The 72,089-nt window shown below is 42.7% G+C and overlaps 1 long non-coding RNA gene and 1 pseudogene across 2 annotated transcripts; both read left to right on the top strand.

Annotated features, from left to right (window-relative positions):
• The first annotated feature begins 16,913 nt into the window (after window positions 1-16,913).
• LOC147035866 (uncharacterized) lies at window positions 16,914-17,632 on the top strand (annotated as a pseudogene).
• A 4,297-nt stretch (window positions 17,633-21,929) lies between these two features.
• On the top strand, window positions 21,930-59,962 carry LOC147035865 (uncharacterized). Of its 2 annotated transcripts, none has more exons than XR_015049200.1 (3): window positions 21,930-21,976; window positions 32,942-33,040; window positions 59,912-59,962. It is a non-coding gene; the product is annotated as an uncharacterized LOC147035865 (long non-coding RNA). The 2 variants fall into 2 exon arrangements; XR_015049189.1 differs by lacking the exon at window positions 59,912-59,962 and adding an exon at window positions 33,382-33,660.
• Window positions 59,963-72,089: the final 12,127 nt, after the last annotated feature.

The raw sequence follows: 72,089 nt of genomic DNA, 5'->3' as shown, positions 1-72,089 counted from the left end.
TGTACCTCCCTATGCCTGATTCCTTCTTCACCATAACATGACCAAGTCTCATCCTTCCCCTCTCACCAGCTCTCCTATTGCCCTCCTGCACCTTGGTCATGTCTGCTCTTATCGTCTCCCCTCACTCTCACAGCTTCCTTCTCACCTCTCTCTCTCTCTCTCTCTTTCTCTTTCTCTTTCTCTCTCTCAAAGCAACCTTCTATTCACACTCTTTCCCCCTCCAAGCATCCCTCTCACATTTCTCAAAAACTCTGCCCTCACCCTTCTCCATCAACTCTCCCCTCTCACCTGCAAAAAAACTGTCTCTTTCCCCTGCCCTCTCTCTTTCATTTCATCCCTCCACTTCCTCCAATTTCAACCATTCTCTGCCCCCTCTCTTAGTACTACCAATTTTGCCTCATCCCCTCACCAACGAGCCTTTTCTCCTCCTCATCTGGCCCTCTCCCCTAGCTCTTCTGTAATCATCCACACCATGTCAACATCTCTCCCTAACCCACCCCCCCACTCCTCACTCCTCCCTCATCCTACCAAACCCCTCCCCTCCCCTTCATCCAAAGCCTCCTCTCTTCCGTCTTCCTTTACAGTGTGGATAACAAACATCCGGGACCTTCACTCAAACCTGACAGATCTCTCCAGAGAGATTGCCACTTACAAACCAGACATAATCTACTTAACAGAAGCATTCCTCCTTCAAGAGGTCTCTGACTACCAAGTATCTCATCCTGGTTACTCCCTCCTCTGGTATGACAGACTTGAGCCTCGTCCTTGTGGTGGAGTTTGCTCTCTTCATCAAAGACTCTATTCCTCACTCTCCATGCACTGCGCTCACTCCCCCACACCCCCAGGAATACTTCTGGCTTCGACTTCCCCTTCACTACCACCTCATGTTTATATGTGTGTTGTACGAACCACCACACTGTGATGACTCCATTTACACCTCGCTCACCGAAAACAAGGCCAACTTCGATCCTTTCATCCCAACTCTCTCTTCCTTTACAACAATCGATGGAGGTCCTCAATGCCAGACATGAGATCAGAGCCATCTCCCGAGATGCATGGCTTGCTTTCGGGACAATCAGGCACCCTGCCCTGCTCACCAAACTCTCTTCCTATGGTATTCAAGGCCATCTCCACTCATGGCTAAAAGACTTCCTCTCCTGTCGTAGTCAACCTATGGCCCTTATTGGAATTCTCTCATCCCCTTTTCCTGTCCAGGCTGGAGTTCCACAAGGCAGTGTTCTGGGCACAATGCTTTTTCTCGTTTTCATCAATGATCTCTTTGACTCTCTGGAAAATCCTCTTTATCTCTTTGGTGATGACTCCACCCTCTGCCATACCATCTGTATCCCTCAGATCGGTAAGAAGCATCTTCTTCACTCTCTGCAGATCTGGATAAAATCACAAGTTCATCTAACACGTGAAACATGTCTTCCAATCTTGACAAATATCACACTCTCACATTGTCTATCGAAAACGACCATTTGAAACATCCCCTACCCACCTCCCCATCTACTTTCTCAACAATCCTCTTCCAGAAGTCTGTGTCTTTCAAATGTATGGGCTTCACTATCTGCCATGATCTTTCCTGGGAAGGCAACATCTCCAAGCTGGCCTGCAAAGTCAGTCGCCGATTCGATGTCCTCTGTCGAGCAAAGTCATTTATTGGCACAACTGAGCTCCTGACCACACACAAAGCTTTGTACCACAGCCTGATGGAGTACTGCTCTCGCCTCTGGAAAGGTGCTCCTGCCCTCAACTTTTTCGGCTTCACGTTGTGAAAACCAAGGCATTTAATATCATTGGTATCTCCTGTGATGAGGCTGAGTCTTTGGGTCTCTCACACTCTCATCACAGGCAGATCGTTTGTTCTTTCTGTCTTCTTCCGTCTCCTCTTCAGCCTCATCCTCCTGCTCTATCTGATACCTCTCCCGCCAATATTTCCACAGTGCACTCAAGATCCACAAGCAACCATTTTCAGTTAAAATTAAAAAATTAAGAATCACTGCTCACCTTTTTTCTTCTTCAAATCAGCTCTTTATCACCATCTCCTCCCTTTCCCCATCCAAAACCATGATCTTTTCTACCCCCGTTAATCCACCCCAAATCCACCTCCTTCAAATTCCCTGCTTTCCTTCCTGAAAGTTCCTTTTGTGTCCATCTTGATTCCCCCACGTACCATGCCCCATCCCGCTCCTTCCACCAATCTACTAATGTGTCTCTTCTCCATCGTTTTCTGCTGTTAGAAATCTCCACTGATGGCTGAAAGACTTCCTCTCCTGTCACAATCGACGTATGGCCCTTATTGGAATTCTCTCATCCCCTCTTCCTGTCCAGGCTGGAGTTCCACAAGGCAGTGTTCTAGGCCCAATGGGTGACTGGGTGCTCCTCAACCCAATCACCCCTCTCTCCTTCCACCCCACTACAAGTTCTCAAACCCCACGTCCTCAATAAAACCCGACAGCCTTTACCCTGTGTACCCCATGCCATCCCTCTCCCTTCCACATATCTCATGTCTCTGTTCCCCACTGTGTTGTCCTTCCCTCTCCCATCCCTCCAGTCTCCTGCTCCCCTTGTTACACATTATTTGTGTTAGCTCTTGTTCGAGCCTTGACATATATATATATATATATATATATATATATATATATATATATATGTATATATATATATGTATATATATATATATGTATATATATATATATATATATATATATATATATATACATATATATATATATACATATATATATATACATATATACATAAATATATATATATATACATATATATATATATATACATATATACATATATATACATACATACATATATATATATATATATATATATATATATATATATATATATATATATATATATATATATATATATATATATTTCAGACAACACTTACGGCTCTACCTTTTTTGTAGCAACAGGATTTCATGGTGCCCATGTAATAATCGGAACTTTATTCCTTCTGATCTGCCTACTACGACAACTTCTCTTCCACTTTACTTCTTCCCACCACTTTGGCTTCGAAGCCGCCGCCTGATACTGACATTTTGTAGACGTAGTATGACTTTTCCTCTTTTGACTTTTGTGTGTGTATATATATATATATATATATATATATATATATATATATATATATATATATATATATATATATATATATATATATATATACACACACAAAAACGTTGAGATGGGAACACTGCACTGTTATTGGTGAAGATTTGTCATACACTCCCCCACTTGAAGGCGGCACTACACGATACACATTTACATGGAGAATTTGCATCCCCCTCCCAAAAGACCACCCAAAAGATAAAAACACCCTTCCACATTATTTGGGGTCATGCTGATCCTATGTAGCAAGTCTGGATGTAATCATCCCAAAACACGAGGAGGAGTAGCACGGAAAAACAAACAAGCAGTCATAGACTGGTACTTACGAAATCATCAACTTGACCTCTGACGTTGTCTAATAAAAGCTGTCTCTGGAGAAGGTAGCGACGTAACCCAGAAGTTTCTACGATGACTCTGTACCAAACCATCAAAAATGGAATGTTTGACCTCACTGTGACCTTGACCTATGACCGATTTTGACCAAAATCGAATCAGCTCGAGCCATCACCCTCCTGAAGCACGTGTTGTAATTTGATATTGGGAGCTTCTTCCGTTCTCGAGTTATCGTGCCTACAAACAAACACACAAACACACAAACAGAGGACGGAAGTCATCAATATACTTACGAAATCTTTAGATTTCATAAGTAACAAACACACAAACACTGGCCCGTGAATGACAGTAAGTATTTATTTGTAATCTAAAAAAATCCAAGTTATCTCATATTCGAAATGGTCAAGGGTCCAATGTGTCTAATCTGTCTGAAAGGTGGATACTTGGTGTCTAAGTGGTGTTAAGGTCTGAGGGGTCTTAAGGGAATTAAGTGGTTTAAAGGTATGAAGGTTTGGTGGTATGAAGGGCATAAAATGTTGAAAGGATGAAATAATCTGATGGTGTCGAAATTTTTGAAAGGGTCTAAAAGAAAAGGGATCTTAAGGGTCTTTAAGGCTCTAAAATGTCTTAGGGGCCTTCTGGGTCTTTTGGGTCTTCAGAGTCTTAAGGGTATTCACGATATTGAGTGGTATTTGTTGTCTTGAGGATCTTCTGGGTTCTCTGGGTCTTTTGGGTTCTCAGGGTCTTTTGGCTCCTCTGGGTCTTTGGGGTCTTTGGGGTCTTGAAGAGTCTTCAACGGTCGAAGGGGTCATGACAGTCTAAAGCATTAAAATGTATTGTGTGTCAGGAGCTCAGTATATGTATATATTCGATACAATTATATTTGATGCTTTTGAAAAATCAATGGGGGGTGGAGGGAGGGGAAAGGAGAACTGGGAGGGGGGGGTGAATTTACGAAGTAATTTATTAATTATGAAATCTTTATTGATGACTTTCGTCATCTGTTTGTGTGTTTGTGTTTGTGTTTGTTTGTGTGTTTGTTTGTTGGCACGATAACTCGAGAACGGAAGAAGCTACCAATGTCAAATTACACCACGTGATTTAGGAAGGCAATGGCTAGTGCTGATTAGATTTTGGTCAAAATCGGTCAAAGGTCAAGGTCACAGTGAGGTCAAACATTCGATTTTTGATGGATTGGTACAGAATCATCGTAGAAACTTCTGGTTTGCGTCGCTACCTTCTCCAGAGACAGCTTTTATTGGACAAGGTCAGAGGTCAAGTTGACGATTTTGTAAGTACCAATCTATGACTGCTTGTTTAAATATTTATTGTTTATTTAAATATCATTTTTTTGATTTATTTGATTTTATTTATTTAAATGTGTATTTTACTTTTTTCTTTTTAAAATTGTTATTTTTAAAATTGTTTAATTTTTTTCACCTTTTTATTTTTAATTTTTCCAATATTTTTTAAAACAATTTTTCCTCAATTTTTAATTTGTCTTTTTTTTAAATTTACCTTGAAACTCTCATTTCTCCCCAACTGAGTTGTCTCTCTGAGAGTGAAAAGGAGAGGTGGTTCACATTTTTGGAAGAATGGTGAAATAAGGAATGAATGAACACAGAGAGCAAAATTAGGTCATGTATGAGCAGAGACATGAAAGGGAACCTATGGTATCGTCACTTGACATGGAATAATGAGGCAGATAGGAAAATCTAACACAACTCTGAGGTCCTGAGCAGGAACCGAATTTGGAAAATCGTGGTGACCACAATTTGAGAGCCAATGGGAACAGAAAACATCAGGAAAAGGAATACTGGATAAAATAAGATGATTTTGACTCGCTGTATTAATGAGGTGGAAAGAAAAAAGTGGATCGGATAGAGTGAGAGGCATATTTCATAGCTGAGAAAAGAGAGAGTAAAAAAAGTGAAGGTGAGTCGTTAATCTGGATTTGTGGAGGTTTATAAGGTTTGGGTTGCTCGCAGGATGAATGTGAAATGGTCTGGCTCAGAAGGGACAAATATTTCAGGTCATAGATGAGACGACATCAGGTGCAAAATAGACAACTTGGCTACAAACCTGTATATCTTGTGAAAAGAGTAAGTGTTGCAACTTAATCTCCTGTTGTGCAATTAAATTTGTTGATTATCATGATTTCAACGTTTTTTTGACCAATTTTGTCTTACTTTCACACAGGGTGTTCTAAAAATACCTGGACAAATTTGGTTGTTAATATATTTTGTTCCACAAATGATACAATGATAGCCTTTGTTTGGTATGATACAGAAACTCATAAAGTTTTCTTCACTTTCAAGTCTTTGAGTTTCATGCAAAGGAAAATGGCGATAACGATGTTCCTTCCAGACAAAACCCTGAAATAAAACAACACACACACACACACACGGCTCAATATCACTGTGAATCACTTTGCTGGTGATGATAACAATATACGTTTAATGATTAATTTAACTCATCAGTATAAATATAAACTGAATAGGTGACTGATCAGGCAAATACGACAGTTGAAACGTAACCGCCGAGAGCCAAACAATAATAAATATCATATTAACAATACCATGGTGAAACATTTCAAAATCTTATCTGCATATATAAAGTTGAAAGTGTGTCTGTCTGTGTTTCTGTGTGTGTTTCTCTGTGACCTATGCACGCAAAAAGTACTGAACTGATCCTCACCAAACTTCACATGCTGACAGAACATGTACCCGAGAGTGTCCCAGTGTAAAATAATTGTACTTCCGACTTCCGGTTTCCGAATTATGACGTCTTCACCTGATTTCGTAACGTTAATTTTTCAAGTTCAGCCGATTGACATGGGACCAACGCCATTTGCAATAGAATGAAAAAATAATGCTGCAGTCATTTGAAGACAATGACTTCCGACTTCCCGGTTTCCGAATTATGACGTCATCACCTGATTGCGTAACGTTAATTTTTCAAGCTCAGCCGATTGACATAGGACCAACGCCATTTGCAATAGAATGAAAAAATAATGCTGCAGTCATTTGAAGACAATGACTTCCGACTTCCCGGTTTCCGAATTATGACGTCATCACCTGATTGCGTAACGTTAATTTTTCAAGTTCAGCCGATTGACATGGGACCAACGGAATTTGCTCGAGAATGAGAAATTAATAATACAGTCAATTGAAGACAATGACTTCCGACTTCCCGGTTTCCGAATTATGACTTATGCATTCGACACACTTGTAAAAATGACCGTATGTATATTATATCGTATAATGATATAATAATCATCTGTAAGTCATATTTTATTAACATTTTCTTTGTTCATTATTGTTATAACCATGGTTATAAAAACAATTTTTATTGTTACTGTATAACGTTTTTTACGTCATTTCGGCCTGGATTCGGGATCAGCGATCAAATAATGTAAATCACGATTAAAAATTAATTTTTGATGATGCGGGAGTTATCTTTATTCAAATCAGTAGAGGAAATATACACCATGTCTGATATTTGGGTCTTTCATGTCTCCGACGATGCCTTTATCTCCAGGGACGCATCATTCCCCATGAGAAAAACCGGAAGCAAAAGCGTCATAGCCAACGACGAGGATTCCAAATTGCCAGGGTATTGTGTTGTTGGTGTTTACTATTCTCTCATGTGCACTCATTGAGTATGAAGCTCACTATGTTCGCCATTAAATGCTGTGCAGTGTATAAACACGATGGGGTTTGATTTCTATGTTGCGAATATTAAACGCTGTGCGGTGTATAAACACGATCGGGTTTGATTTCTATCTTGCGAATATTAATATACGCTGTGCGGTGTATAAACACGATCGGGTTTGATTTCTATGTTGCGAATATTAAACGCTGCGCGGTGTATAAACACGATCAGGTTTGATTTCTATGTTGTGAATATTAAACGCTGTGCGGTGTATAAACACGATCGGGTTTTAGTTTGATGTTGCGAATATTAAACGCTATGCGGTGAAAAACACGATGGGGTTTGATTTCTGAAATGAATGCGAGGGAAGAACCTTCAGAGTGTAGGCTTTATTTCACTTGATTGAAGCCGCTTCTACGGGCACATCAGGGGATACATGTGCAGCAAGGAGTACATGTGTAGCAATGTATACATGTGCAGTAGATCACCGCAAAATAAATCAGCAATTAGCACGGAGTCCGGTATACTCTCAATCCTTACCATTCAACGAGCACCAAGTGAACCGCCGCCGTAAATGTCAATGCCCAAGGGACAATCCCACCGACCGTGCGGAATCTTGGCTTTATCTAACCCGTGCACGAGCCGCGCGACATGTGATCACGCGTCACGTCCTTCAATTCATCACATTCTCCCCGTCTTTAAAATGTAACTAGAGGCTCAACTAACGCACCGTGATTATTTCAGCGCTATAGGAGTATACATTTAAAGCAGCGCGAACTATTTAAACTACAGAAGCATACATTCCAAGCAGTGAGGATTATTTTGAGTTGTAGGAGCATGGTAATGAGCATCGATATATGATATAATGAGCATATAGGAGCATGAGCATCGAGGATGCCGATAATCCCCTTTACAGATCGAGTCGGCGAGGGGGTTTTATCCGTCGACCTCTCCGGGAGTAAATGGCGGTTTCACTTGAGGGAGGCTTCCGATCCTCTTGGGGAGCCTCGACTCGTGCCGGGGATGACTCCTCGATTGCTCTCGGGTGGAACGCGGCAGCTCCATCGCCACCATTCCCGGGTGGAGTTCCTGGGGGGGAAACACCTGGGGAGGGAATGTCAGAGGGAGGACTGCCAGATGGTGGTGTGCCTGCAGGAGGAGTACCTGAGGGAGCCAAATGGCGAACCGACACAGTGGTCTCCCTGCCATCAGGAAGTCTGACATGAGCATACTCTGGATTAGCATCGATGAGTTCGACCTCCTCCACCATGGGTTCATACTTGCTTTGTCGTACCGGGCGTTTCATGAACACTGTTCTGGGATAGATTAGCCAATTGAACACCGTTTGGCCATCAACATAATGTCGTTGGTGAGTAAACATTCGTTCGTGAGGAGTAGCATTGGTGGACGTACAGAGCAAAGAGCGTATGGAATTCAGAGCGTCGAGAAGGGTAACCTCCCACCGCTTGGGCCCCAGCCCTCTCGATTTCAGCGCCAGAGTTACGGCTTTCCAAATGATTCCATTATATCGTTCCACCTGCCCATTACCCCGTGGGTTGTAACCCGTCGTTCGACTAGTTGCTATGCCGTGCTCAAATAGGAACTGTTTTAGCCCGGCCGACATGAAACACGGCCCTCTGTCTGAATGTATGTACGACAGTTTCCCAAACATGGCGAAGAGGCTAGACAGACATTTCACGACAGTGCCCGAGGTCATATCCGAGCACGGAAATGCGAATGGGAACCTTGAGTATTCATTAACAACAGTGAATATGTATCTGTTTTCTGTCTCGGTCGGCAGGGGCCCTTTGAAGTCGATATGTAGTCTCTTGAAGGGTGAAGTGGCCTTGATCAACCTGCCAGATGCCGCGCCATAGAATCTGGGTTTTAATTCAGCACAAACAGGGCATGAAGCGTTCATTTGTTTAATATCTTCGATAGAATAGGGAAGGTTTTGTCTGCGCACGAAATGTGCCATTCTGGTTACTCCTGGGTGGCACAGAGACTCATGGAGGTCTTGCAAAGCCCGACTGATTGTCACCGAACAGTAGACCCAAGAGAAGGTGTCTGCAGCAGGGTTTTCCCTCCTGGGCCAGTAAACAATGTCATAACTATAACAAGCTAGATCTATCCGCCATCTCATTATTTTCTCATTCTTAATTTTCCCGTTATTTTTCCCATCAAACATGAATGCAACGGATCGCTGGTCCATGACGAGTGTGAAGTGGTTGCCCAGTAAATAATGTCTCCATTTACGCAGGGCTTTGACAATAGTCTACGCTTCCTTCTCTATTGTTGAGTGTCTCTGCTCGCTTCCAGAGAGAGTTCTCGAGAAGAACGCGACGGGTCGGCTGGACTGATTGAGCGTCGCAGCGATCGCGTGAGCGGAAGCATCCGTTTCCACCACGAACGGCACCGTGCTGTCGATCGATAATACCACGGAATTACTGATATCATCTTTGAGGCTGTGGAAAGCTTTTACAACAGCGGCATCTGGTGGGAAGTTTTTGCAATGCACTAGGGGATGTATTTTTTCAGAGTATTGGGGGATCCATCTCGCGTAGTAAGCGAACATTCTGATCACCCGACGCATTGTCTGCAGGTCCTGAGGTGGGGGTAGCTCACGAAGTGGGCGCAATCGTTCAGGATCGGGCTTAATCATGCCGTCGGCTATTGTGTAGCCAAGAAAATTAATTGACCTTGCCGAGAATACGCATTTCTCGTAGTTGAGGGTCAGATTATATTTTCTAGCAATGCTCAAGAATCTGTCCAGATTCATATCATGTTCCCCCTGATCCCTACCGCACACTGTGACATTGTCCACGTAAACAAAAGTGTCTTTGAGGTTTTCATCCGAGATGATGTCGTCCATAACTCATTGGAAGCAAGCTACTCCATTGGTGACACCGAACGGAATCCTCCTGAATTGATAGTGGCGTCTCCCTGCCTGGAACGCGGTGTAAGGTTTGTCTTCCTCTCGAATGGGAATTTGATGATAGGCACTTCGCAAATCGATGGTGCTGAATATTTTATAATTGGCCACGCATTCGACCATCTCGTCTATGCGCGGCAAAGGGTAGGCATCGAGTTGGGTGAAGCGATTGACCGTTTGAGAGTAATCGACAACCATTCGTTTCTTGTGGTTCTGGCTGGTGGTCACCAACACCTGCGCGCGCCATGGCGAATTGCTCGGTTCTATAATACCTTCTTCCAGTAATCGCTTGGTCTCAGAAGTGATGAAGTTCATCTCGGCAGTGGTATATCGTCACGATTTGATCGCTATCGGTTTACAGTCTGGCGACAAGTTAGCAAACAGCTGGGGAGACGATACCTCTGCGGTGGTCAGAGCATTTAGAATTAGACGAGGTTTGCTTCCTCCAAAGGGTATTTCGATGCTCGCGTGCTGCTTGAGGACATTATGACCCAGAATTACATCTGCGCATAAATCACGAAGCACCAGTACCCTTACATCCCGATGCGTGTAGACTTTTACGTCCAACTCAACATTGCAGTACCCTCGTACGCGGGACTGTAGTGATGTGGAGGCCATGCATACCGTATTGTCTGTCGGGTGGATCTTCCATTTTCTGCCCTTCACTAGCGAGCTGTTGACGAAACTTTCAGAGCTACCGGTATCAATCAGAGCCTCAGCCATATTCCCGTTAATTCGTACGTTGATGATAACTTTGGATAGATTCCCCGGTGAAGCTGCTGTTAGTTTCTTTTGTGAGTAGAGAGCCGCAGAAGTGGGTTTATTTCTTCTAAGAGTAGATTTGCATACCCTGGCATAATGCCCTTTCTTGTCACAATTCATGCATGTGGCATCCCTGGCGGGGCATTTGTTGTGGGGTGTCTTTTATACGCACAAAAGAAGCATTTACCAACCGAAGTAGTGGCTGAGGAGTTTGACGAGGTCTGGGTATCCGATTCCTCGGGTTTATCTCCATCCTTAGTGTCAGAGGTGCCCTGGGGGGTTCCTTGAGTTTCCGCCGTAGCAGCATCGGTGTCCCATATGACTCAGATTGCTGCTGAGCCGTATCCATTGCTCGAGCCTGGTCAGCTACCTTTTCAAGAGTGGGTTGCGCTTTCTCCAGTAAGCGTTGCCGTATGGGGGCAGACCTGAGCCCTTGGATGAACGCCTCTCTGGTCGCTTCATCTCGGTGTTCCTCGGCGGTTATGGCCCGGAAACTGCAGTCTTTTGCCAACTGCCTCAGAGCTTGCAGGAACTGATCGATTGTCTCCCCGGCTGCTTGCCTGCGTGTGTTGAGAAGATGTCGTATGTATACCTCGTTCTTGCGCTTCACGTAGAGCGCCTCCAGCACGTCGATCGCTGCATCGTAGGTGTCACAATCCGAGAAGAGCCCGAATACACTTGGTGAGACATGATTCACAAGGGCGGCCAATTTGTGGGCTCCCTCTTCAATAATGGTCAGATAGTGAGAGAAGGAACGGAACCAATACGACCATTTCATTTCCGAGTCAGTTTCGTTTGGGTCTGCATCGAACCTCTCCGGCTTGTAGATCTTGTCCATCGTCGGTTGAGGGACCCGAAGGGATCAAGTGAAATAAATTGAAATGAAAGCGAGGGAAGAACCTTCAGAGTGTAGGCTTTATTTCACTTGATTGAAGCCGCTTCTATGGGCACATCTGGGGATACATGTGCAGCAAGGAGTACATGTGCAGCAAGGAGTACATGTGTAGCAATGTATACATGTGCAGTGGATCACCGCAAAATAAATCAGCAATTAGCACGGAGTCCGGTATACTCTCAATTCTCACCATTCAACGAGCACCAAGTGAACCGCCGCCGTAAATGACAATGCCCCAGGGACAATCCCCCCGACCGTGCGGAATCTCGGCTTTATCTATCCCGTGCGCGAGCCGCGCGACATGTGATCACGCGTCACGTCCTTCAATTCATCACATTTCTATCTTGCGAATATTAAACGCTGTGCGGTGTATTGTTTATACATCAAACCCGATCGTGTTTGATTTCTATCTTGCGAATATTAAACGCTGTGCGGTGTATAAACACGATCGGGTTTGATTTCTATCTTGCGAATATTAAACGCTGTGCGGTGTATAAACACGATCGGGTTTGATTTCTATCTTGCGAATATTAAACGCTGTGCGGTGTATAAACATGATCGGGTTTGATTTCTATCTTGCGAATATTAAACGCTGTGCGGTGTATAAACACGATCGGGTTTGATTTCTATCTTACGAATATTAATAAACACAGTGCGGTGTATAAACACGATCGGGTTTGATTTCTATCTTGCGAATATTATACGCTGTGCGGTGTATAAACACGATCGGGTTTGATTTCTATCTTACGAATATTAATAAACGCAGTGTGGTGTATAAACACGATCGGGTTTGATTTCTATCTTGCGAATTAAAAATAATTGAATAAATAAATAAACACTTCCGGTCATGATCTCCCAGCATGCATCATTCCCCATGACAAAAACCGGAGGCAAAAGGGTCAGAGACGAGACACGGATTTGAAATTGCCAAGGTATTGTGTTGTTGTTGTTGTTGTTGTTGTTGTTGTTGTTGTTGTTGTTGTTGTTGTTGTTGTTTCCTTTTCTCTCATGTGCACAAGTTGAGTATGAAGCTCACTACGTTCGCTATTATACACTTTTTGTTGAGAACAGTCGTGGATCAATCCACGCTGCCTCACCCCAATATGTTCATGTTATACGTACACATTCAATGCAGAGACCGTCAAATATTTCCTCGTCAAATATAGACGATACGGCGTCCATGGTATTTGATACACTATCATAGGCCTTATTTACATCAACAAAAACCTATAGAAGTTGTATATTATACACATTTCCTTGACAACAATAGTTCATCAGTCTCAGTACATGCTGCCTCACATCAATAGAGGTCATCTAATATACACTTTCGTTGAAGCGGAGATATTTTTCCCGAGCAATTCCTCATCATCAAGCAGGTTTCCTCATCAAATCCTCACCAATTCCTCATCCACTTCGCATCCATTCCTCATCATCAAGCATTCACCTCAGCCATCGGACCAGGACCTCTATCAGGAGATCGTGCTAAAATAGAGTGACTATTTAATTTTCTATAGTGGAAAAATGTTGGTTGTGCTCATTCCCGCGGACCCCAGTGAAAATCGGACCCGTGCGTTTCGTCGCAGGGCTCTTGGGACTAATTGGCCTCCCCAGTTGGCAGCGGATCCTCTTGCGAGGACTCCCGCGACCTGAGTTGTAGGGGATAGTCCCCCGACGAGTTTCCCCGAGCATAACCACCACAGAATTCAGTTATCCACACATTAATACATAATCGTAAAAATCTGATAATTTAAATAAATTAATGCCTCCTAAAAAGTGAGGAAGCAGCATTGGGAGAAAAACGCCACACGCGAAGACTGTGAGAGCGTCACGAGATGTAGAGACTGAAGAGAAAACGACATCAAGACGTCAAAGAGACCGGTCGCGTTCGGCAGCTGCTCGGCTTGCAGAGACTCCTGAAGCTACGGACGCTCGGCGCTGAATCGTTCGCCAAGCATCCGCAGCAGCGAGAGCAGCAGAGCTGCCTGAAGCTACGGAAGCTCAATGCAGAAGCGATCACCAAGCAACCACAGCAGCGAGAGAAGCAGAGCTGCCTGAGGTCTCAGACAATCGACGCCGAAGCAAATTGTTGCATTCAGCTGCCAATAGAACCGGCCCTTTCAAATATTCGAAAATGGAAAGAGAAGCCTTTTACTATAGACCACATAATCAGTATCAATTGATCCCTCTCCTTCAAATAGGTGGGATGGATGAGATCTGTCATCATTGAGGGGCAAGAAAATTCAAGAAGGAACCTCCTGGTATTTGTTGCAGTGGAGGGAAAGTGAAAATCACTGATATATACGAACCACCAGAACCGTTAAAGTCTCTGTTGGATAGAACATCTGCCCACTCACAACATTTCTGAGGCAATATCAGGAGGTATAACTCACGTTTCCAAATGACATCATTTGGAGCTGAAGAAGTTAGGTTACCGGGCTACTTCCCTACGTTTAAGGTTTTTGGGCAAATATATTGTTACGGTTTCACGCCCGCCGGCGTGCTGACGGCCACGTAACTCGAATCGCGGCACGTCGCCCACCGGACGGACAATCCAGTCGTGACCCTCTCGGACTAACGCCGGGAACCAGCCACGGGTGGACCTTTCGGTCTCACCGCGATCGAGCCAATCAGCCCCCGCGTGGGATAGGGTTGCTCGCCAAATTCGACCTCCCTAAGTACCCACACGGAGGGTAGACCGGGCGATCGCACCTCGCCGCAGGTCGACTTCGGACACGGGCCGCTTAAGCGACCCGTTCCGTACTATCGGGATAACTGAGCGGTGTTATCGTCGGCCTCGACGGTTCGATTAATTATCGGGCGTATTCAGCCCACTACCAACCCTTTACGTGAAGCAAGATGGGGATTCAATAGAGGAAAAGACGAAGCGAAGCGGGAGAACAGTTCAATAATAAAGCACATTTATTCGCGATGAACGGAAAGCGCACATATACAATTCCACCAAAAGCACATAGAAAAGAAGAGAAACACAATGCAATTCCACCAAAAGCACATAGAAGGAAAAGAAACACAATGCAGAGCTAATACCGACTACGCGAGCACACGGCAACACTTATACAATTTTACATCACAGACGGCGCCGACAACACACATTCCCAAAAACAAAAGAAAAGAGAACCCTCAAGGATGAGGCGGGCCTGAGGCCGAGACCGGGTCGGGCCTACCCGTCTGGTGATGAGACGCGGAGCGGCGATGGTGCCTCAACTCCGCGGGCCTCGCGGGCAGTGTCTGGTAGGGGGTGGGAAAGGGGCCCCCTTGGTCGCACTATCTCAGCGCGGGGGGAAACAGGAGGGGGTTGCTGATGCTCGGGGGAAAGGAGGATTTCTACTCTGCCTCGAGTCCCGCGACGAGCGTCTCCACCTCGACCAGGTCGCGCCGTCGGCCTCCCTGGTGTGCAGCTCCTGGCATGACGCGAGCACCCCCTCGTCTGCCCTCGCCGCCTCTCCACAGCTCCGTCCTCTTCGCTCCGACTCCAACGCACACGACGACGACGACCAACTCCTTCTTGCTTCTTCTTCCCAACTCCACCGACTGCTAAGTCTTAACTCTCTCGACTTGACGAACGCGGTCGCTTATATAAGCCCCGTGGCTTCGCTCTCTCATCTTTGACCCCCTGCCTTCGACCTTTCACCTCGCTCCCAATTGGCCCGAGAAAAAGTGGGCGTGAATGCATTTTGATCCATAAATTTGCATATAGCGATCGCCCTCCAACGCCCTGGAGGCGGGGCCAAATCGCCCCTCGCTCACCGATTGGACGGAACAAAAGTGGGCGTGTGTCGTTTTTGATCCATTTTTGGAGCTGAAAATCCGTGGTTTTGTAAACGCTGTTCGACGCGCACCCTGCATGAGTCCAATACCGGTACCCACAAGCGGCGCAAGAACGGTGGCGATGCGACGGTTGTGAGGTGTGACGGGAAAGGTCATGGCTGTTGTGGTGAAGCGGCGTTGTGGTGGGTGGTTGATGTTGTGACGACTGTTGAGACGCGGTTGGCGGTGGTAACAATGGCGGTTGGTCCAAAATAAAGATAGTAAAAGAAAAACGTCTATCCTGAAGAGTCGCAGCACGCATAAATGACATGTATTCCCACTAGACAACGGGTTTGGGCCTAACTACACATATACTTACAGAGATATCTCACCTAAGGGACCTGAATGGTAGTTTGCGAATTTGGTAACCACAACAATATCATCGAGCCGGGGTCATTTTGCCACAACCCTGAGAAGAACCGAAGTTTCTTCAGATCTATTTCATGGGCGATCACAATCAGGAAGCTCAACGTAGGTGTGGCCTTGTTGAAGATATCCGTCTCGAGTTGGTTTTGGACTTGCAAAAGATGTTGCATGAAACTAACAACATCGTAAGAAGTTTCAAAACAGCCTTAGAACAGGCTCCCAGTGAAGACATGAGGGTTGTAATTCATGCTGATAGAACTCCTGCTGGAGAGCATGAGAGAAGATACAACGCCCCACAAGTAAATGAAGTGGCCCTCCTCATCATTGTGCAAGAATTCAATTGGCGTGACATCGTCATACACTGTAGAAATGACCAACTGCAGAGAATCAGTGAGACACACCGCTCCTATGATGCCCTGCTATACCCGTTGATTAACTGGGAAGGACAAGATGGCTATTGCTTCCAAATATGGCAGTTCAATCCCACGACTGGACGAATGAATGTTGGAAAAAAAGTATCTGCCAATGATTACGATGCATACAGGATCATGCACAGGCAAAATAGTTTCAATATTATTTTGCATTGTCACCAACTGTTTCACCAGTATATAGTTGATATTTATGCAAAGATTGAGTCTGAACGACGACTATTCATCAGAACTCATCAGCCGCAGTTACGCTTGGCTGATTATATACATCTCTGTGATTCTCTAACCAATGACGGCCATGCAAATGTTGGTCAATTAGTTATATTACCATCATCATTCACTGCTGGATCACGGTATATGGCAGAACGCACTCAAGATGCAATGACATATGTTCGAACTTTTGGAAGACCGGACCTTTTCATAACTTTAACCTGTAATCCTCAGTGGCCAGAAATTGTCAAAGAACGATTACCAGGACAAGTCGCACATGATCGACATGATCTAAGAGCGAGAGTCTTTCAGAGGAAAGTCATTCTGTTGATAGATCTTATGACGAATTTTAACGTGTGGTTTTGTTGCTGCCTACATGTATACCATAGAATGGCAAAAACGTGGTCTTCCACACGTACATAGCCTTTTTTGGCTCAGAGAAAAACTTAGACCCACCCAGATTCACTCAGTCATTCGCGCTGAATTGCCCAACCCTGAAGAGGATCTGTTTTTGTACGCTATTGTGAAACGTCATATGATCCATGGTCCATGTGGGGTAATAAATAGCAAGGCACCCTGCATGAGAAATGGAAAATGTGGAAAGAGGTTCCCAAGAGAACTCCTCCACGAAACGCAGTCGGATAAAGATGGATATCCGTTGTATCGTCGGTGGGCACCTGATGATGGTCGATTTGAAACGACGGTTAAAGTTCACGGTATTCCTGAACCTGTCGTTGTTGATAATAAATGGATAGTTCCATATATTCCATTACTCTCAACTATTTTCAATGCCCATATCAACGTTGAGCACTGCAATGGTGTAAAAGCTATCAAATACATTTGCAAATACATTCACAAGGGCAGTGATCAAGCCGTAGTAACCAATGAGAGAAACGATATCAACGAGGTTCAAAATTATGAAAATGGTCGATATATATATGCAGCAATGAAGCCATATGGAGGATATTGAACTTCCCCATTACTGGCAGGTTTCCTCCAGTTATTCACCTGACAATTCACCTTGAGAACGGACAGAAGAGTTTATTTTACCGATCAAAATGTCCAACAACGAATGGAAGAACCTCCAATTTCTAACTTACTGGCATTTTTCAAGCCATGCAAAATTGTTGACTTTGCTTGAACTCTACTGTATGCTCAGGTTCCATCGTATTTCACTTGGAACTCAAGTCAGAAACGTTAGAACAGGAGGAAGCAAGGTTCAGAAATTCCAGGATATCCCGCTATTTACAAATTTGACGCATTGGGTCGAGTGTACACAGTACATCCCAATAATTTTGAATGTTTCTGCGTCCGCCTCCTTCTGCATGTGAAACGAGGTCCAGTGAGTTTCATAGACCTGAGAACAGTGGACGGGCAAATTTGCAGCACATTCCGTGAGGCTTGCAATCTCCTCGGACTCCTAGAAGACGATTCCCATTGGAATGCCACGCTTGAAGAGGCAACTGTTTCTCAATCCCCATCGACCATGAGGTATCTATTTGCTATTATGATAATGGCGTGTGAGATGTCAGATCCCAAGAGCCTATGGGACATTCACAAAGAGGCCCTGTCTGAGGATGTAAAAAACAGAGTGCAAAGAGAACATCCCCAAGAGGACATCCAGTACACACCAGATATGTACAATGAGGCTCTGATATACATTGAAGATTTGTTATTATACATGAGTGGGAAAGATTTAACTAAGTGGGAACTTCCCTCTTCTAAAACTTCTGAAAGCGCAACCATCAGTTGAGAATGGTTCCGTGAAACAAACTACAACACAGATACTCTCGCAAAGTTTGTTTCTGACAATGAGCCGCTTCTGGTAAAGGATCAGAGTAATGCATATCAACTGATTTCTGAAGTGGTTCAAGAGGGAAGTGATGTGATATTTTTCTTGGATGCCACTTGTGGTACTGGCAAAACATTTATCCTCAACCTTTTGCTTGCTAAGATGAGGAGCCAGAAAAAGATCGCATGAGCCGTTGCTTCATCCAGTATAACCGCAGCACTACTTTCAGGTGGCCGCATAGCGCATTCTGCTTTCAAATTGCCTCTCGACTTCGCTACAATGGAATATCCGGTTTGTGGCATTGGCAAACAAACTGAAGCAGAAAAAGTGCTGAAGAATTGCGACTCATAGTTTGGGATGAAGGTACGATGTCGCCTAAAGATGCATTCGAAGCATTAGATAGAACTATGTGAGATTTAAGAGGAGTAGACCTGCCTATAGGTGGAGTTACGCTGGTTATTTCTGGCGATTTCAGACAAACTTTACCTGTCGTACCCCGTAGCACTCCAGCTGATGAAATGAAAGCCAGTATAAAATCTTCATACCTCTGGACATTCGTACAAACTATCCATCGAACAACAAATATGAGGGTCAAATTATATGGTGATTTAGATGCTGGCAATTTCGCACAATTACTTCTCAAACTTGGAAATGGTGAAATCCCGAACGCAAATGATGTAATATCTATTCCCGATGACTGTGGTACAATAGTTTCATCTATGGAAGAATTAGAGGCTCATGTGTATCCCAATTTCGCGACTGATTACAAAAACATACAGTGGCTCTGTGAAAGAACAATCCTGCCTCCACTTAATGAAACAGTCCGTGTAATAAACCATCAGTTATTACAAGTAGTGCCAGGCGAACAACATAGTCACAAGTCTATTGACACCACACTGGATACTGAGCAAGCCATACATTATCCCACAGAATTTCTAAATTCATTGGAATTACCAGGATTGCCTCCGTACAATCTGTCGTTAAAAGTTGGATGCCCTATTATGTTATTACGTAATCAAGATGCACCAAAACTTTCCAACAGAACTACACTGATTGTGAAAAGACTACTACCACATGTAATTGAGGCCACTATCATGACAGGATGTGCGAAAGGAGATGTATTCATTCCACGAATTCCACTCATTACATCAAATTCAACGATTGAATTTAAGAGACTACAATTTCCTGTTTGCCTGTGTTTTGCGATGTCTATCAATAAAGCACAAGGACAGTTATTGAAAGTAGCAGGGCTGGAATTATCCACTCCTTGCTTTTCCCATGGTCAGCTATATGTGGGATGGTCCAGAGTGGGATCATCGGAGGCTTTATACATATTGGCCCCAGAGGGGAAGACATCAAATATTGTTAATCCTCGAGCACTCCACTAAAATTATTGAGCTACTTCAGTTATTTCATAAACGGGAATAGGATGTGCGGTGACGGAAATACATGTTGCTGGTGAAAAATGAAAATCGTGGTGGGAAATAAAAAAATGGTAGTGGTGTTTTGTATATATACATATTACAGATATAAACAGAATGGTGATGGCGTATCGTGTTTGTGTATAATATTTTATAATTAAATGGTTATGGGCTATGTCGATATTTTATAGAATGGTTATGGGTGTCGGTACGTTGTAACTTCGTATACATAATATAACATAATTTTTTTATCGGATAACAGACGTAAATAAATCAAATACGCTGGGCCAGGCTGGGTTATGCCCGACGTATAAATTAAGTCGCAAATGATGACATGAAACCAGCCTCACATTGTTGAGGCATTATGGTTTTTTATCTGATGCGGCAATAAATCTTAACATTTTTGAACTAGAGTCTTCTGCATATAAAACATGGCGGGGAAAATATAATATTACAGTGGTGATGAAAAAAATAAAAATGGTGGCAGCCTCTACAATTTTACAATTCACTGTGACATATACTCCGTCAGACCCGCCGTCATCAATGGGATTCCTGTGCGGAGCACGGGTATCCCTGCTAGTTTAATATAAAACAAAGTTCCCTTACTTGGGACAACTGATGCTTTTGACAGTTTATTCACCAATTGACAGGTGCTCAAAATCAAACTCAAGATCCTAAGGTCCCAAACTCACGACCTTAATCATTCAGCCAACAGGCTAATATATGTTATTAAATTGTTTAATACTTGTTTCAGTTGATTTGGGTGATGGTTTGGATATGTTTCGCTTTTGGAATTGTTCAGTCCACTGTCCATTCCCCCCTCCACCCCTTCTCACAATCCTGGCCTGTTTTGATTGAGTCCACTTTTATGACATTTATTTTCGTAATAAAACAATTAATGTTGGATATAATTTTTTAATTTGGGTTGCGTGCACTCGCCCAGAGCTAAAGAAACTTCCATGCATTAGAATCAACATCAAGCCTTCAGCACTTATTGAGTTTGGTTGGGCTTAGGTTTTGCATTGTTTTTAGAGGGGAAGAACCACAAGGAGAAGAAGAAGCAGAAGTACTAATTGACGTTTTAGAGACCTCTCATTGTGGTACTTTAGCGATGTATTTTGGAGTCTTTTTAAGTCTTTGTAGTTCAGAAAACACTCGAGAATAAAAGTTCTGGCTTTTAAATGCTTATGTCTTCACTCTATAGTCGTTTATGAGCTTATCGTTGTGTACACATTCTGATGTGTGGCCATTTTCTTCCCCATATCATCCCTGGAAATGGAGTACGACTGTTATCCATGATACACTTGCTCCATTATATATATAGATGATGTAATATCTTTACTTACACATGCATCCCTTATTGTGAAGCAATATGTCGTTCACTTTGGTTCATATTACAGGTGTCCTCCCTAGTAAAAAATATGAAATTTACTCTTTGATTTCCCACAAAGTAGTGGGTCTGTGTACATTACCACAGATTGCACTTTGTTTTGTTTTGGTGATTGTTGGGAAATCTCGAGTTCACATGAACTTGGAGGCTCGTATCGGAACAATCGTGATGGAATGTTCTGGAATACCAATCTGGGATGTTTGTGCGTTGGCTTATTTAGTAATTCTGGCAGCATTGTGCCTCTGCCTTTCTCTTAAAGCAAGAACTTCAACTTCACACAATAATAATCAAAGGTTTATCACTTTTGGTATAATTTTTGGCTTCTTGGTGGGATTAGCTTTTGTCCCAGCTTACTACAGCACCCAAGGGAAGTTTCTCGTTGTGATTCAGGCTTTTTCAATCACTGCCATTGCTTATGGCATCCTCGGTTGTGTATTTTTTCCCTCCTGCTACCCAATCCTCTCTGAAATAAAACAAATAAAATAAATATACAATCGTTTTTCTGTCCCATTGTTTTATTTATGTACAATAATGTGGATTGTGCATTTGGTCAGAAACAAACAGTCGGGAAAGGTTTCGTATTTATCACTTGAGGAAGTCTATTAAGAGATTGGAATGGATGTACAGTTTGTCGACTAAAAATGGGAACACCTGAGTAAATGAGGGTCACGAAGCAATGGCTTCCACACAGGTGTGGCCCATGTGTTGACTAAGCAAATAACATCTCATCATGCTTCAGGTCATGTATAAGAATGTTACGTAGGCCTGGTTGCCTATAATTATGGCTAGCATGGCTGCAAGAGAGGACATTCCCAATGCTCCCATCCACAGAGCAGGTATGGTCACCCATTGGTTTAATGAGCATGAGACTGATGTTTCCAACATGTCATGGCCTCTTTGTGAGATATTCTTGAACGAGACAGTGTTTTTCCACCTCCGTCAAATAGGTGTGAGTTGAATGTCTTTCTTGCGGAAGAATCGTTACACATCCCTCTTGTAGAATTCCAGAAATTTGACTTGGCAGGCTGTGGAATTGACTTGGCAGGCTGTACTGGATTGGATGCACGTGGTGGCAGAATACCCTATTAAGTGACTTTATCTTAGTGATTACATTTTTGTTCACTCCCTGTATGTTGAGCATAATTGCTACTTCCTTAACAGGAACCAATGACTTGTCCATCTTATAAATCTCAACACAACAAACGGAATCCACATCCTCCTCGTTTGTCCTTTTCATTCACACCTTGCCTGTTTGTTTAAGGAAAATAGTGAGCCCTTTGATCTATTGGACCAAATTTTCATTGTACTTGACAGCCTTGTAGCATATTTGCACGCCATACTGTTTGAGCATTAGTTTGCCTTACACCAAGCCCAGATGTGCTTGGGCCACGGCAGAGATTATACATTCATTATTATTCGTGAGAAATGATAGGACAATTATTATTGTTGTTCATATTAGTAGTATTAACTAGCAGAGTACCCAATCTACCGGTGATCTTATTCCAAACATGAAACACGTTCTTCTGATGCATATCTTTATTTGAGTGGTGTTTAGGCAACTGACAGCTCTGCGTAGTCAGAAAAAAAGAAATAACCCTTGAAGTCATCTACATGAAGCAAAAACATACCTATTGCTTATAATTCAAACCACATCACTGCACTGGAAAACGTGGGGACAGGAATACTGACTGTACTGTAAATGGTGTAGATCTTGGAGGTGGCATGACATGGTATACATTTACGTCGAGAATTTGCATCCACCCCCTACCTCCATGACCACCGGTAAAGATAAATACACCCCAACACACCAATTGGGGTCATGCTGATCCTATTGAGTAAGACTGAATGGAATTGGCCCACAATTTTAGGAGTAGCATGACAAACAAACGCACACAAACACCAGTCCGTAAATTATAGTAAGGATAAGGGAAGAAGGGGGGAAGTGATTGTGAATTTCACGTTCCATCTTTATTTACTTTTAACATTGCTCTTAACAAACGGGAACAGGAACAACGCAGGCATGATAGGCCAAATGGCCTTCTCATGTGTTAAAGTTCCCTGGTGAAATGGGGAGGGGAGGACAGAGAGTTGGGGGTGAGGATGCATAGAGTTGGAAGAGCGAGATTGAGATGTTGGGGGCAGGGGCAGGGGGGAGGGAGATTGAGCTTGGGGTTCGAAGGGGGGTTGAGTACTTGGGATTTGGGCAGGTGAGGACTCAAAGAAGAAAGGGGGAGGGGACGACAGATTTGGCTTTGGGAGGGAGGGGAGACAGATAGGGGGCAGAGATTGGATTGAGGGGTTAAAGGCTTTTGAGGAGGGTGTTGGGGGGTTGAGTACATTGGCTTGGGAGGAGTTTGATGATTTGAATAAATCGGAAGGGTAGCACAGAATTTCGGTATGGTGGTAGTAGGGGGTGCAAAGACGACAGAGATGGGAAGGGGGGTTGAGGACTTTGGATTGTGTGTGTGTGTGCTTGTAGGGGGGGGTGGTTAGGAACCTTAAGTCACATTTTACATTATGCTGAATTTCCAATGGTCCCATGTAGTCCTGTTCGGTCTTTTGGGTCCTCTCAGTATTTTTTTTCCTCATTTCCTTTAAGGTCCTTAGGTTCTTTTGGATCCTCGAGGTCTTTTGCATCCTTTGGATCTTTTGAGTGCTCTGGGTCCTTTGGGTATTTTGGGTCTTTGGGATCCTCATGGTTTTTTGGGTGTTTTTCTTCCCTGGGGTCTTTTGGGTGTTTTCGTTCCTTGGGGTAAATTGGGTATTTTGGTTCCTCGGGGTCTTTTGTGTCTTACAGGTCTTTGGGGGGGGTTTTTTGGTCTTTTGGTTCTCCAGGTTATTTGGGGCATTTTGGGGGTCTTCAGAGTTTTTTGGGTATTGAAAGGTATTTTGGGTGTTCTGAGTCTTTGGGGTTTTCGGTGCAATTTCTCTGAAATTCGCATAATGGGTTTGAGGGTGATAAAAACAATAATATTATGTTGTGAGTACCATCGTTTAAGATAAATAAACAGATGTTTGGTACTACAGAACTTTAATATAGATACAAACAAACACGACATAATAGTGACCGAAGCTTATTGTGCTGTATAGTACTCTTCAGGGTAAAAATTGCAGCATGTGACTGAGGAAGTGAAGGCGTGTGCTTTGTATGCAGGTCTCAATAAGGTAAACACTGATTGGTTCAACCGTAATAACGTCACGGTTAATCCGAATGCCCATTGGTCGGCTCATCATCTTCACCTCGAGCTCCCATTGGCTGAAGCAGAGTTCATCAATGATTGACGTTTGCAACCTCATCCTCGAGAGAGGGGGGATGGGTTTCCCTGAAGGTCCATTCACCATTTGTTACCATACTTCACTTGATCTTTCTATGCTGAAAGAGACGCAGAGATCGTAAAAATTCCTTTTGACGACATAATTGAATGTTTTGAACCAATGTTTTGACGACATTGGATCGGCGGAAAGGATGAAGGTTGTTTCCAACATACGTAAAGGAAACAAGCGCCGACCTCGGCTTAATATCCTGAACATATCTGCATTGTACTGATCTGCACAGAGAGGGTTGGCAACCAGGTGCTGTGCAATGGCAGATGGAGCAGATACAATGGCTGGTGGTTGCTGGATAGTTCTCCATGCTCGCACTGGTTGTGTTGAACTAATTAGTGTCGACCTTATTGAGACCTGCTTATAAAGCACGCGCCTTCACTTCCTCCTTCACTTGCTGCCATTTTTACCCTGAAGACTACAGCATGATAAGATTATGTCATGTTTGTTTGTATCCATATTAAAGTTCTGCAGTACCAAACATCTGTTTATTTATCTTAAACGACGGTACTCACAATGTCAAGTCGAGCAGCTTAATCGCTTAGTTCGGCTTAATGGTAACTGTCGTACAGGTAAGTTATCCGTGAGGTTTCTCCAGGCTTGTCTGCGGCACAACGTGGTCCCAGGCTTTATCACAAAGTGCATTATCAGTTCTAAAATGAAGCATAGCACTACAGTGGAGCAGATGTTTATAATGGATGAGATCGGGCACTTGAATTGTACACGGTCTGTGCTCCGTCGTGTCTGACGCAATGCCTGGAATGAAGCAAGTGCTTTTGTGTCGCTGTGTGACAATCCGGTTATGTCGATACATTGCAGTGATTGACCAACGTGCAGAGATGGCAGTGCAGAAGAAATTCGATCGTACAATCGAATGGTTGAAGGTGAAAAGATTCGGTTCCCTGATCAAAGACTCATCCCGGCATGTCCTCAATAAATTGGACTATAAGCTGTCTGACACGGAAAGGTTCGTGTTGGCGCACGGTTTTAACTTCGGCATTATTTTACAACCAGTGCGAGCATGTTGAAATATCCAGCAACTACTGGCCACTGTATCTGCTTCATCTCCCATTGCACAGCACCTGGTTGCCAACCCGATCTGTGCAGATCAGTACAATGCAGATATGTTCAGGATATTGAGCCGAGGTCGGCGCTCGTTTCATTTACGTATGTTGGAAGGAACCTTCATCCTTACCACCGATCCAATATTATGTCGTCAAAAGGAATTTGTACGATCTCCGTGACTCTCTTTCAGCATGGAAAGATCAAGTGAAGTATGGTTACAAATGGTGAATGGACCTCAGGGGGAAACCCATCCTCCCTCTCTCCAGGATGTGGTTGCAAACGTCAATCATCGACTTACTCTGCTCCAGCCAATGGGAGCTCGAGGTGAAGATAATGAGCCAACCGATGGGCGTTCGGATTAACCGTGACGTCATTACGGTTGAACCAATCAGTGTCTACCTTATTGGGACCTGCGTATTAAGCAAGCGCCTTCTTTTCCTCCTTCACTTGCTGCGATTTTTACCCTGAAGAGTGCAGCACGAAAATCTTCGGTCATTATTGTGTCATGTTTGTTTAGAAACATCATAAAATGTTATTAAATTAAACTTGATATTAAAATTATTGTATTGTTATAAATCTGTATTGAAAGATGATCAATCTTTCTCATAAATATGTTCAAAACCGGTTGGCGTTTCAACTAATACTTAAAATCATTATTCAGTAGAAAAGAATTGCGCATAATTTAAAAGCTATCTTGCTTTCTCGGGAATTTTTTTTATGAAAGGCACCAGCAAGCTGGGTAGGAATATGATTTCAGTACAACTGGAATGAGGTTCTCAGGAAATGTCCAGATGTATTAATGAAGCTCTAATTGCTTCAAGATGGTATATTTCCCCAGTCTGCTAGAAGCAGACTGACTATTAAACTACATACTATATAATGCTATCAAAATACCCAAAAGAGTTGCAGTTTGACGTCAATCTATCATTCTGTGCATCATTCTGTGCCGAGAGAGAATCTACATATATGGGTTTGAAATGTATGATACAATTCTACAACCAAATCAAGCAGGCGGCTGTACGAAGGTTGAAGATGAGCTCCACCTGGGAATATCAAGACCTGACAAACTGTGGCACCAGCATTTGGAAATAAAAATGCTATGTTTCTCTGAATTATATGTAAAGGACTTAACTTTATCATGTATTTCAGAGATCTGGCACAAAATTGTGTTCTGATCACTCCATATGCGCATATGTATTTGTTGTATGTTGAATAAATATTCAAATGTACAGGATAACTTAAGAATTTCTTCTACAGGGTCTTTTCAATCTTGAGGGTCTTTTAGGTCTTTGGGTCTTTGGGTCTTGTTGGGTTTTCGGGGACTTCAAGGGTCTTTTTGGTATTTTGGGTCTTTGGCATCTATGTCTTTTGGGTCTTTACGTCTTTTTGGTCCTATGGGTACTTCAGGTTACAATTGCAGGTGACATCAGATCAGTTGTCCAACCAATGGGTGAAGAGCAGATATCCATGCAAACATAATCACATACACTCACTCCATTATATAAAGATTTATATATGCCTTGTTACAATGTTATCATTATTTTTGTTCCAAACAGACCCAAATGCAACAGCACAATATCTCAAAGTTTATGGATGGATTTGGATGAAACTTGGTGGACATGTTGGGTTATGGTTAGGGTTAGGACTAATTAATTCGATTTTAGTGAAATTTTCAAATCCAGATACGATGATTTTTCAAGAGATTCTTAACCATCAAGAGTTAGGGCCAAAAACTAAGTATATCATGATATCTCAAGAAGTTGTGGACAAGTTATGAAAAAACTAGGTGGATGAGTTGGTGAGGTGACAAGAACAAGCCAATTTGATTTTGATTTAGGTCCGGATTCAGAACCGATCAATCATTGGGATACAGCATGCAAAATGGTCAGCCTGGCAGAGGAACATGCTCCACTGAGTGCCATTCCATTTTTCCAAGTGTCACTCTGTATGATTTTTTTATTCATCTGTCTGTTTGTCACACGTTTTTTGACCACAGTATTCAAGCAATCGTTCTGAATTTTATTTGTGTATTTCAGCATACCAGCCAAGGACAGCAATGCTTAATTTTGGTGAAGATCCAGATCCGGATCCGAGAAATTTTCAAGTGATTCTTCACCAATAAATCAAGAATTACTGCTCACCTTCACTCTTTCATTCCTCTTTTTCCCCACTTCTGGCACAAATTACTACATTCTCTTCAATCCCACTCTTCCCTCCAGGTCTTCCAAACAGCTGTTCACCAACATCTCTTATCTTCCCCCATCCCAAACCATGATCTTTTCTACTCCTGTTAACCCACCCCATTCCCACCACCTTCAAATTCCCTGCTTTTCTTCCTGAAAGTCTGTCGTGTCCATCGTGTTTACCCCATATAACCCTCCCCACCCCTCTTCCTTCCACAGATCTCCCAATGTCTGTTCCCCACCGTTTTGTGCTTTCCTCTCTTGTCTCCTGCTGTGCTTGTTATATGTCCTGTGTGTTAGCTCTTATATGAGCCTCGACAGTGTATCCAAAAAAAAAAATGAAGTTGAATGCGAGATGTTGTCAAATTAACAATTGACAGAAATAATTTGAATTATATTATACGTGCAAGAAAATTTAAATGATATTATGCGTCGCATCATGGATGGGTATATTAGGGGGGGAGTGAGGAAGTGTGAGGTGCAGGAGGAAGGGGAGAGAGGTGGGGCATGAGGAGGGTGGAGGAAGGATGGGGTGAAGAAAGGCAGAGCTAGGAAGGGGGAAAGAGGGAGGAAAGTGGGGGGGGGAGTGAGAGAAACGCCTTACCAAACTTTGCTGAACATTCTGGGTGGGGGCGTGGGAAGAGGAGGATGGGGGAAGTGGGGAGGGGTTTGGGAGGAGGTACGTGTGAGAGGAGGACGTTCTGGACTTGCATTTGTTCGGGGGACTCGAGAGAAAAATGGGGAAAGTATTCTTGAGTTGTGTTTTGTAGTTGGATTTGTGGAGAAAGGGGCTTGGGGCATTAATGCAAGATTGAACAAAATGGGGTATCTTAAAACAACAGATCATTGCTGCATCTGGAGACCACCAAGAGATGTCCATGGGGGTAGTGAGGGGAGGGGGTTTTGGAGGAGGAGTGAAGTGTGAGGAGAGAGGGAGAGAAGGAAGCATGAGGGGAAGGGAAGGGTGATAAAATTTTCCCAAATGGTAACATTTTCTTTATAACCACCAGGTTCAATATAAAACTGGGTAGAAGCATTTAAAACCCATGCAATCTAACTGGCAAAGGCAGACCTGCATGCATGCATGCACACACATTGCAAGTACTTTTCCACCCCTCTGGTCAGCTCACTCCAAATCTGATACATACATGCTCCACTCTGGGGAAGCTGCTTTAAATGCAAAACTAAACTGCCAGTCCTTAACAGTCCCCTCAACAGAGGAGAGGGAGAGGGGTGGGGGTGCAGGTGAACGGGAAATGTGGGAAATGTGGGAGATAGTGGAAGAGAGAGAGAGAGAGAGAGAGAGAGAGAGAGAGAGAGAGAGAGAGAGAGAGAGAGAGAGAGAGAGAGAGAGAGAGAGAGAGAGAGAGAGAGAGAGAGAGAGAGAGAGAGAGAAAAAAAAAAAAAAAAAAAGAGTCAGAGGAGGAAGCTTTGCTCTTTCTCTCCTCCTTTTTTCCCGCCTTTGGAACAAACTCCCACATTCTCTTCAATCCAACTTTTCCCTCCAGGTCTTCAAAACAGCTATTCACCACCACCCTTTATCTACCCCCCCCCATCCAAAACCATGATGTTTTCTACACTGGCTAATCAACCCCAAACCACCTCCTTCAAATTCCCTGCATTCCTTCCTGAAAGTCCCTGTTGTGTCCATCTTGTCTACCCCGTGTACTCCGCCCCATCACTCTCCCTTCCACAATCTCCTCATGTCTCTGTCCCCCCACTGTTTTTTTCCTCCCCTCTCGCCCCTTCTCTTGTCTCCTGCTCCACTTGTTGAACATTCTGTGTGCTAGCTCTCATACAAGGCCTCGACAGTGTATCCAAAAAAACAACAAAAAGTGACTTCCAGTTTAACATCTATTCGAGAGAAAGCACATACCTTGGTGAATCACCCTGTCTGTGAAGCACCAGCAACTCCCCTTGCATGAATCCTCCGTCTTGTTTCCCACAGTCTCCCGAAGAGACCTGGCAATCCTCTACAGGCTTCGACTTGGACATTGTGCTCTAAACTCCTACTTACATAGGATAGGTTGTCACCCAATGGGGTTCTATGAGCGGCGTAACATTCCTGAAGATTTGGATTACATCTTCACACAATGCCCTTAGTACAGTGTACCCAGATTGCGCCTCTTTCACTCTGCCCGAGAGATGGGGATCAGCTGGTAATGTGTGCCGATTGAGCCAGAAGCACCCTCAAAACGACATAATTGTTGAAATTTATAAAACAAAATGGGTCTAAAAATATAAAGCCCCCCCTTCCCCCCACAAACTTGTTTGCTCCAGCCGAAGTGTTCTGGCTTGTGGCATATCTGGAGCCTTATGGCTCTGAAAACACCATTAAAACAAAGGAAGAAAAATAAACACCAGAATGACAGTTCATAGCTTAGTGAAGATTCTAACCCAGCTCAACAGCTTGGATCAAGGATAGTTACCTCTCAGCTATCCTGCCATGATGTGGCAATTCATTGCTTTGTAACAACTGAAAACATACATTTTTTTACTCATTGTAATCATCCAATTTATTTTGCATCCCAAGCTCCAGAGATGTCCCCATGGAGAACTATGCCATGATATCACAATGGAAGCGAGTGGAGATCGAACCTTGAAGAGTATTACAAGCAAGTACTCCAATTAAGTGTTTGAAGAAACTTTTAAAAACGAAACGTTCAATTTTTTTGTATATGTATCTATCTATGTCGAAGTGTTGGGTCGTATAATGAAAAGATCGTACAAAAAGTGGAAACATTGAAATAAAATTGCACATTTTCATTGAGCAATCCACCACCCAAGCACCACAAGCACAACAGTATGGGGCCAAACACAGGTGAGTGGCGACTGAACTTCGTTCAATTTGATCGATATGTCCAGCAAAAGTGCGAATACTTTTGCTGTGTATGGCCATGGCTTGGAAACAAATAACAAAGCTCGCCAAGTGGCTCAAGCACTCAAACAAGCACTCTAATGAAATGGTTGACAAGGAATGGCTGCCTTGGCAAGTGATTCGCAATTGCTGATTGGTCATATAAACACCATGCAGATGGAGGTGCCCGGAATATCAAACCAAGTCCAAATTGGACAAATGAACACTTTAGGTAGCAATCAAAACTGCTGATAAATTCAATTCCAGAGTTTGAAATTTGAAATTCGTCTGAGATTAAGAGATTCTAGAGGTTATGGCATGTGAGGAAATAAAATAAAGCCATGAACGCTGGCGTGTCCAGAAATTTATATGCATTGCAATGTATTCAGTGTTTCTGAGTTATGATGTTTAGGCATTCGATGACATGAGTGAGGGAAGTGAAGAAAAAAAACTTCATCATTAAGAAACCATTGTGACCCATTCCATGTCAAGGCATTGTTGAGCAGGCCAAAAAAACAATGGTGAATTAAGACCCCAGCGAGTGGCAGATGTCCAAGGATGAGCCTTGATGAAGGATAATGAAATAAGGCCGTTAATGATCTTCCAACGGGATGTTTAAAGAACCCAAACACACAATTTTCATTCATGCACTCCGTTGGAGATCCCTTCGTATGCAGGAAAAGTTTCAGTCTGCTCGGTTTCATGGTTTTGGAGTTATGGAGTAGTAACACTGACACACACACACACACACACACACACACACACACACACACACACACACACACTGACATTTATCAGAAAATATTTTAGGAATAACCCTGATACTGTACAAATGATGAAATGTTGGTGTTCAAATGTGGATGTCGAATTGTTCCGAACAGAAAATGATAAAAAAAAAAATTAGGTGTGTGTGTGTGTGTGTGTGTGTGTGTGTGTGTGTGTGTGTGTGTGTGTGTGTGTGTGTGTGTGTGTGTGTGTGTGTGTGTGTGTCCTCTCCAAGGCTTGCTTTTCAGCCACAAACTCGCATTTCCTTGACAAAATTGCTTCCAATCTCCAATAACTTTTTCGTCCTCATTTCAACACACACTTGGATGACGATCAGGACTTCTTCAGCTTGCAAACACTGACAGGATTTCACTCCTATTATCTTAATCTACAAATTGATGATACTTCACACCACCTGCCAGAAGTATCATTATCTGCTCCCACGAGCAACATGTTGCACAACCTTCTTTACGCACCAGCTTCGACCAAAAGAGTCCCTATTTGAGACTGCTTCAGAGCGACCTCTTTGAGAAAGCTCCTCTCACCTTCTTCTCAAAACACATGGAGTTCCCTCTCACCTGAGGATGATATTGCAGATGGCTGTTTCACCTTTCGACATGTAGTTAATAAGACAAGTCATTGCATTTGAGTGTGCCATCCCTCAGATGGATGTTAATCTGGATGATACATCTGCTGGCATTAGTTTATGGAGGGTAAATGTAACAAGCTGTCCTTCAATGAAGAATATGTGAGTTATCACCGACACCCTAAACAAATTGAAAATTCCTTTCAATATCAGCTCCAGTTGACCAGCAGGCCTTGCCACGTGCTTCATGAAAGTTTTGGCCCAGAACTTCCCCTTTAATGCACCCACAAACTAAGGTGGAATTGTGGTTATTAAAGTAGTATTGGCAGCACTCGAAGTAGATATTTTTTGAATTTATGTGAAGAATTATTATTCCAAAATACATTCTGGTGAGTCCATTTTTGAAATATATGTTGAAATCATCTATGTTTGTGGAATGCAAACAATTAAAATAATGGGATAATCTTGCAGCATGTTGTGCAGTACATTTAAAATAATGGTATTTAATTTGTTCAATTCCTGGAAGACAAGTATCATTCGACAAATATATAATTGAGAATAAAATTTTACATTTTAAACCTCTTTTTTTCCTAGTAAATTACATCAAAACATTCACAGAAAATGTAAATGTTTAAATCGATGATTATTTATGAGAATAATTTTTGATTTGTTGGGATTGCATTTGGTATCCAGGGAACATGTAATGGAGAAAACGGTTGTCAAGACACCGAGTTTGAACGATATAAATTGGGATGGTTGTTACTCAAATAAACCAACATTAAATTAGCAGAATTGATATTCTAGAAGGAAATGTAAAAAAATATATATAAATTTAGTAAATTATTTTCATTTCTTGATATAAAGGATGAAGAAACCAAGTGATGTGTGAAATGTTTTCAGTTTGTTTAACTTGTTATAATATGTTTGTGTCTTTTTTATTTATTTATTCTTACTTACCTGCTGCTGATGGAGATGCTTGCCAACCTCATGTCAGTAAAGATGACAAAACGATGTTTTCCAGCGGAGATATTATTCTTGGAGGCTTTTTCCCAATTCACAATTCTGCGATGGAACAGAAATCTGTTCTGAAATGGTTTCCTCCAGAAGTCGTGTGTACCACGTAAGTTCCAATGTTATGAGTTTATTCTTATATTTCACACATTTCAATACTCATTCCACATGATGATTGAGCTGTGTTTTTAATGTGGCAACTACTCTAGGTTTTGAATCACGATGAACTCCAATCTCTCATTTAAAAAGTCAAAATATTTCTCATAAATAAGAGTTGAATATTCTGTTAATCAAAGGTGAAGTTTGTTATTTATTTTATATCCTTGTGAATAATAAAAATATATATTATGTTCCACCTATGACATTTGAAAAGTGTGGAGATTTTGACCAGGTTTATTAAATTTTCACCCCTTCCAAATATTTTCAATGAACTAAGATTGTTTGTTTCAGGATACGACCATTCGGACTACAATGGGCTTTGACAATGGTGTTTGCAATTCATGAGATCAATCAGAATGAAATACTTCTTCCCAACATTACGCTCGGATATGATATCCATGACTCTTGTTTTGCTATTCCTAAAATAATAGAGACTGGTCTGACCTTCCTAGAAGGGGAAATTGACTCAAATGTAAAATTTAAAGGTTCTTGTTCAATAAAAACTATAATCGGTCCATATGCCTCCACCCTGACAACGTTCCTGAGTACAGCACTCAGCCTGTTTTATCTTCCACAGGTAAGAAATTAATATGCATTTTAACATTCATATATATGGGATTGTGCAGTTAACTGGAAGTAACCGGCTCAGATAAGCTTGAAACTTTCAGAGATCTGAAGCACAGTCGAACTTAGCATGTATTTTCCATTTGGATCAGAGACTATTATGGAAGGGCAAGTTACAGGACAGGAGTTGAACTGAATTTATGTTGCTCCTCTTCAGCTTGTGGGTCTTTGGCCTCACCCTTCATCAATATGGTCTTTTCTTTCTTACCCTGTGGAGTCGATCTGATTTGAGGTGACCCATGGCACTCCTTCATCTAATATGACAGAACGCTGGATGTCCTCTGTTCATTTTGGTTGTGGACATTTACAATCCTATTGCATCTCTTGAAATGATAGGCTACGGTTTTTCTCGTATCTCGGCTGAATTCCTTCCCCCCCTCCACCTCTTTGTTTTCTTCGATAAAAGTTTGAAAAAAGATTACTATGCGATTGTTTACCATAATACAACTGCATGACATACTATATTCTCCATAAACTTGCATATTAATCACAAAAATAACAATACAACTCTAAAATCAACTTGGATTTGGATATTGGCTCATTGCCAAAAATAACAAAAAATAACATCAATAGTTGCTTGATTTAATGTCTTGGTCACCCGAACACCGAAATTTTGGTGCATAAGTTACATTGCAACTTATTGAGCAACACGTAGTAAGGATTATCAACCTTATTTTGAAAAGTTCAGTGAGGACATGCTTTTCAAAAGACCTCTTACATTTTTCATGAAAAATAAAGGATGCTTTAAGTGGAAAATCGTGTTACAATCATCAATTTTGAAATCAATATAACAAGTATCTTGTATAATACACTTAATGGGATACGAAGCCTCTCAGGCTGGGCAACCTATTGTTTTTCTTCTGTTTATTCTCCGATATTATTTATTACCTCCACCACCAAAGGTGTATGGAGGTGATGTTTTCACCCCAATCTGTCTGCTAGTTTGTCTGTTTGTTTGTGAACAGGATATGGCAAAACGTTGCAGACAGATTCAGAAAAAAAAGAAATTGGTGGAGTGCTTGGGTACGTGACACGGACAAAATGATTGGATTTTGGTGAAGATCCGAATCCAGATCTGAACATTTTAAAAGGAATTTTTCACCATTGAGAGACTGGGCCCAAAACAACATATAACAGGATTTCTAAAAAAGTTGTGAATGGACTTGGATGAAACTTGGTGGGCAGGTTGGGTATGTAACAAGGAAGATTTGATTAGATTTCGGTGATGATCGAGATCCAGATCTGGATTCGAGAATTTTTAAAGTGATTCTTCATCATTGAATGATGGGGCTAATACAACATATAGAGTGCTTATAGAAAGTCTTCACCCCGTTTCAATTTTTTTTCACCTTCTGTTGTCTTGTAGCCAAGAATTATATTGCATTAAATCAGACTCTTTCCACCTTTATTTAACATCATAACCCACAACTTCCTCGTGAAAAACAAATTATACAATTTTCAGAAAATTTATTAAAAATACAAAACTAGAATATCTTGGTTGGATAAGCATACCCCCCCCCCTTATAATAGCAATTATAATTTAGCACAGGTGTACCCAATTGACGTCAAAATCACACTAAGTTAATTGGCCTCAACCTGTGTTAAACCTTGGAGCACAGTCAAGACAATCATTAAGAACTGGAAGGTATATGGTCCCACCAAGACCATGCCGAGATCAGGCCGTCCCTCAAAACTAGATGACCAAGCAAGGAAGAGACTGAGCAGAGAAGCCACCAACAGGACAATGGCAACTTTGAAAGAGCTATTCGCATTATTGGTATGGCAAAGACTGGTCACTGGGTGCATGTGTGGGGTTTGAGGATAAACTCCCTGTGCATCTGTTTCATTCCCCATGCTCCTCTGACTGTCTGCCATTTTGCCCAATGACCTTCAAGCACGTGTTAAAATCTCCGAGGATCAACGTGTCCACCTCCTATTAATAAGGAACCACTCGGCCATCCCAGGGGCTGGCGGTGTTAACCGCCCTTCAACACAAATTGGGTTGGGGGGTTAACCTGGGATGGCCACCCCCACAACAGTATTATTGTTTTAAAGGAAGACAATGGGGATTAATAAGTATTATTGAAAAAATATCCTTCTGTCTCTTGTTGAATGCTGGTTTCATCAGATAAACAACACAAAGGGCACATGAGTGTTCTTATTTCTTTTGTAGCGTGACATCCTCTGGGTAACTTGTGCATTCATTTTGGTGCATCGAGGTGGACATGTAAAAACTTGGACAAAAAAACTAATGACAGGATGGTCCGAATGGCCTTCTCCTGTACTGACATTCCTTTTGTATCATTGTTAAGAACAGGAAAAAATGTGGAGGGAAGGACAGACTTGTGTGGGGTGGGGGAGAGAGAGGACAGAGAGTTGGGAGAGGGAGGTAGAGGAGTTGAGGGTGGTGGGTCGAGGGATTGGGGTTGAGAGTGAGGTTGAGAAATTGGGGTTTGGGGGGAGTTGAGAATTTGAAGAAGATAGGGGAGGATAAAGTTTGGGTGTGGGCAGAGAGGGGACAGAGAGTTGGAACAGTGGAGTGGAGACCTTGAGAGGGTGGTTTGAGGTCTTGTGTTCAGGAATTTGAGGAGTTGGTCTTGGGAGGGGGGTGGGTGCAATAACTGTGGTTTTGGGTGGGGATAGTTGAAGACTCGAAGAAGTACACTGATGAGCCAAAACATTATGACCACTGACAGGTGAAGTGAATGACATTGATTATCGTGTTACAATGGAAACTCCAAGGGTGGGATATATTAGGCAACAATTGAATGGTCAGTTCTTGAAGTTGATGTGTTGGATGCAGGAGAAATGGGCAGCAGTATAGACCTGAGCGACTTTGACAAGGGCCAAATTGTTATGGCCAGACGACTGGGTCAGAGCATCTCTGAAATGGAAAAGCTTTTAGGGTGCTCCCGGTCAGCAGTGGTGAATACCTACGGACAGTGGTCCGAGGAGCGACAAACCACAAACCAGCGACAGGGTGTTGGGCGCCAAAGGATTATTGATGAATGAGGGCAAAAAAGACTATCCCATCTGTTCCAAACCGCCAGAAGGTCTACTGTGGCACAAATCACAGAAAATTTTAATGGTGATCACGGGAGGAATGTGTTACAATCCACAGTACATCACACCCTGCTGCGTATGTGGCTGCGTAGCCGCAGACTGGTCAGAGTGCCCATGACGACCCCTATCCACCATCAAAAGTGCCTACAATGGGCACGCGAGCATCGGAACTGGACCTTGGAGCAGTGGAAGAAGGTTGCCTGGTCCGATGAATCTTGTTTTCTTTTAGATAATGTGGATGGCCATGTATGTGTGCACCATTTACCTGGGGAAGTGATGGCACCAGGATGCATTGTGAGAAGACGACAAGCCAGTGGAGGGAGTGTGATGCTCTCGGCAATGTTCTGCTGGGAAACCCTGGGTCTGACCATTCATGTGGATGTCAATTTGACACGTGTCACCTACCAAAACATTGTTGCAGTCCAGGTACACCCCTTCATGGCAATGGTATTCCCTGATGGCAGTGGACTCTTTCAGCATGATAATGCGCCCTGCCACACTGCAGACATTGTTCGGGAATGGTTTTATGAACATGATGAAGTATTCACGGTGTTGCACTAGCCTCCAAATTCTCCAGATCTCAATCCGATTGAGCATCTGTGGGATGTGCTGGACCGACAAGTCCAATCCAAGGCGACTCCACCTCACTACATACAGGACTTGAAGGATCTGCTGCTAATGTGTTGGTGCCAGATACCAGAGGACACTTTCTGGGGTCTTGTCGAGTCCATGCCTCGGCGGGTCGGCGCTGTTTTGGTGGCACACGGAGGACCAACAGCATATTAGGCAGGTGGTCATAACGTTTTGGCTCATCAGTGTAAGTGGGAGAGCAGAAAAGAGAATTGATTGGGGGCAGAAGGTTTTGAGAAGGGGGTTGAGGCTTGGGGTGGGGGGGGGGGGTTGGGGTTGAGGACTTGTGGTGGGGATTAATTTTTTTATGCAATATTGAGGCTTGTATGAGAGCTTACACACAGAGCATACAACAAGGGGGCAGGAGACAAGAGGGGAAGGACATTACAGTGGGGAACAGAGACATGAGGTCTGTGGAAGGGAGAGGGATGGCATGGGGTACACAGGGTAAAGGATGTGTGGTTTGATTGAGGATGTGGGGTTTGAGAACTTATGGTTGGGTGGAAGGAGAGAGGGGTGATTGGGTTGAGGAGCAAAGTGACATATTACTTTCGGTGGGATTTCTGTGGGTCCTATATTTTCTCTCATCCATATGAATAAAAAGAAACATCCATTGGGTCAGTGTGGAGAAATTAAGTAAAACTCCATAAACGTCTCCATGAATGAAATGAGCAACCTTTATTATTGAGCTAATTAATTGGGGGTGGGAGGAGAGCAATGGAGGTCAGAGGATACACATCATCATGGATTTCAACATGACGACTAGTCCACAAGCATATGTAAATTTATTAATATTGGACAATCACATTGGTTTTGGCACAAGAGTTTCTGAATATGTTGACAATTTACCTTTTCCATTTCACCTTAAATGAGGAGATCCATGTCATTTTTCAAATCTATTCCAGATTAGTTATGGTTCTGGCTGTGACTGTTTTAGCAACAGAAAGCACTACCCATCCTTCTTCAGGACATACCATAACGATGTCTATTCAGGCAGTGCATATGCACATTTGGTGATACATTTTGGCTGGACATATGTTGGCCTCTTTGCTGTGGAAGATGATTATATCTGGAATGTCATGGCTACGTTCTTTCATGAGATTGGGCCTTTTGGAATATGCACAGCTTTTGAAGAAATTTTACCTCACCACTATCAACAAGACCATCTTGAGAACCTTGGTGAGAAGATTGTGATATAAGCTCTTGTGTGCTGAGGGATGGGGGTGGCTTTGAGTGAGGGGAAGTGACCTACTTTGGGGTATAGGCTGTATTGCTCATGTGGGATTGGCTTGAGCCTAATTCAGTGCTGCTTTGAGTTACAAATCTCTGAGATTGAATATTTCCCACACTGCCCAAAATTTGAGATTTATTGGCGAAAGATGATACTTGTGGGAACGAAGGGATGGAGTCAGTTTGATTACTTGTTGTCATCGAAGCTGTTGTCAAAAAGAAGCCAGATCCAAAAAATTATACAATTCTTGCTGCCCCCATGTTTTCGATGAAGTTGAAATTTAAAACTTGTGTTCTCCATCACAACGAAATCTTAATTTTGAAGTTTCATGTCGCTTGATTAAGCAGTTCCAAAAAAAAACATTTAATAGTTTTTCTTCAATCCAATATGGCTGCCAAACCATGTGAACTATCAATTAATCCTTAACAAACTTGCACACCCATGGCTTTGCGAACATTTATTTGAAGTTTCCCCTCCATCTGTCCAGCTGTTCTGGAGAAGGATATTTATAGGTTTTAGGGTAAATCCAATATGGCTGCCAAACCACATGACCTATGTGACCTATGTGTGTGAACCTTTTGTTCCTCATAGATATGCAGTCATACTTGTAAAGTTTCAACTCAATCTCGTTCAGCCACTTCAGAGAAGAATTTTGAAGTAAAAAAAAAAAAACAATATGGCTTCCAAATCACATCACTGTTGACGTCATCATATTTGTTTGTGTTGACCATTTTATTCCAAGATGACCCTCAAAAATTTTCATACTGATCAGATGTAGCGTTCTACATGTGCAATTATGATGTCATAATGAAGGCACTTAAGACTTCATATAAAAATCACATTCCCCATGAGGAGTACATGACACATGCCAAGTTTCAATTTTTTCCTTGGTGCGGTTTCAGAGATAGAGGTACAAAGTTTTCCAACATGTCTGCCACACCACATGATCGATGACATCATAATGAGCAGTCGCACATGTAGTGAAAATTTTGTTTCAATCTGATGAGTGGTTGCGGCAAAAAACACAAAAGTTCTGTGCGACCAAACAAACAAACAGACAGACAGACAGACAGACAAAGAAACGGACCCAAATGCAAACCCTCTCCTTCGGTGTGAGTAACAAGGAAAAAAGACAAAATATCATAGCCCCTGTTGTTTTTGTAATTTTCCTGTAAGGAGTTAAAGGGCTGGCCAATATTTATATACAAATAAAATGGCCACCAGTCTACCAGTTGGCCATCTTTGATCAGGTCGCAAAATAAAGTGAGGGGCACGTGTATGCTATCATGTACTGTTCTTGTGCAAAGTTTGAACAAAATCGGACCATGGATGTCTGAGAAATGGTTGTGGACACTTTTAACTAAATGGCCCCCAGTCATCCATCTTGAATCTGATCTCGAAAAATCATGATGCGCATATGTAAGCCATCATTCTTTATCTGTGTGTCAAGTTTGAACCACATTGGTAAATGCATCTCCGAGAAATTATTGATGACGTGTTCAACATCGGGTTGGTTTACACATAAAATGACCGACTCCTCTGTATTGGATATGACGTCGAAAAACTATGACGTGCATATGTTAGCCAACCTTCCTGATGTGTGCCAAGTTTGAACAACATGGTAAGTGCATGTTCGAGAAATGATTGAGGATGTGTAACAAATGACATGCATATGCATTCCATCATGTGTTGTCTTTGTGCCAAGTACGAATGTAATTGGTCCATACCTGTCCGAGATGTATTTGTGGATGTACACGCATGCACACACCCACAGACATGAAAATCGAGACCCAATTCATAAGCCCCCATTTCGGACAAACACCAACAGTGGCGAATAAAGTCGTTTAAAAGACTGGTTCTTGAATTGAAGTCGCCAGTTAAGGATATGCAAGAATTACGATCAAAGTTTATATTGTCTTCTGCAATAAGATCAAAAATTAGATTACCCTTCAGAATACCACTAACCCAAACAAATACAACATTCTTTTTATAAACATGAAGAAAGCGATGCTTAGCTTTACTGCCTGCACCACACACATCGAGACCCGCAAACATGATGGGTGTAAACAGATTGGAAGCATAACAGTGATCGGAATGAATTATCTTTTTAACATGGACACAATAGATCTGAACGCCAATACTGTCATGAGGAACACAACTGGCATTTTGTATGTTAAAGGCGTTAGGCTTGGCCTATACATCCAGGTAACAGTCTTGGCCAGACACTTTACCCTCTGGCCATCCGATGCTGTGAAGTCTTTTTATCTCCTTTCCGATATTGATTACTTTTTTAATTTCCTTTCCAAGAATGGAGTGAGTGCAGACAGTAAATTGTTCCACTGCCACACATATTTCACATCAGGATCTCTTCTCAGCTCATGAACCAATTTGCTTCTCAGGTGGGTGAGGTCATCGTTCACATATACTTGCTTTCAGTTCTCCTTTTCATGGAGGTTTATCAGTTTAGATTTGATATCTCTGTGGACAAATCTAACAATGATAGAATCAGACTTATCATGGAGTACAGTAGTACTCCATATGGAGGGATGATATGGGGGAAAAAATGGCTGCCCATTCAAATGTGTGCACAATTATATGTTCATAGACTACTATAGAGTGGTCATAAGCATTTAAAAGCCATACTTTTTATTCTCAAGCGTTTTCTGAACTAACAGGATTTAAAAAGATGTCAGCCTACATCGCTGAAGTACCACAATGAGAGATCGCTGAATCGCTGAATCGACAATTTGTACTTATTTTTCTTCTTCTTCCCCTCTAAAAATAATGTAAAACTGTAGCCCAACTTAACTAAATAACTGCTGAAGTCATGATGGTGATTCCAATGTGAGGAAGTTACTTTTTCTCTCGGCAAGTGCACACAACCCAAAATTAAAAAATACATAAAACATTAATCATTTTATTATGAAAAGAAATGGAATGAAAATATAAATTCTCTTCTGGTTTGGCATCACGACATCTTTTGACGTTGTTCCATCACAATCCCACAATAAAGTAAAATGCCAAAACATGTCCTGATGGTAATGTATAAGAGGACTGTGATGTCCTATTGTGGCATCATGTTGTGTCATTCCTACCTTGTTAAGTTGTTTTTTGTGTTATCATCCCTCTGTTTTTACATGTTTTTGTTAAATGTTTTTTTTCTTGTTGGAAGTAGCATTCTGACTACAACCTCCAGCAGTGGAACCATCGACCATTAGAGTTTGTTTAACACTGCCGCCATGGTTCCCACCATTGACACAACGATTTTGGCTTTGTGTATGTCTTCCTCCAAAATTTTGTTTACTTACACGGATGTTAACTGAACTTATGTTGCGCTCAGACCTTGCCTGGATAATTGCGCTGTGAACAACATCGTTCACAGACTCAGAAATTATAACGTCAATTGGGTTTTCTGAGTCCATCCTCAGAGCATTGAATCTCCCACCTGTATCAGATGCCATCTTCTTCTTCTTCCTTTGAGCTATAAAATGTGACAGAGTTATTTTGCAACAATAGTGGGGCAACTTAGCATAACAATTGCGCATTTTGTGATGAAAGCACCAAATTTGGCACACTAGTAGCCTATCATATTATGAACAGATTTGGATATTGGGCCATCTCAAAATTTTTGATGGCAGTGGAAAATGGCTGCCACAGCCATCAGCAGCTGAATTTGAGATAGGCCAATATCCAAATCTGTTCATAATATGATAGGCTACTCATGTGCCAAATTTGGTTCTTTCCTCTCAAAATGCACAATTGTTATGCTATATTTTGCAAAGTTGCCTCACTACAAGAACGAAAGCATTCTAAATACTTTGGCACAATAAATGTACTGTTGATGACATGTATCCCACTCCACTACTATAAAAGATAATGTAGCCTGGTTTTGGCTTTGCAGTTAGGGTGGTGGCTTGTAATCCTTGGGTCCTGATTTCGAGCAACGTTCGCCACTGAATTAAAACCAGGGGTTAACTCAGCCTGTCATCCTTCTGAGGTCGGCAAAATGAGCACCTGTATACTGGTAATAGGGGCACTGCATCAACGGTATAGCCGCGCCCGTAACCAATGATGTAATCAGCAGCCAAAAAGGCAGCACATGATGGGAATAGAAGATGTTTCCTGATTTTGCATAAGATGCAGCTTAAGAATGATTCTCAACACTTTAATAGATTGAAGGACTCATTCGGGTGGTGAATTTCACTGAGTTGTTGTTGTGAATTGTTGTGAGAATGTTGTGAATTTCACAACACAGATTAATTATCGGTTTAGAATCAAACATACCCAGTACACGTTTTGGAAAAAAATATTTGAGTTTATTATTTTCTTAATCGTATTTGTAAACTTGAATTGCACTTTGATTTTTGTTCTTCTATACAGGAGGTATTCTATTCAAAACAAAAGCAACTGCCATTATTGTCTTGTGGCAGTACAAAGATCTTGTTCCCTTTGGTAAAATATTTTTGAAGTATAACATCACAAGACAAATTTTCTTGGGTTATGTTGCTTCCCCACTTGTACAAATTCATCATTTGATCAATATTTATCAAGGATCATTTGGGTTTGAAATGCGAACTGGATTTGTTGAAGGATTATATGAGTTTATTACAAGTTTAAAACCTCAAACTGTTGATGAAACAATGTTTCAGCTACAGAAATCCTCCACAACATCGCTAACAACAAAGATAATCAAGAATAAAACATTAATATTCAGCAATGTTGATTCTATCTGTTTTGAAAACACACCCACTGATTTTGAAAAACACCACGATGTACTTCCTGTATGTTTTACCTGTTTGGAAAATGATCAGCAGGAGAAATTCACAGGAAAGAGTGATTTGATTCACTTGAATAACATGATGCAATCACAGCAAATACTAAATCACTCAAACAACTTGGTCTGCATTCCAAATATCATTTCAAGAAACTGTACTTGTCTGTCCAGTTTGTATTGTTCAAAGATTAATATTACAACACAGTACGGGATGCGTGTTGGCAAGAAAACGAATAAAACAAGTCAAAAGAAGCTCCTCGAATCAAATACACGTATATTAGAAAGTTCACTTAATCAAAAACACCGAATAACTGAATTACGTCCTGGTTCTTTTGACTATTTACTTTTAGAAATTTGGGAAAATATATTTCGTTGTTCATGGAAACCCAAGAGTGATGGACTGAAACATTGCACTGGATCTGAAAGTTTAGAGAATGCAGATACACAACTCACAGATGTATCACAGCTTCGGTATGGCTACCTGGCTTATCTTGCAGTGTATGCTATTGCACATTCTTTTCATAATCTCTTCACATGTGTACCTGCTCATGGACCATTCATAAATGGGTCATGTGTGGAGGGAAACTTTCATTCTTGGCAGGTGAGGTTTCTGTATTGTTTTGGTTGAAAATTTTAATATCTAATTGCTCTTCGTTGTTTTTACATTTAAACTCTGATCACAACATTTTAGCTTCTGATTTAATACATGCATGCAGGTGTTTCGATACAAATTATTTTTAAAAGATGTCACAAGCTTTGAATATGTGGTAAACACTATAATGTGTGCAATACAACTTACTATTTGAATAAGTGCATGTGGATGTCAAGTACCCTTTCATTGTGCTCAGCATGTGGGAACTTCAAGGTCCAAAACCAATTATCTTCCTCTATTTTGGCTCACTTGTCAGCAATATACAAATCAACTAGGTCTGCAACCTAAATGCTCAGCTGAATGAGTCAGAGATAGGAGAGTCAAAGGAATATTCGCTTTTGCCTTCACCAATCCCACCTCCGACAGTGTGTGGCATGCGAGCAAAAAAAAAGAGCTCAAACTTTATTTCCAGCAGAGGAGGCCGATGGGGGACAGGCTGGGCACAGTGAATCCAATTATTGATAGAAAGTGTAGAAAAACACCATTTGCTCATTTTGGTGATATTCACCTCGGGAACCATGTGCAGGAGCATTCTCCTTGGGCGGAGACCATACCTCGCATTCCATCATTGGAGGCAAGATTAACTAGAATCATGTTGTGATAACCGACACTGAGATTGGCCTGTATTGAGATTGAGTGCTGAACTTTAACTCCTGGGCTCTCCTGGGCTCTTTAACTCCTTCAGTAGACCACATTGCATTTGTATTGCACATTCATTCTGGAAAGACTGGATCAACAGTCAGCCATGCATAATTGCCTACTTGAGCAACATGGCCACAGAAAGGCTGAAAATTGTGGTGGGGTGGGTGGGATAAGAGTTCTTGGCAAGCAGCTATATGGGAAACAAAGCTCCTGGAACAGACCTTAATAACATGACTACCAACAACATTTGGTTTGTTGAAGTGGGTCAAGGAACCAGGTGAGCTAATAATCTGAGAGGACGATCAACTTTTTTGGGATATCCCGTGACCAAATGTTTTTTGTGAGGTCGATGACATCTGAGACGAAGTTGTGACCTCGTAGGAGAGCTTAAAGGAATTGGAGAATCATCATATGGTTACCTAAACTTGGTGGGGTAACCGTTAGAGCATCCTGTCTCGCTATGGGAGGAAACAGGTTGAAAGCTAATTGAACCAAGTCAGACCAAAGATTTCAAAAATGGAACTTTCGTTGCTTGATGCTCAGCTTTTAGAAAGTATGGAACATAAAATGCAATCATAGCTTGGCATCTTTTGAGCAGGCTTTATGGACATATTTGCCTCCTTCTGAGGTTTCTTGAAAGGGATGTCAGTGGGTTAGATTGAAAGGGTCCTGTGGTAACTTGCAGGATGAGGTGACTGAATATTTGAATGAGGAGAGGGATGGCAGAGCATGGAGGGGGTGTGTGCTCGAGTAAGAGGAAGTCATTTGAGTGGAAGGCATATCATTACATTGGAAGTGTTGACTGGAGTGGAAGGATTGCAGATCGGGGTAGGAGCTAAAATGATATGAAAAGCTTGGGGTGGGTTGGACCCCAGAAGGGGGAGGTTGAAATAGAATGCTGTACTTATGTATCGGTGTTTATGAGAAGGTTATTTGCATTAATCAACACTGATGTCATCAATTCAGACATGCAATGTAGAGGGAATAAGAGCAATATTATTGAATCAATTGAGAAAGCTGCACTACATTCGTGTGATTGATGTATTATTATGAATGGATTGATATACTTCACGATGGAGGAGAATGGGAAGGGTTTAGAAAAGAAAGGAAAGGATGGGATGAAGAGCCAGCCGATGTTTGGCTCCACCTCACAAAGGGAGGTGGAATACTAAGAATACTCTGCTCTCTTTACATTTTCCACATTGTTTTAATGACAATAACTTTTTTTCTCTCCAGATACTTTTTTACCTCAAAAATGTGCAATTTGTGAACAATTTGGGGAAAGTTCAATATTTTGATGAGAAGGGAAGTTCTCCTTCTCAGTACGACTTGTTAAACCTACAGCCTGGCAATGATGGCAAGATTCACTTCAAGGTTGTGGGATCCTTTGATTCTCCGAGTGGTGAAGGATTACAAGTCAAGGAAACCGATATTTGGTGGAACAATGAAAATCAAGAAGTGAGAACCTATTGATTGTTTATTGTTTGGGCCTCCAGTTGGTGGATTCAGCGCTCCATACAGAGCGTGTGGCAGCATGCAATAAGTGTATTTATTTTGTACTAGCAAAGGTACGTGGCATTGCCAGGCAACACTGTGTCCCTCCTCCCACTCCTTCCTTTCCCTCCTCTCCTTTCCCTTCCATCATCCCACTCAACCCCCTGCACTCCAGACCAATACCACCCCCCCATTCTACTCCTCCATCTGGACTCCCACCTCACCTGTTCCCTCTCATCTCACCCTATCCACTGCCTCCTCCCTCCCCACCATCCACTCCCACCTCCTCATTCCCCTGCCTCTACCACCCGTTGCTTTGCTGAAGGGAATATTAAGACAGAAGGGAGGGGGGAGCAAGGAGGGGAGGGGAAGCAGGATTTTGGACTTGTGTTTGGTCGTGGGACCTGAGTGGGAGGGGGGGGGGGCGGGAACTTAGGTTTCGATCTTCATTTGCTATGGGGACTTGAGGGGAAGCTGGGGTCATCTGTCAGCATCAGCACAGGATTGAACGAAATGGGTTATGTTAAACCACGTTCAAATGGGTCATATGAAACACCGCCTGCACACGGCCCAGAGACATCCATTTGGAGTTTGGGGGGGGGTGGGATGGGATTTTGGAGGAGGTAAGCGTGAATGAAAGGGAAGGAAGGGTGTTTTCCCGAAGGGTGTTTTCCTTCAATCATCAAAAAATCTGCACCAGTTTTCGTGCCTTTATTAAATTTCATTAGCATGAAATTTAGGAGGTAAGCATGAGGGGGAGGGAAGAGAAGGCAATGCCATATAATGTGAGAGTTTGGCAAACTTAAGAACAGACGCAAAAGAACAAAATAAATAATTTATGAATTACATTTTCTACATAGAAATGGCAAGAATAATAAAATATTTTTTTCATTATATATGTGCATCTGTCTCCAGGCATCTCTTGGGTGTGTTTACTATGACCGTGTTCAAACAAGATAGTAATACCACTCATAACTTTCAAACAGTACATACTATTTTAAAAGAGATTATAACATGGGCTTTCCTTGAGAGATGAAACTCAAACTGCGGCGGCCACCATTTGTCGCCGCTGTGGAACCCTCCGAGGGGAGGGTTATATTTTAAACCTTTGTCTGATTTCACTAAGGCAACGCAACATATGTTAGCATCTTCCACTCAACTAACGTCGAGCCATCGTGGCGGGAGGTTAAATTCCCATGATATCCCGAGTGGCTCAACTCCGATGGAGATGTTCCAAATTGATAGCGGACGATGTGCATGTGGGTCATGAGGAGGGACACGAGAAACCTTAAAGCTTTTAAACACAGCAGGTTTATTTTCTGAACCAGGGATGATTGAATCACGACAGAGGAGACAATGGTGGGTTGTGGTGGGGAATAAAAGGGGACACAAATTCGATAATAAATAATTATGTACAAATTGGTTAAATAAATCTGAAGAAACTAAGGCGCTTCACTCCAGATTCAGTCACAGACGGGAAGGGTGCAAAAAACGGGGGACTCAGTTCTGGGGCAGTGGGGATGAGCAGGTGATGAGGGACGAGGAGAACAATGACAAGGTGAGCAGATGATGGCAGGATGATGAGATTGGCAGGAGATAACCTGGATGATGAGCAGACTCACAAGGGCAGGTTGACAAAATAGGGCACAGGACAAAAAGAGCCACAGGAAGCCAGAGGCTGGCAGAAGCAGGATGAAAACAGGCAGGAAGGACAACGTCCTCAGAGAAAGCTCTCCTCTTTTTCCTCAGAAAACTTACTCTCTCAACCAAGACAGTCCTTTCTTCCAGTCCTCCAAAGACTAACTCCTTCTCTATCGTTCTCTCTCTCCACCAACTCCTTCTCGAACATTCTCTCTCACTCTCTCTCCCCCAACTGCTTGTCGAAAGTTCTCTCTCCCCCAACTCCCTCTCTCTCTCTCTCTCTCTCTCTCTCTCTCTCTCTCTCTCTCTCTCTCTCTCTCTCTCTCTCTCTCTCTCTCTCTCTGTCTCTCTCTCTCTGTCTCTCTTAGTTTCTCTCTCTGTCTCTCACGGTCTCTGTCTCTGTATCTCTCTCTCTCTCTCTCTCTCTCTCTCTCTCTCTCTCTCTCTCTCTCTCTCTCTCTCTCTCTCTCTCTCTCTCTCTCTCTCTCTCTCTCTCTCTCTTCCCCAACTCTTTCTAGAATGTTCTCTCTCTCCCCCAACTCCTTCTCAAACGTTTTGTCTCCTCCAACTCCTTCTTGAATGTTCTCTCTCCCCAAACTCCTTCTTGAATGTTCTCTCTCTCGCGAACTCCTTCTCAAACATTCTGTCTCCCCCAACTCCTTCTTGAATGTTCTCTCTCCCCCAACTCCTTCTTGAATGTTCTCTCTCACACCACTCCTTCTCAAACGTTTTGTCTCCTCCAACTCTTTCTTGAATGTTCTCTCTCCCCCAACTCCTTGTTGAATGCTCTCTCTCTCACGAACTCCTTCTTGAACATTCTGTCTCCCCCAACTCCTTCTTGAATGTTCTCTCTCCCCAAACTCCTTCTTGAATGTTCTCTCTCCCCAACTCCTTGTTGAATGCTCTCTCTCTCGCAAACTCCTTCTTGAACATTCTGTCTCCCCCAACTCCTTCTTGAATGTTCTCTCTCCCCCAACTCCTTCTTGAATGTTCTCTCTCCCCCAACTCCTTCTCTAATGTTCTCTCTCCACCAACTGCCAATTTCGCTCCTCACCCTCCTTCCTCTTCGGCAATGCTTCACCACTTTGAGAGGCATATATAACTCCGCCCACCTCCTTTTCAGGGCAATGCTCCACCCCTTCGAGGTGATCCATTACTCTGCCCCTTGGGAGGCGTTCACAGCTTCCGCCCCGCCTCTTTCACGCCAACTTCCTGGTGCCCCCCCCCCCCGTTATTGGTTTACATAGAAGATTTACCCACAATTTCCTAAACCATAATCCCTCACCACTTATTACCACACACCAGCCTGTGTGTGGCACACATGCAGACAAGCAAAATATTAAGCTGATGTCTCCCTACTTATGCATCAAGACGAGATGGCTATCAACTTGCACATTGACCATGATACACTATACATTCCTATCTGCTCTATGGTGTTATCTAACCTCCCTCCCCACCTCAAACGTAACACAGTCCCACACACACACACACACACACACACACACACACACACACACACACACACACACACACACACACACACATACACACACACACACACACACACACACACACACACACACACACACACACACACACACACACACACACACACACACACACACACACACAGAACCACATGCAGGGGCAACAGCTCCAGCATTAACACTAACAGACTACCCCCTTAGTTGCAGGCAACATTCCAAAAATGTACAATTTTTTATGTGCAGTGTATTCTCCCAGTCTCCTCACTCCATGTCCTGGGGAGGGGAGAGAATGGCTTCCAAAAAACACAAACAGGCCTCCCTTAATGACAGTTTCACTTTCCACAAATGAAACCCCCATCTACTTGACCATGTCCCCCAGTAGATGTCACCTGCTCCAGCTGTCAGCTGAGGCCAAATACCCAATTTCAAAACTTCCTGTCCAATTTCACAGGAGAGCTGACCTTCATAGCACATATCATGTCACATGGGACCAAGTGGAACATTCCAATATTCATACACAATTCCCTCATTCACAACAACAACAACCATCACATTCTCTGCAAGGCCAGGGCTTCATCTTTTAAACACACTGCAGGTGTGGCCTCAACTCAAAAGTGGGGAGGTCCTGCATGAACAAGATTGTGGGGGCACTTCAGGCTGTGGTGCCTACAGTCCAAAATAAGTCCCCAACTCACGACTACCCCCCCCTCAACTTCTCTGCCCCCAGCAGCCAAACAGTTCCTTTGCTGCATGTCCCACTGGGTAGGGTCTCCACACACACACAGGCACTCTTGGCCTCAGGTTCTCCTGACTTCTCTCAGGTCACAAAGCATCTCCATACCCATTGGTCTCCCAAACCAGACCCTTTTATTACAGCCACCCCCAAACTCCAGACACCTCTGGGGCGAGTTACCTCGGGAGGGGTCGCAGACACTGCTCCTCCAGAGCCTCGCCATACCTGCGGACACCCACACACCTTCCCCACCCACAAAACCCCAAATGTCACTCTCTCCCCCGCTGCCATACAATTTTCAAACACGTGCAATACAGACAATGGTGCACCTAATCCGCCAAGTCCTGAATACATAATAACCATCACACACTCAAACAAAACGCAATTCTTTATTTTATAACTAGTGGGCCCATTTGTCCGATGGATCAAATTTTCATTGTTCTTCACATTCTTGTTGCATCCCTGCCTGGCATACTACTTCAGCATTAGCTTGTCTTTTACTTAGCCCAGATGTGATTTCGGGCGGTGCAGGGATTATATGTTTATTATTATTGTTGCCATGTGAACATTGATATTGTTGATATTCTTATTATTGTTTTAAATATTAGTAATAGTAATTAGTATCTGCTTTGCTGCAATGTTATCATTGTTTTTGTCTTTATTTTGTAATCAGATGCCATGCTGTAGTATAAGGATGTATTAAGCTGCTTTATATACGTTAACATTGCGTGTGTTTAAAACATAGGAATTATAACAATTTTTTTTGTCCTATAGTCAATTTTTAAAGATTCTACTGGATCTATAGAGTCTTCGGGGTCTTTGGTTCTTTTGGGTTCCTCAGAGACTTTTTGGACTTTTGGGTCTTCAGAGACTTTTCGGACTTTTGGGTCTCCAGGGTCTTTGGGGGTCTTAAAGGGTCTTCGAATTTCGAAGGGGTCTCAGCAGTCATAAAGGGTCAAAAAGGACATCCAATAGTGCGTAATTAATGAATAGACGTATGTCATTAACAGACAAAAAGTATTCCTCATATCTCGTTTTTTTTCACACATGAATGTTACTATCAATTCTATCACACACACAAAAACAAACACAGAAAATAAATTATATATATATATATATATATATATATATATATATATATATATATATATATATATATATATATATATATATATATATATATATATACACACACAGTACATTTTTTTTAAATACACAAACACACCCACACCCACACACAACTCATCTATTTGTCGTAGATACACACACATTTTTACCCTTTCTACCCCATCCACACGCTTTGCTCTCATGGCCACTCTTGCCCATTACCCATACCAATTCTCCAACTCACCTGCATACCCCAATAGCAAAGCATGGTGAATCCTGAAAATGGGGAAAAGGTAAATTTAACCACAAATCCACTGATCACTGGTGGTCTGGGATCCAGGGCACCAAAATTTGAAATGACCCGTCATGGAAAGATATACTTTGCAGGCCACTTTTTTTTGCAAGTTCAGACCTTTAGGAAACAGAATCCAGAGGTCTGCTCTGCTGGAGGAATTGCAAAATTGAAAAAAAAAATGCATTTTTTACCACTGCTACCCTCAAATAAAAAATCGCCTCTCGTGAAAAATTGAAAAATGCAGAAGGATAAAGTTTGGGTAATTTTAATTAAAATAGCACTAAACTTGGCACATTAATAGAACATAACATCCTTTAAAGTATTCACTATAAATTTGACTTAAGGTTTTCAAAATGGCCGCCATATTTCTAAGATGGCCGCCATTTTCCAAGATGGATGCCATATTTTCCCATAAATATCTATGTTCATTATATTCTGAGTATTATTGCAATTAGTCAAGTATTTTGTGTTTGTTACGAAACCATTGCTTGGTTTACTCATTTTTTGGTGTAAAAAAACCCAATGTATTGTGGCTATATCTTTCAAAGATGGCTGCCATTTTGCATGACTGATGATAATTTGGTCCATAAAGAAACATTTTCAGAATTGTGTTACTTGCTTGATATATGTACTATTCGACCTTTGAAAGTTGGACAAGAAAACACTCTATTAAATTTAATGAAAAATTCAATATGGCTACCATTTTTTTCAAAATGGCTGTCAATTTCTGACTAAATTTCTGTTCTCACCACAGATCCGATATAAATGCACAACATGAGTTATTTTTGTGTCTTTTATGTTGTGACCATCTCTAATATAATAAATACAAATAGTTTCACATGATGACACTTCGTAAAATTCCATCTCTTTACAAAATCTTCCAAAATTTGACATGTATCATGTTGCACTCATCAATGAAAATGAATATTCCACTGATGAGTTCATTATTTAGTTCTCATCAGGAATCAAGAGGTTTGCTTCAACGCGTCCACCTTTCAGTGGGTCGCCCATGCAAAGGGAAGAAAAAACACATTTTGAGTTGGCTCGAGCGCACAGGTAGCTCCGAAGACAGTTGCTCTTCTTGCATTTACAGAACTTTTCCTGTACAGCTCTTGGCTTTGGATCCTTTGTCATCATTATTGGCACCAGTTTGCCATTCCTGATTTTTCTGCCAAATGCAGTTGCTATTGGGTGTACTGGTTTCGAAATGTGAGCACTCTTACACACAGCCATTTGGTGAAGACTTCGTAGCAAGTGAAGGTAAAATGCATCCTCTGTAGGAGGCAGGCATCTGAGATCACATTTTTTGGTAGCGAAAATGTGTGCACGCAGGACATCCAGACTACCCAGGAAATCAGATTGTGTATAGAGGGCCAGAAAGAAGAATCTGGCAGCTTCAATGACATCAGTCGATTCATCAAGGATAAAGTTCTCACCAGGTTTGCCATACTGAGCGAGTGGAAGAAGCTTTTCTGGATTGTCTACAGCACATTTGAAAGCGCGCTTCTTTCCTCTTTAGAATGGATAGCTGACTATCACAGCCACTCAAGATGTAGGCACTGAGGATAACAGAACATATTTAGTCCTGCACTGAATTCGTAGGGTTGTTATATAGAATACCTTATTCTCAAGAAATAGGGGCACTTCTATCTCGGAAATCAGTTTTTCAAATGCATCATTATATGGATCATTCTCAGCTTGCTGTTTTGCACCAGTGATCCTCTTGTTCATGTAAGTTGTCATGCAAGAGCAGTGATAGCGAAAATCTGCTGCAACTATGTCAATGCTACCACTATCAAACATATGTAATCTCTTCAGCATGACTTCATCATGAAGGCTTCTTGCTTTCTGTTGAATCAGTTTATGCCCTTCTAGATCTGTGATGAGCAAGAGCTTCCATTCGCCCTTTTTATCTCGCTCTTTGCAACAAATGAAAGACTGGTGCTTGTATCGGATAGATTGCTCAGAACTTGACCTTGTTCCCATATGTGCTGTGTTGGAACTAGAGCTTGATTCGTCACAATTGTTCACAGTAGTCTTAACATTTCGTATTTTCTGTTCAACTGTCTTTCGGTTTGTATAACTGTTAGGACATTTTGCATGCATTTTTGATTCATGTAGCATAAAGTTATGTTCATCTATAATGTCTCGTTCCAATCTAAAAGCTACTTCATCCATTTGTTTAGTGACAGCGTTAAAAAGTGCTGGATAACCCAGTGGCGTTAATTGTTGGAGCGGCGCAGTTTCTGATACATGCTGACAAATTAGACATCTGGAATAATCTGTGTCAGATCGGGATCTTTTCTCCCTTGTGTATTCTGGTTCCATGATTTATTCAGTCTACTCCATCATGCCAGATAATCTGCAGAAGAAACAAATATGTACTATAGGTTGCAGTCTAGAATAATACAAGAATATCTTTTGTATCTCAAAAACATTACATGTACAGCCACTTGTAATAAGACAATTTCTTCTAAAGCAAGAACAAGTATGCACATCTAAATAAGGACTGCTCCCTTGCACTAAGTGACCTGACATTCCAGAGAACTAGATGAATGTTGAGATTTACCATTTGTTTTATTAATCTCATTGACTTGATATGTATTTCAATAAATTAGGATTTGGGGCATAGTTCATCTCAGGTTCACAATATATAAAACAGGTATAACATGTCTTGTAGAAAGTAGTACATTGGTCAAAAGTTTGAGTGGGGGGATTTCAAATTGATGATAGGTTTCATTTGCCATTATATCGTTTCTTTACATGTTTTGATTGTATTTTTTATCATTATGAGTGCAGAAGTATATAATCTGCGATATGAATGCAGCATTACTCACCTTCTTCTGAAAATTGATCGCTAAACAGTCATTTAAAGGTGGCTTCTGTGATGACCTTCTGGTTATTTACCACCGGAGCAGGTGCACTTCCTGTGCTACTTGCATGTCAACAAATAATTATTAGTAGCATCATCAAACGGACTAAAACAAAAATTTCATTTTCACATTTGTTATTAATATGCATCTTAGGAAAAATAATGGGAGGGTTATATTTGTATAAGGACGGTAAGTAGACTATTAAAATGCTTGTAATTCTGTTGCCATGTTAACTAAAAATCCCAATGTTTTTGGCATTATTTAAATATTGCATTCAGAATAGTTAATTAGCTGACATAATATTTTAGGCAGAAGTATTTTATATTAAATTAATTAATCTTATTATTTAATATATAAATGCAATTCCGCCGAAAACTTTTACATGTAACAAGGCCTCTAATTGGTCCATGGCAAGTGGGTTCTATATCTAATTTTTTTAAGTATGGGTCAATGTGTAAGTGTGCCAAGTTTCATGCTTTTAACACAAAAATGCACATACCACTGCCTTAGCCGCCCTACTATTTTGGGTATGTTTTGTTTAATTGATAACATGGTCACTTGCACATATATTATGCAACATTCCAATGTGGTTTCATGCATACTATAACAACATACGTACCTTTTGCTGTGGAGATCTGCTTCAATGTTGTCGTCTGCTGGTATGCCAATTTGGAGAGAGGGAGTATTCATTGTTTCAAAATGCATTTTGTAATATTTTTATCACTTTATTTGAACAAGACAATGAAAATGTAATCTTAAATATCCAGCCTGATATTAGTTGTGTACATGATTTTTAAATAAAATAAAATAATTTAATCATTTGACATGTCAAATATTCTATGAATTTTCTTTTAACTATGGGTATTTTTATTGAGAAAAAAAATAAGTATTTTAGAAGATAGGGGCCGTATTTATGTATATTTCCAAATTATTTATCTGAGAGTCACAGACATATGAGAAACTCAAAACTTCGTAATACCTTTTTAATATATGTGCTAAATTGTTCGGGTCAACATTGGGAGGATAACAGATTTGACACTAGAAACAAGCCCCAATACATTGTATTGCACTCGCTAATAGTGTAAACCATACAATGGTTTTCTAACAAACACAAAGCAATGAAACAATTTGAATAATACTCAACATATAATGGAAGATTTATATCCATGGTCAAACATATTGTCCTATCTTACAAAAAAATGGCGGCCATCTTGAAAAAAATGGTGGCCATCTTGGGAATTTTATGTCAAAAGTATAGTGGCAATTTTCAGGATGTTATGTTCTACTGATGTGCCAAGTTTAGTACTATTTCCATTAAAATTACCCTAACTTTATCATTCTGCATTTTTCAATTTTTCACGAGAGGCGATTTTTTATTTGAGGGTAGCAGTGGTAAAAAATGCATTTTTTTTTCAATTTTGCAATTCCTCCGGCAGAGCAGACCTCTGGATTCTGTTTCCTAAAGGTCTGAACTTGCAAAAAAGAAGTGGCCTGCAAAGTATATCTTTCTGTGACAGGTAACTTCATTTTTAAGGCCCTTTTTGGACCTTGGATCCCAGACTATGGGGAGCACGTTCAATACCAGCAGTACCTGCTGCAGCCATTCTTCCCATGAAACCCATTCCACATTGCACCCAAGGATCTCTTCCAAAATCGAGAGCACATATATCATGGTAGACCATCTGTGGAAGGTTATACAGGCCTCTCCATTCCTTCCCAAACACTCCATAATATTCCACAGATGATCCGGTAGTTGTCTGGTGGGCTGTATTCAAACCTTGTCCACGCGGATCGTCCAGCGTCCATTAACCAGCACAGCATGGCAAGTTGCCACATGCTGGCTGTCTCAGAGCCTCAGGAAGAGGCTGCCGGGTTGCATGCCAGGGCGGTCACCTCATCAGGCCCTTACTGGTCCTCAGTGGTGCCCACACCAAAGTGTGACCTGCAACACCTCCCCTTAGTGCTCCTCATGGTGCACCATTACTGGTACCCAGCAGGAACCACCTCAGACCCCCATAGGTCTCAACTCCCTCCAGGATCCGGCGACCTCACCGGCCAGAGATACTCACTCATATGGCGCCCCGATGGACTGGGGAAGCCACACTCCACCAGACTCTTCATGGGGCTCGGGTTATGCCACAGCACCCATGGTCGGACCCTACCAGTGCAGCTCCCCAGCTGCCTGGCCTAACCAAATCTCCAAGGGGGGAAATTTCACATGAGGCCAGCCCCCTTAACCTTCCCTGCTCAGAATTCTGCAGCCTGGGGACCAACTCTCACCAAGGCTGCTCCAAAACAATTTCCCATTTAAATATGAATTTAAAATTCCTGGCTTCGTGTCTCCAATAAGTGGCTGCACACGATAACCCTGTTAATACCAGGCTTTTCTGCCCCCCTCCTGCAGCCCCAGATGCCATTGAGCCTCCCGCTCTTCCCACCTTCCTCCATTGTCATGAGTGGCCAGCTGTTTATGAGTCTTAGCTCCTACATCACATAAACAATCACGTTTAACAACCAATTCCAATTGAGGCTCCAACTAACCCCAGCCCACATTGACCTGTCTCTTTCGAAATGCCCTTCCGTTTAACTTCTTTATTTTTACCCTCTGCCCCATGGCAGCAAAAACACACCCCACGCGTCGTGAAGCGACAACCCCAGGCACCGAATTGACCCCGACAGGGTCCACTCCGAACACCCCAGGAACTGGCACAACCTCCGCCGACACCAGCTCACGCACAACGATGGATGCCCCACGCTTTCCAGCACGAGCTTGGAACCGCACAGCAGCGGTCCAGCCTCACTCCCACCACAATCAGGCCCGCCCGTCGCCACACACATCACAGGCTCACCCGTCGCCCCACACATCACAGGCTCAGACGCCTGGCTCACCATCTCAGGTTCTTCCTTGCGACAAACTCTACCATGTGGTGACATTTTGTGAAGATCTGTTTTAAATTTTGAAATTTTGATTTTTTTTTGCTGAACTCAGAAGGATGACAGGTCGAGTTAACCCCACCTGGTATTAATTCAACAACTGAGCAGGATTTGAACTCAGGGCCCTCGGATCCAAAGCCTGCCACCATAACCATTAAGCCAACACCAGGCATGGCTGTTAATTCTCTTCAAAAGGGTTGTTTTAATTAATAAAAATACCCAATTTTCACTCATGCACTTATTTTGAGTTCCCTTTGTATACTGCAATGTTTCAGCCTGCTAGATTTTATGGTTTTATAGTTATGGAGGAGACACACACACTGACACACACACATTGACACACACACTGACTCACACACTGACACACACACACTGACTCACCCATACACATTGCAATTTATGAGTATAGATTATAATGCCATGCCGTGATGGAAAGACGTATTAAGCCGCTTTATATACCTTGACATGACATTCATTTAAAGGTGAATTCTAATGGATTTTTTTGTATTTATTTAGCCTAATCTACTCAGAAGGTCATGATGATCATTTTGGTTTTTCACATTCCACATCAGAATGTTCTAGCAGAACTCCAAAAAAAACATGACACACACACACTCACACACACACACACACACACACACACACACACACACACACACACACACACACACACACACACACACACACACACACACACACACACACACACACACACACACACACACACTTCATCCATTTATCGTAGTATTAAAGGATCTTCAGAGTCTTTTGTGTCCTTAGGAACGTTTTGTTCTTTTGGGTCCTCGGTGTCTTCAGAGATGTGGGAGTTTTAAATGGTCTTTAAAGGATGAAGGGTCTCATCAGTTGAAAGGGTGAACAAGTACATTGCAATTGTGAGTAATTAATGAATAGATGTACGTAATTAATAGACCCAATAAGATTCTTCCACACACACACGCACGCACACACACACACACACACACACACACACACACACACACACACACACACACACACACACACACACACACACACACACACACACACACACACACACACACATCATCTATCATCCATTTATTGTGGATGACAGATATGTCATCGACACTGGAAACCATGCCTCACCCTTCTAATTCCCAAAAATATAATTGACTCATGGTGTCGGTGGGGGGGGGGGGCAATATAGCACGTGACACAATCCCTTTAGGGAGGGGGGCAAATTCAATCATGATAACCTCTATCATTCATTCATAAAGACTCATGTAAGCAGCTTTCTTAGCAAAAGATCGTTGCTGCTTACCGAGAGGCCTTGAAAGTCGATACGACAATAAGTATAGAATGCTTCAATCACGTCAATTTCCTCTAAACTTCTTTCAGTTTAAGATCGACTGTTTAAAAATGTAACTTCACGTTCGACAGAGTTGACTGAAACGTTTGTGGCTGATAATAATTTATATTTTCGGAGGGTGTGCTCCATGAAAGCCACGATAAGCTATTATACACCTCAACATGGAGTTCTTGCAAGGTGCAACATCCCCTTCCCGGATGGGGGAAAGTGAAATCACTACAACCTCCATCGTGAGACCCTTAGTCCTCCTGTCAAGCTTGGTTGTGATTGGATAAGTAACCACCAAATGTATCACGGTCAAAAATACCATCAGACAGACAGACAGACACCAAGCTGTGTATTTGAGTAAGATATCATAGAAAAGACCTGTGATCTGCATTTTGAAAATTCCAAATCGGGGAGAGAGAGAGATAGAGATAGAGATAGAGATAGAGATAGAGATAGAGATAGAGATAGAGATAGAGATAGAGATAGAGATAGAGATAGAGATAGAGATAGAGACTGAGAGAGAGAGAGAGAGAGACTGAGAGAGAGAGAGAGAGAGACTGAGAGAGAGAGAGAGAGAGAGAGAGAGAGAGAAAGAGAGAGAGAGAGAAAGAGAGAGAGAGAAAGAGAGAGAGAGAGAGAGAGAGAGAGAGAGAGAGAGAGAGAGAGAGAGAGAGAGAGAGAAAGAACACACATATATGACCTTTGTGTTATTGTATAATTGTTGTAATTGACATTTGAAATCAAAATTTGTCCTCGATCTGGGCATTAAAGTTCTGCTGAGAAAACAATGTGTTCCGCACCATGTTTATAAAAACTTTTCAACACTCCCCTCAAAAACAAATACAACATCACAAAGATTAATAAAGATCCTATCTGATTTGATGTACCACACTGTGTTGGAGCGTGGTTCTGCCAAAGCAGTTTCTCAGACAGGGACATGCTGGCGTTTTGCCATCTCTCTCCCAGCAGTAGTTGTGGTAGGAATTTTAAATTTGGCATGGATGCCTTCGATAGCTCGCCCACTCTTCATCAGAGATACCGTGGGATGTTTAATGTCCATCAACTGATGTCACAGATGGGACGCCCAGTTTAACATCCATCCAAGTAATGACATACACATTGATGAATTGTCCTGCCTGTTGAAAACTGGGATAAGAATTTATACCAGGGTCGGGATTCAAACCCAGGCTAGATGGCTTAGAGTTGAGTATGTATACCTTGAGGCCATCCTATCATCCCTATCTCAAGAATATTTTACTGTATTTCAGGTGTCACAATCTGTGTGCACTGCTCCGTGTGCACCAGGAACCCGAAAAATTGGACGCAAAGGAGAAGCAGCATGCTGCTTTGATTGTGTCCTCTGCACTTCTGGAGAGTTCTCCAACACAACAGGTATGATTTAAAATTTTTATCACATCTCTCAATCATAACCACAATATGCATGAGCTCAGGCATTTGCTTTTTAAAAATTATGAGATGAGTTCAGAAGATAATTTCAATGGATGAATCATTACCATTATCCTATGAACAGGGGGTCTTTTTGGACCTAAGGCCAACATTTTGATGTATTATTTGGAAATTTGTGAAACAATGTACTCATATTTCATGTTTTTTTTTTTTTTTAAAAACTTGTTTAACTATATTTGCCAGGAATAAATATACACAAGAGAAAGAACAATCAGAGATTGCAGATCCTCGCTAGGGCTTTTGTGTGGTGTTTTTGTACTGCAGTTTTGTGTGGTGTATTTTATGTGGCGTTTATGTACTGGAGTGTTATGTAATTAAAAGGAGAATTAACTAGAACTGCCACTTTATAACTGCTGGCAGTGATGACTGGGTACCAAGATGTACCGCTTTGATGCAACCCCGCTTTGACGGCACACCTGACCCTGACCGTGACGATTTTTTATATTTTTCAATTGAATTCAGAATGAGACTAAAATAAATTCAATTCAAATCAAATGGAAGACCAAATAGGTAGAAGTCCTGCATTGGAGTAATCAGAAGGAACCCCAACAAGCAAAAAGAAAAGATGAAGTCATCAGTCGGAAGTTCATAGGATTCGCATTTCAGCTGTTACCCTACCCTCAAACCCATCCAGGCACATCAAAGTGAGCCTTATTTTAAAAAATAAAAATAAAAATAAACCCAGATAAAAAATAAACCCAAAAAATGAAATAATTCTGGTTGCCAGACCATGTGTCTGATCAAGTTGAAAGTTAAAACTTGCATTCCCCGTCCCTACTTGATCATAATTTTGAAGTTTCACATTGATTGATTAAGCAGTTCCAGAGAAAACATTATATAATATTTTATAAAATCAAATATGGCTGCCAAACAATGTGATTTATCAATTATTCCTTCATAACCTTATACACGCTTGCCTTGGGGGAGCATGCCTTCTTCTTGCCTTCTTCTTCTAATGTCTTCTTCTTCCTAGATTTTTTCTACAACACTTCCATGACCTTATCTGTTGAAAACTCTCTCAGACATTAAAAATAATAATAAAAACGATCTCTTATAATGCTTCGTCTTCCTCTTTCACACATGTGGTACTCTTTAATGTATCATAATGCACAGGTCAGGTCAGGTATGGGAGCATGTGCCACAACAGCTCGTTGCTGCATCCACTTTCCGCCGGCACTCCAGGGGCCTCCGTCTGGCCTTCCCCCAGGCAGATGCCAGGCCCATCCCCATCTCTTTGAGATGCTGGTCAACCTGCTTGCAATCATGAGGCACGTGGTCAGCCCATTGGCCTCCTCCACTCACGAGACTCCCCTGCTGAGAGAATCTGGTGAGCAGGATCAGCGTCAGGAAAACGAGCCACATGTCCATAAAGCCACAAGTGACGCTCCCGGACTATGCAGGTAACAAATCTCATCCGAATCTCTCTCAGCAACCGCTCGTTGGACACAAAATCTGACCAGCAATAGCCAAGGATTCTCCGAAGAGACCTGATACCAAAGGAATTAAGTCTCCATCTCAGATCCTTGGTCAGAGTCCAAGTCTCGCATCCATAGAGCAAGACTGGAAGCACCAAGGACCTGAAGACTCAGACTTTCGTCCTCCTGCACATGGACTGGCAGCGCCACACCCCATGGTCCAATGATGCATGACTCCTCAGGCCCGACCCAGACGTCTATTGACCTCTGACTCATAGCCAGCAGAGACATGAATATCACTGCCAAGGTAAGTGAATCTCTCCATGACCTCAACATCCTAACCACAAACAGATACAGACAGGACAGCAGCTTCCAAGATTTCATTGAAAGCCTGGATCTTAGTTTTGACCAAAGAAACCAGTAATCCCAGTGGCTCTGACTCCTCATTCAGCACCTCGCGGGCCCACAAAAGGATATCTAAAGTCTCCACAAAGATGACTGCATCATCTGCGAAATCAAGGTCCGAGTTCTTGACATTCCCAAACGATGCACCGCAGCTTCATCTTTTGGACATCCTCCCTAAAATCCAGTCCATACAAGTGCTGAAAAGTGTGGGGGCTAGTACACACCCCCTGACGAACTCCAGTAACAACTGGAAATAAGTCAGAGATGGTAACACCACACTTCACAGCACTCTCAGTACCAGAGTAGAGTTCAGACATCAGATCGACCAGTTTTGGTGGCACCCCAGGAAGACCAAGTATCCTCCAGAGGGCATCCCGATTCACTGAATCGAACGCTTTACAGAGATCAACATAGGCTGCAAGCAGCCCCTGCCGAAACTCTCGCCTGCGTTCGGTGAGGACACGAAGAGCAAGGATACGGTCAATCGTTGACCTCTTTGGTGTAAAGCCTGATTGCTCTGGACGCTGGTGCTCAAGCAGATGGTGGCGAACCCTATCAAGAATTATCCGAGCAAAGACCTTGCCCGGCACTGAGAGCAGCGTCACCCCTCGGTAATTGTTGCAGTCTTGGCGATCACCCTTCCCTTTCCAGAGAGGGACAACAAGGCCCCTCTTCCAGTCAGTTGGGATGATGCCTGTGTTCCAGGCAGAGCACAAAATTGCATGCAACGTCACGAGTGCAGCATTTCCACCAGCCTTGAGAAGTTCAGCTTGGATGCCACAGATCCCTGGAGCTTTACCCCGTTTCAACCGGTTCAACGCAGCCCGTGTTTCCACAAGCGAAGGTGGACCACAGTTGTTTGGAGGGTCAGCAACAGGGATTGTAACACCCTTGACATCCAACTCAAAAGCTGGGGGATCAGCCTGGTACAACCGCTCAAATAACCGGCCCAGCGGGCCTTCACTTCAGACTCCTCTGTCAAGAGCCTACCACTCTCTGCTCTAACTGCAGTGCTCCGAAGGATGGGATTGGATGAACGCAATGCGCGAATTTCCCTGTAAGCGGGACGAGAATCACCTGTCCACAGGAGATGCTCTACTCCCTCACAGATTTCTCGCACATAGGCCTCCTTGTCCACCCTTAGTGCACGTACAGTTTTACGCCTCAGCTCCCTGAACAGCTCAGCTCTGCCATTCAGCCTGGCCCTGCGACTCTGGTCAATGGTATCCAGTGTCCCTTGAGAGACAAAATTCTTCTTTGCCCTGTGGTGAGCTCCAAGACATCCACCGGCAACATCAAGGACGGTGGTCTTGAAGGCACTCCACAACTCTTCAGGACCGCCCAAAGCAGCCAGGCACTCCAAATGTCCACTCAGCCTGTTCGCAAACTCCTCAGCTACTCTCTCATCCTTCAGCTTGCCAACATCCAGCCGAGGCTGGGATGGTACCATTCTTCAGGATTTATGGTGCAGCTATAGAGTTGCTACAACAAGCCTGTGGTCAGTATTGAGGAACTGAGCACTCCGGTAGACCCTGCAGTTCTGGATCATCCTCCAGCGACCGTCAACGAGGACATGGTCAATCTCCTTTGCCACACAACCAGCGTTGGAATACCAAGTCCAGCGATGATCTTGTGGGCGCTGAAACCATGAACCAGCCACCCTAAGTCCATGACTTCTTGCAAAGTCAAGGAACTTAGTGCAATTCTGGTTCATAGTTACTGACCCATGGGGACCAACACATGTCTCATAACCATCCCTTTCAGTTCCAGTCTATGCATTAAAATACCCCAAGACTAGAAGTGCATCTCCTCTGGGGCACTGATCAACCACAGACTGGAGCATGGCGTTGAATGTGTCCTTCACTGTGAGGTCACTCGCCTCAGTTGGAGCAAAGACAGAGACCAGGGAAATGACACCAAAGGAGTGACGAATCCTTAGTCTCATAATACGCTCGTTGAACGGTGTTACCTCAATTATCATTGGGGTCAATTTATTGGACACAGCTGCAGCAACTCCTTGAGTGTGGTAACCATCAGAGTGACGAGACCATTAGTAGGTGTGACCACCAACCATTATCTCGCCGCAATCCGGTCTCCGAACCTCAGAGAGTGCTGCAATACCGATGTCCAAACGCTTGAGCTCAGATGATAACAGAGACAGGTGATCATCCTCTCTTAGGGATAGGACATTCCAGGCGCCCACCCGAAGGGACCGCTTCAGGTTAAGCCAAGGAGACCGCCGTCTGGTGGACGACACCACCGCTCCACTCCGACACACTCTCCCACAATCTGACCCAGGGATGTTACCCCCTGGTTTCCCTCCTTTCATCAAAGATTGGGGTCTCGAAGGCTTTGCCCCAATCCCTTCATCCGGTGAGCTGCCCTGCGAAGGGAAGCTGCAAAGGAGGTACTCCCAAGGAGTGGGTTTTCAGATTTTTTTGCGTTTTTGTGTTTTGCGGAATGAAGGGTTTTATGGTGGCCAGAGTGCAAATCCTGCCACCAACCTCCTAATAAAAAGTAACCCAACTGCACGAGGACGTCCGCAGACACAGTTGGGCACTAGATAATACACAACTCTTCTACTATTTAAACAGACTGCTCTCAATTCGACCTTTCCTTCATACCTTGCCTAAAAAATCCAACTGTTACAGCGTTTCTTCTCTCCATACTCTAGATTCGCCTTTATTGCATCCATCAAGAATTGTGTTAAATTGCATCTCTGAACTAAAAGTTTTTAAAACCCCAGTTTGCTCTGAATGTTCGCTTTCCATCAACCATTCTTTTTTTCCAACTTCAGTGCCAACTCACCCCCTCACCCCTCTCACCCCCCACTCTCAAAACAACCATCCCACTCTTCTCCCTCCAAGCCTCCTTCTCACCTCTCTCGAAAACTCCCCCCTCGCCTTTCTCCCACAATTCATCCCCCTCACTCATCCTTCTCAAAGTTGTCCCCGCTCTCATCCACAAAGCTGCCACCTTCCACTACCCTTTCACCTCCATCTCTTCACTCCACCTCCTCAAATCCTCAAATGCCTTCTTCCCCCTCTCTTGTCTCCCCTCTCTCCCAGTACCACAGAGCCTTTTCTCCTCCTCATCCAGCCCCTCCCCTCGCTACTCTGCAACCCCCCACACTCTTTCATCGACCCTTACCTATCCCTCTCCTCCTTTTCCTCCCCTCCCCCTCCCACCCCCACCGACTGCACCCAAAGCCTCCCTCTTCATTAAAAGTATGGACATCAAATATCTGGGGCCTTCACTCAAACCTTTCAGATCTTTCCATACAGGTTGCCACTGACAAACCACACATAATCTGCCTAACAGAAACTTTCCTTCCCCCAAGACGTGTCTGACTCCCAAGTATCTCTCCCTGGTTACTCCCTCCTCTGGTATGACAGACCTGAGCTTCGTCCTGGTGGAGGAGTTGCTCTCTTCATCAAAGACTCTATTCCTCACTCTCCATGCACTACCCTCACTCCCCACACCACCAGGAATATTTCTGGCTATCGCTTCCCCTCCACTCCAACCTCATATTTATATGTGTACTATACCATCCTCCAAAGAGTGATTACTCCATCTACACCTCACTATCCGAAAACGTGGACCAACTTCTCTCTTCTCATCCAAACTTTATCTTCCTCATATGTGGTGACTTCAATTGTCATCATGCCATTTGGATAGGTGTGGGTAACTCTCTCACTTGTCATGGCACCTCAGCAAAAGCTTTCTGCGAATTATTGGGAATGACTCAATTGGTCACATTCCCTAACCGGATCTCCACCAATGGTACTCCATCTCTTCTGGATCTCATTTTGACAAATTTCCCGGACAATATCTGCTGCTCTTTTTTCTGCTCCAATCGGTTCTTCTGACCACGTCCTTGTCAAAGTGGACATCTCTCTGGCTATTATCAGAGAAACACCTCACCGTCGTCGAGTCTGGCATTTCACTCAAGCCGACAATCAGGGTCTCCAAGCAGCCATCAAACTTTTAGACTGGTCTCCTATCGCTACTTTCTCCAACATCAACTCATCCTGGGAATTCTTTCAAAGAAATTGCTCTCCCTCATGCACAGATTTATCCCCTCTCCTCTTCAGTTTCCCTACCCTTCCTCCCTCCCTTGGTTCACCCAAGCTTGTGGTGAGGCATTTGTCCTGAAACAACTTGCCTTTGCCTCATGGAAAACAAACCCAACTGAGGGTAATCTCAGTTCCTTCCAGAAACCTCGGATCAACTGTGTGTCTACCCACAGGAGAGCCAGAAAACAACATCTTTCTCATTTCAAGTCTGAACTCTCAAACCTCTCTCCCTCCTCAAAATCCTGGTGGCACCTAATCAAATCTGTTTCTTGTGTATGTTCCCCATCCATCCCCTCCCTTACCTCAAATGGCCACACGGCTGATACCGCACGTGAAAAAGCTGAATGCCTAAACTCGGTGTTTGCATTAAATTATTGTGTCCAAAACCCATCACTTTCTACACCCACCTTACCCAGTCGCACCCAACTGTCCCTGGACTCTGTGTACTTTTCTCCTGACAAGGTGGAGAGCTTGCTGTCAAACCTCGACTCAGATTATGCAACCAGTCTAGACGGCATCAGCCCACGTGTCCTCAAAGCCTGCTCTTCTGCTCTTGCTCACCCTCTCTCTGTTCTATTCACCCTCTTATTTGCTCAAGGCCATCTGCCATCTGCTTTGAAATCAGCAAACATCACTGCCCTGCACAAAAAGGTGCAAAAACAGATCCCTGCAACTACAGACCAATCAGCCTTCTCCCAATCATCAGCAAGGTTATGGAATCCATCATCACTTCAGATATCAAATCCTTCCTCTTCTCCAATGGCTTTATTTGTGATCATCAATTTGGTTTCAGACCAGGTCACTCTTCCCTGGATATGCTGCTTCTGCTCTCCCAACAATGGATGGAAGTCCTCAATGCAAGATTGGAAATCCGAGCTGTATCCCTGGACTATAATGTGCTTTTCACACAGTCTGGCACCCTGCTCTGCTCACAAAACTGTCTTCCAATGGTATTCAATGCCTTCTCCACTCATGGCTCGAAAACTTCCTCTCCTGTCGCAGTCACCATGTGGCCCTAAACAGAGTTCTATCATCCCCTCTTCCTGTCGAGGCTGGAGTTCCTCAAAGCAGTGTTCTGAGCCCTGTTCTTTTTCTGTTTTTCATCAATGATCTCTCTGACTCTCTGGAAAATCCTCTATATCTCTTTTCTGATGACTCCACCCTCTGCCGTACCATCGGACATTCCTCAGACCGGAAAGCAGCAGCTTCTTCGCTCACTGCAGTTCTCAATAAAATCACAAACTGGTCCAACACGTGGAACATATCTTTCAATCCGGACAAATCTTACACTTTCACTATGACTCTTCGAAAGGACCGTTTAGAACCCCCTCCCCCCATCCACTTTCTGAACAATCCTCTGTAAGAAGTCCTTTCCTTCAAGCTTCTGGGTCTCACTATCTGCCATGACCCTTCCTGGGAAAGCCACATTTCAAACTTTGCCTCCAAAGCCAGTCGCCGACTGGGAATCCTCCATCGTGCAAAGTCCTTCCTCGGCCCACCTGAGCTCCTGACCACTTACAAAGCTTTTGTCTGCAGCCTGATGGAGTACTGCTCCCCCTCTGGGCTGATGCTCCTGCCTCCCACCTTTCTTGCCTTCACGCTGTAGAAACCAAGTAATTTCGGAACATTGGCATCTCCCACAATGAGGCTGAGTCTTTGGGCCTTTCAATCAATCACCGCAGGTTGGTCGGTGGTCTTTCTGTCTTCTACCGTCTCCTCTGCAGCCTCACCCCCTGCTCTCTCTGCGATTTGTCAACGCCACATTTCCTCAGGGCACTCAAGGTTCGCCAACAACCCCTTCTGGTAAAACTACCAAAATCTCGAATCACTGCTCACCTTCACTCTTTCATTCCTCTTTTTTCCCGCCTTTGGAATAAACTCCCTCACTCTATCCATTCCCATTATTCCCTCCAGGCCTTCAAAACAGCTGTTCACCACCACCACTTATCATCCCCCAACCAAATCCTCGAGCTTTTCTACCCCCGTTAATCCACCCCAAACCCACCTCCTTCAAATTCCCTGCTTTCCTTCCTGAAAGTCCCTGTAATGTCCATCTTCTATTCCCCATGTTCCCCGTCCCATCCCTCTCCCTTCCACGGATCTCCTAATGTTTCTGTTCCCCACTGTTTTGTCCTTCCCACTCCATCCCCTCTTGTATCATGCCCCCCTTGATGTTCGTTGTGTGTTAGCTCTCACACGAACCTCGACAAGGTATACAAAAAAAAATGTTTCAGGAATTAAATAAATTTCTAAGTTTTACTATTATTTTCCATATAAGGAACAAGTATCCAAACCCATATTATGAATATACCTTGCATAAAATATGCATATTAGCTTTTAGCAATTTAAGAAAATCAAAAATGTCAGATATCTTGAGATATGAACGTTTTGATGTTGATCCTTCCCACTTTTATGATGTCATTGGTTGTCACTGATACTCTCGGTACAGGTTTACGAAGCAGCTTTCCTGGTGTGAATGTGGAAATAATCCCCATTCCATGGAATGTTCCAAAGCCATCAAGACTTCTTCGATCGTGATCAACATTGTCACCAACATGCTAAATGAACTCTCCAGATCCAGGCTCAGGCAACTCTGCCCCTTGTGTAAGAGCAGCACTTTTCTCGAACTTCCGCACTTCAGAATGGGAACAACTGAAGCCGTGTTTATGAAGAGTATCTACGATGAACTGTGATGAAAACTGATGATGCATTTCAGTTCCTAGTCCAAATTGCAATGGGGCTAGAATGACTCTTGTCCTTGTTGCTTGCATTATAGCTTGTCCAATTGATGCTACCTTCAGATCAGTGTTTTTGCCAACGAACAAACCTTGCAACAACATCATTAGTGACTGTGGAATGAACTGCACAGCTGCTTCTGTTGATGACATCTGTTCTCTGGTTGGATATACATCATTAGAAGAGTCAACTGCCTTTATGTCACTCTTGAAAAGCTTGGCAACTGTGTTTATCATTCGTATTTTCTCAATATTGGGGTCCTCTTTCTTCTGTTCCTTGTAAAATTCATGGAGAATATTTTCTGCTGTTCATCTAAAAGTTACAACATTTGGCTTCCCATTCAGCTCGGTTATTATGATATTGTTAACAAAATGTTCCATAAGTTTACTCTTCATATGTGTAAAGCCAGAAGCTGCAACCTCTGAACCCAAAAGACCTGTCTCCATTTTCTCAATCAAGTCTGTTATTGTAATCTATTCATCATCATTTTCCTCCAGGTACTTTGCAACCAACAGGAATGCTTCATATCTTTCTGCTTCTTTGGGTCTGCCAAGCCTTTGTTTCTTTGCAACACTATCTAGTCCAGAGGAATGTTGCTGTGGAACCTGCTTCCCAGTCCTGAAATTGACATTACAGCTTTGATGGTAAACTGCAACGGCCGCGGTTAGGTCATGAGCATATGTAATTCTGCCTGAATCTAACGTAGACCTTTCATCTTTCCTTTGTGCACATGAATGTAAGACAATATTTTGAAATTATGTGGTTCTTACAGGATAGACATCCATGCCATCATGCTTTTTCTCATTGTAAGTAGCTGGTTCACCGCAAAAGAAACAGTGCTTGTCCAAACTGAACATTGGCGTTTCAGAACAAAGGATACATGGTGAGGGCTGATCTTTTTCAGTTACTTTTTCCTGTGCCTTTGCAATCGTCTGTGGATGAGTGAAAACCCACAAGCATTCTGTGTGTACTCGCTGACATTTATGAATTCTTATACTACAGTGGAAAATCGATATAATGCTCACTGGTGGGGTCCAAAGCGACTGGGGAATTATAAATGATACAGCGCTATACTGATGCAGTGAAAAATATTTTATATGACATACAAACCAGATCCAAAACACGTGGACATGTGTGTCCACCATCTTGGATTGTTGGGGTTGATGACGAAGTGGTCAAGTTATTTTCTTTTCATTTTTTGAACAAGAAATATACACAGGAATTCAATGCATATAAGTAGGGTGAATACACTGATTCTGGCTCACTTTTCCCCATGTAAATGAATGAGGGATTTTCAGCGATTCATATTTTTTTTCCCGAAAAAGTAAACCCCCTTTTTATCCCAAGGTATATTTATTTGTCTCCCCTTTTAACCTGGGGACACTTTTTTTCAAATAACCAATGCAATAAGATAAAGATTTGTTCAAGTAGTAAAGTAGTAATGTGATTTGTTAAAGGTGATTCTAAAGAAATATCTGAAACATGTAAGCCAAGGGACACTCTTTTTCAAATAACCAATGCATATTGTTTAGCTCACTCATTGAACCTATAAAGATTTGTTCATTCTCAAATTCCTTCAATAGTTTAATTTTCTTTGCACAATAATCCCCATCTAAAATATTTAAAAACAAAACATTTGAATCTTTATATTTTTTAAGATACCCCTTTTGTGCCAGAACGAAATGATAAACTTCTCTTAATGCTCTTGTTTGACCACCTCCTGAGCCAAAGGTTATTTTTGTTAAGCCCCGCCCACTTTTCCTAAGCCCCGCCCACTTTTCTGTAAGCTCTGCCCACTTTTCATGAAATATTCCCATAAGCCAAGCCCACTTTTCCTTAGCCCCGCCCCCTTTTGCTAAGCCCCACCTACTCTTACATCATTTCCAGTTAATCTCTGACTCACAAAGAAATCACTGGAAAATTCTGGAATGTTATGGTTTTGAAAAATTTCCAAACGAAGGCTTGCCTGGGCTTGCCCAGGGAATTTCTAAAGGAAACCTCACCCACCAGTCTTTCCCTATGAAAGCTTCAATCCCAGTCTCCATTTTAAACATTTTTTTGCTGGCAATGGTGTGCTGTATGCTTGCCTGGAACTCTACTACTTGCATGGAACTAAACCTTCAAGTTGATGAACTGGATTCAAACCTCTTCTCCATTGAGGTAAGATTTTATTTCCCTATTTTCAGTTTGATTTAAGCATCGACTCATTTAATAATTAAATAACTTAATTAATACATTATTATTTTCTCTCACAGGAAATTGTATCTGAAAATACCGATTTTGCCACAACTTTGGGTGAAATTGTTGGCTTGGTTGAAGACCTTGTGAGCGACCAAGACACACAGAATGAGCGAGGCCTTGAGTGGGATGACTTTGGGGTTCCTTAGAGAACAACTACTTGTATGGAACTAAACCTTCAAGTTGATGAACTGGATTCAAACCTCTTATCTGTTGAGGTAAGATTTTATTTTCCGATTTCCAAAGTTTGATTGAAGCATACTCATTTAATCATTAAATCACTTAATTAATACATTATTATTTTCTCTCACAGGAAATTGTATCTGAAATACGAAATGAAAATACTGCTTTTGCTACAAGTTGGGGTGAAATTGTTGGTTTGGTTGAAGACATTTCCAACCTCGCCTCAAAAGCCAGTCGCTGACTGGGAATCCTCCGTCGTGCAAAGTCCTTCCTCGGCCCTCTTGAGCTCCTGACCACTTAAAAACCTTTTGTCCGTAGCCTGATGGAGTACTGCTCTCCCCTCTGGGCTGGTGCTCCTGCCTCCCACCTTTCTCGGCTTCACGCTGTCGAAACCAGGGCATTTAAGATCATCGGCATCTCCCGCAATAAAGCTGAGTCTTTGGGCCTCTCACTCAATCACCGCAGGTTGGTCGGTGGTCTTTCTGTCTTCTACCGACTCCTCTCCAGCCTTGCCCCCCCTGCTCTCTCTGCGATTTGTCCCCACCACATTTCTACAGGTCGCTCAAGGTCCGCCAACAACCCCCTTCTGGTAAAACTACCAAAATCACGAATCACTGCCCATCTTCACTCTTTCATTCCTCTTTTTTCCCGCCTTTGGAATAAACTTCCTCACTCTATTCTTTCCCATTCTTCCCTCCAGGCTTTCAAAACAGCTGTTCACCACCACCTCTTATCTTCCCCCATCCAAATCCTCGATCTTTTCTTCCCCCGATAATCCACCCAAGCCCACTTCCTTCAATTCTCCTGCTTTCCTTCCTGAAAGTCCCTGTAATGTCCATCTTCTCTTCGCCATGTTCCCCATCCCATCCCCATCCCTCTCCCTTCCACAGTTCACCGAATGTGTCTGTTCCCCACTGTTTTGTCCCTTCCACTCCCGCCCCTCTTGTCTCATGCCTCCTTGCT

The sequence above is a fragment of the Eptatretus burgeri genome, chromosome 1 (genome assembly GCF_056783735.1).
Source record: "Eptatretus burgeri isolate ZD-2024b chromosome 1, Ebu_testis_v1, whole genome shotgun sequence".
Lineage (NCBI taxonomy): Eukaryota > Metazoa > Chordata > Myxini > Myxiniformes > Myxinidae > Eptatretus > Eptatretus burgeri.
This window is presented reverse-complemented; position numbering and strand designations above follow the sequence as displayed.